The 71,811-nt window shown below is 38.8% G+C and overlaps 6 protein-coding genes across 8 annotated transcripts; 3 read left to right on the top strand and 3 right to left on the bottom strand.

Annotated features, from left to right (window-relative positions):
• Positions 1 to 3,607: 3,607 nt before the first annotated feature.
• Positions 3,608 to 6,889, bottom strand: blw (ATP synthase subunit alpha blw, mitochondrial). Its single transcript, XM_065226709.1, has 4 exons — positions 6,668 to 6,889; positions 5,479 to 5,715; positions 5,072 to 5,412; positions 3,608 to 4,986 (listed from the first exon to the last, which is right to left on the bottom strand). Exons 1-4 carry the CDS (start codon positions 6,731 to 6,733, stop codon positions 3,975 to 3,977), a joined length of 1,656 nt encoding a protein of 551 aa, XP_065082781.1. The 5' UTR covers positions 6,734 to 6,889; the 3' UTR covers positions 3,608 to 3,974.
• Positions 6,890 to 18,509: 11,620 nt separating this feature from the next.
• Positions 18,510 to 35,558, top strand: tamo (PUB and ZnF_RBZ domain-containing protein tamozhennic). Of its 2 annotated transcripts, none has more exons than XM_065226712.1 (7): positions 18,510 to 19,491; positions 28,486 to 28,564; positions 28,633 to 28,753; positions 28,826 to 29,005; positions 29,069 to 29,156; positions 29,222 to 29,302; positions 33,190 to 35,558. In XM_065226712.1, the coding sequence occupies exons 1-7, from the start codon at positions 19,365 to 19,367 to the stop codon at positions 35,241 to 35,243; spliced, it is 2,730 nt and encodes a 909-aa protein (XP_065082784.1). In that variant the 5' UTR covers positions 18,510 to 19,364; the 3' UTR covers positions 35,244 to 35,558. The 2 variants fall into 2 exon arrangements, with proteins under 2 accessions (XP_065082784.1, XP_065082785.1); XM_065226713.1 differs by lacking the exon at positions 18,510 to 19,491 and adding an exon at positions 28,169 to 28,267.
• A 4,535-nt stretch (positions 35,559 to 40,093) lies between these two features.
• Positions 40,094 to 41,213, bottom strand: Tmem18 (transmembrane protein 18). The gene is made up of 4 exons (XM_065226704.1): positions 40,929 to 41,213; positions 40,589 to 40,706; positions 40,367 to 40,515; positions 40,094 to 40,305 (listed from the first exon to the last, which is right to left on the bottom strand). Exons 1-4 carry the CDS (start codon positions 40,989 to 40,991, stop codon positions 40,189 to 40,191), a joined length of 447 nt encoding a protein of 148 aa, XP_065082776.1. The 5' UTR covers positions 40,992 to 41,213; the 3' UTR covers positions 40,094 to 40,188.
• A 6,838-nt stretch (positions 41,214 to 48,051) lies between these two features.
• Positions 48,052 to 49,128, top strand: Mtap (Methylthioadenosine phosphorylase). The gene is made up of 2 exons (XM_065226703.1): positions 48,052 to 48,200; positions 48,279 to 49,128. Exons 1-2 carry the CDS (start codon positions 48,183 to 48,185, stop codon positions 49,098 to 49,100), a joined length of 840 nt encoding a protein of 279 aa, XP_065082775.1. The 5' UTR covers positions 48,052 to 48,182; the 3' UTR covers positions 49,101 to 49,128.
• A 246-nt stretch (positions 49,129 to 49,374) lies between these two features.
• On the bottom strand, positions 49,375 to 50,855 carry mEFTu2 (mitochondrial translation elongation factor Tu 2). The gene has a single exon (XM_065226702.1). It carries the CDS (start codon positions 50,766 to 50,768, stop codon positions 49,407 to 49,409), a length of 1,362 nt encoding a protein of 453 aa, XP_065082774.1. The 5' UTR covers positions 50,769 to 50,855; the 3' UTR covers positions 49,375 to 49,406.
• Positions 50,856 to 56,543: 5,688 nt separating this feature from the next.
• Positions 56,544 to 71,377, top strand: nito (RNA-binding protein spenito). Of its 2 annotated transcripts, XM_065226720.1 has the most exons (4): positions 56,544 to 56,646; positions 57,270 to 57,634; positions 57,914 to 59,660; positions 69,116 to 71,377. In XM_065226720.1, exons 2-3 carry the CDS (start codon positions 57,356 to 57,358, stop codon positions 59,627 to 59,629), a joined length of 1,995 nt encoding a protein of 664 aa, XP_065082792.1. In that variant the 5' UTR covers positions 56,544 to 56,646; positions 57,270 to 57,355; the 3' UTR covers positions 59,630 to 59,660; positions 69,116 to 71,377. The 2 variants fall into 2 exon arrangements, with proteins under 2 accessions (XP_065082792.1, XP_065082791.1); XM_065226719.1 differs by having other exon boundaries at positions 57,270 to 59,660.
• The last annotated feature ends 434 nt before the right edge of the window (positions 71,378 to 71,811 follow it).

The following is a 71,811-nucleotide window of genomic DNA, read 5'->3' as shown; positions in this document are numbered from 1 at the left end:
TTCAAAACTCCGAAAATCACTCATCTATAGAAAGTGAGTGGAAGCAACCCTGCATGCAACTATTCTTCATGATACGCTTTGTCTGTCTATCTTTCTATTAGGCCTGTGGACATGTGTTAGCTTCGAAACTTCTAACCAAACTAGGAAAATTTTGAAACCACGAAAAAAAAAATTCAAAGCAAAATATATATTGATTATTTTACGCAAAACCGAGCAAGTAATATTAAATCTCTTGTATTGTATGCTAATGCTAACTGTAACAAAAGTAATATGCTTAAATAACATAAAATATTAATAAAATGATATGCAAAATTTACTAGAAGGTCATTACTTTATTGATGAGAAGTTTCTAATAAGCCCTCCCAGTTCCTCTGTATACAGAACAAATCTGATACTATAATCAGAATTGCTCAGTCTGCATGAAGCAGCCGATTGCATCAAGGAAGTTCTATTAACAACCAAGAATTAATCGTTTGAGGTATACTGAAGCATTAAGAAGGTGATATGTGTCACTATGGGAAATCATCATCGTTGCAAATATAAAGAAATTAAACATAAACAGTAACTGAGTTTGTTGCTTCTGAATGTTTGGCTCCCGTTTGACAGTTATGACTGGCTCCCAAGTGACAAGCACATTGAGTGAGTCCGCAGTACCCAGGTTTATAAAAGTTGATAGTACCTTTTCAATTGTTGGTCTACAATATATTGAATTGGTTCCGCTTTTTGATAGATTGAAATTCTATCCGCCTGACTATAAATCAAGCTGAACATTGCATTAGGTCCTAAGTAACATTGACAGATTCTCTTCGCCGACTTTCTATTTGTATTCCTACGGCCATGTAAAGACATTCTCAGGTATTTCCAGCACACAGATCGATAAAAGAAGCTTTTATGTAGCATCTAATACGACAAACACAACAAGAAACGCGAGAAGAAACGTTTATGTGCTCAAGTTATTAACGAAAGAGAAAGTCGACGAAGAGAATCGATCAATGTTACTTAGGACCTAATGCAATGTTTAGCTTGAAATATAGTGACTATAGGGGCCCCCCCCCCCCCAATTATCCACGGCCCATACAAATTTTAAAAATTGTGTATGGACAATTGTCTACGTAGCTTATGAACAACCCCTAAGTTAAATGGATTGGAATATTGGAAAGAAGTTGAGGGTGCTCGAAGCTGTTGACACCAGAGTCAATGTTATATTAAAAGTCCCGCTAAGAGTGAAGCCAGAAGTATAACCCCCACTGGCCGGCAGTGTTATTATGGAAGAACTCTGTCGCAATGTCGCATTTATTTTCATAGTAGACAGCTTTAGTCCGGGAGTTAGAAGGTGATAGCTCTATTGCAGATCCAGCAACCCATTTCAGAATGTCTGGAAAGTCACGCCCATCTCAAGGTTACATTAACTCACAATAAGCCCCGCATGCATGCATCACCGTTATTAAATGGATATTGGTTATACATACACACTTCCAGGTTCGGAAATATACTTTTCAACACTGGCATGTAGGGAAAATGGATGTAATTTCGGCCTAAATGCCCCTAATTTGGGCACATACATAAATTCAGCAATCGACTAAATGTTCAATAGCGACCCAAAATATCTATTAGTACCGTCCCAATGACGGGTTCATCTAGATCAAATTTATAAACAGCAGATTTTTAGCGATGGGCCCAATCTTAGATCCATAGGCCAACATTAGAGCCATTTCCCCTATTTAGTTTAATTTTTATATTTAATTTGCAAACAATAAGTTGGACAGCTCTCACCATATTCTGCTCTTCAGCCGCCGTTAATTACTTCCTTTGGAATCCCTTGGATTTTTTCTCTAACGCTTCGTATTGCATTCCGTGCTTCACCGGCAATTTCCTTCCGTAGATCGTCCTTGGTTGTTTCTAACATGATTCCGCCTTTTCCGGGTTTTTCTTGTTTTCCGAGGGAGATAAATCCGCACTAATTTCCGTTCCAGGTTCGATGTTGACTCTTCATCGCTGGTTGGTGTGGCCGATCTGATGTCCACCATCGGTTACTGTATTGCCATGGTCATCTGGCGTAAGGCTCGCGTTTTAAGTCGCTGGTCCACCGAGCGCTCCGTGTGCGAAAAGAGAATGAAAGAAATACGAAAGGGATCAGTATCACAGACAAACAGGCACAACACATTGAACATTTATCATTGTAAACCCTACCGCCATCTGCCGTATACACTGTGATAGGCAATACACTCAACAGATGATTGTGTAAACGTCAAACGCAAGGGAATTGATTGTGTGCGCTACAAGTGGCGGTACTAGAAATACTAGAAGGAGAGATGGGCGGAGAAAACAAAATACAATTCGGCAGCAGGGATTTGTATCTAAATTATCTTGCAACCCCTACTAAAACTTAGCATTTCACATGACTTTCACTTTTGATTCGATTTACGTGTAAATTAATAATTGATTGCATCGCAATATTTTGCACATTTTTTGGTGCCATTAATTAACCAACTAAGATCAATTAATCAATAGAGCTAGAATATTGCTTTTGATTCCAAAAACTAGTTGAATTTGAGAAGCACACGAAACATAGAGGTGATTGAATTCCTGTTCGATTGCAATACTCTCAAATTTAATCTAGTAAGAATAAGAAATCCTCGGAAAAAATCTAATGGGAATGTTCGTTTGGCTCAGATTTTGACAGTTCATTTGGCTCAAAACATTCTCTCCGCTCATCTCTCCTTCTAGTATTTCTACACGCTAACTTGAAAGTACTCATTAATGAGTAAAAAAAGACAAATTTTGAAGAAAAGTGGCTTAACTCATTAATGATTAAACAATTTTACCCATTAATGAGTATCTGTTACCCATTAATGATTAACAATTACTCATTAATGGGTAACAGATACTAATTAATGGGTAAAAAATTTACTCATTTAATGAGTTAAGCCACTTTTCTTCAAAATGGGTCTTTTTCAACCATTAATGGGTACTTTCAAGTTAGCGTGTAGGCGGTACAACCAACTAAGAAACATTTAAATTGACCGTTAAAAGCGATTTCGATGAACATTTTATGAGTGTTATGTCTGCTTGTTACCTTCACTATCGCAACTTCGGGTACATAATCCGCGAAAGTACTTGCATTTTTTTTTTATCTAAATGCAATCACTCTCTCAAACTCGAAATGTGCCACGACCAACGACGACCTATACGCTCTCTGACAGAAGCGCAGGGGCTAAAAAACATTATACCAGGGTATACTGAAAAGTTGACCATACTGCCTTGAGAGATTTCTTCATCGAATTTCCCTCTGTGGAATAACGTCGTCGATCACAGTTTATTTTTTTTATTTTGCAAATTCGTGTAAATGGTTCTCATTGGTTCTCGACGGTTTCAAGGGGCAGACATTTTTGACGCCATCACATCGAGGACGTCACTCACCATTCAATGGCTTTGCGTCACGTTAGGCCCAGATGTCCATAATGCCCGATGGTTTTGGAAGCAGCGAAGCCAATAAGATATTTACAACTATTAACTGACGCACACTGAACTTTCCATGGTCAACATTCCAAGGGCACATTTCTTAATTTTTAGGTATTTCTTTCAACGGTAAATGGGCTAGGAGGTGTTTAATTGTTGGAAACTGTATTTCGATATCAGGATTATTATCTCCGTAAATTTTTGTTGATTAATACAATTTGAAGAGCTACTATAAATGTCGCTGCGATTTTTCATTTTTTTTTCGTTTTTACCTTACTTAACACAGGTTCAGTTGTTTACTCTCGGCGTTGGTATCGCAATTCTCTATGTTCCCCTTTTATCCGGCATGCTCGCTCGTAAGATGGTACCTACTAGTTTGTTGTATTGATGGTGGTTTTAACTTAACAGCTCCGTCGCATCACTAAAATGAAGCTAGTAATCCGACGAAGGCGCAGCTGGGGTTATGCATTTGTTGAATCCCGGCTCGGTTTAAAAGCTAACACAAAAAGCACTTTTTAACCGCTGAACGTAGACATGAAGCTGGTGACAATGCTCTTCAGCTTGGTTTCCGTCTCATCCGAGATTTTACCTTCGCTAGCGATCGTGCTCAGAAGGGCCTTCTCGTTGGTCTTGACATGGGCCAAGAACTCCCGCTCGAAGGCAGTGATCTTGGTGGGATCCATCTTGTCCAGGTAACCTCGGACACCGCAGTAGATAACGGCAACCTGCTCTTCGATGGCCATTGGAACGTACTGACCCTGCTTCAGCAGTTCAGTCAGACGGACACCACGGTTCAGCAGTTGCTGGGTGGCAGCATCCAGATCGGAACCGAACTGAGCGAAAGCAGCAACCTCACGGTACTGGGCCAACTCCAGCTTCATGGAACCGGCAACCTGCTTCATGGCCTTGGTTTGGGCAGCAGATCCGACACGGGATACAGACAAACCGACGTTAATGGCTGGTCGGATACCCTTGTAGAACAATTCAGTTTCCAAGAAGATCTGTCCGTCAGTGATGGAAATGACATTGGTTGGAATGTAGGCGGACACATCACCAGCCTGGGTTTCAATGACGGGCAGGGCAGTCAGGGAACCACCTCCCAGAGTTGGGTTCATCTTAGCGGCACGCTCCAGCAGACGCGAATGCAGGTAGAATACATCACCAGGGTAGGCCTCACGACCTGGGGGACGACGCAGCAGCAGAGACATCTGACGGTAGGCGACGGCCTGTTTGGACAAATCGTCATAGATGATCAGAGCGTGCTTTCCGTTGTCACGGAAGAACTCTCCCATGGCGCAACCGGAGTACGGAGCCAAGTACTGCAGAGGAGCAGCATCGGAAGCGGTGGCAGAGACGATGATGGTGTAGTTGATGGCACCGGCATCAGTCAGACGCTTCACGATCTGGGCCACGGTCGAACGCTTCTGACCGATGGCAACGTAGATACAGTACAGTTTCTTCGACTCATCCGTACCGTTGTTGAAACGCTGCTGATTAATGATGGTATCGATGGCCAGAGCGGTTTTTCTGTCGAAATAAATAAAATTGATAGTCAGTGGATGGTATATTAGAAGCAGGCCTAGGCTTACGACGAAGGCAAGCCATTACATACCCGGTCTGTCTGTCACCGATGATCAGTTCACGCTGTCCACGACCAATTGGTACCAGCGAATCGACGGCCTTGATACCGGTCTGCATGGGTTCACGCACAGACACACGTGGGATGATACCCGGGGCCTTGATACCGACACGGAAGCGCTGGTTGGTCTTGATTTCACCCTTACCATCAATGGCATTACCCAGGGCATCGACGACACGACCAAGCAGCTCATCACCGACCGGGACGTCGACGATAGCACCAGTACGCTTGACGATGTCACCTTCCTTGATCAGCTTGTCGTTACCGAAGACGACAACACCGACGTTGTCGGGTTCCAAGTTAAGGGCCATACCCTGAAATCGTTGAAAAGCGGTATTATGTCTGTGGAGTTAGAGAATCAAGAAGTCATCCTAACTTACCTTGAGACCGGAGGAGAATTCCACCATTTCATCGGCCTGGATGTTCTTCAGACCGTACACACGGGCGATACCGTCACCGATGCTCAACACGCGTCCAGTTTCCTCCAAATCAGCTTTCGGGGCCGATCCGAGGATTCTTTCCTCCAGGATGGAAGAGATCTCCGCACCACGGTTACCAGTGGAAACATGGAAATTGCGGGCAGCAACCGTCACAGCTGGCACGGCGATCTTGGCGATCTACAAATAATGAGAAAAGAGACATTTAAAATGTTAATAAAAAACTTAGTTATTGCAATTTTTGATGGTATACTATAATTACAGTAATAGAAATTAAACAATCATATTGCGCAATATATGCTTGGAGAGAATTTTGAACTGATTTTTCTATAGTGATCGATTTTAACTTCATGAAAATGATACCTATTTCAAGATTTGTTTGGGCAGCGGACCACGGTGTTACTCAATTTTGATTGTTATATAAGATACAAAAATATCGTAAATATAACTTTTTTGCTTAAATGTGTCATTTGAGTACGCATTCTTCGCCCGTTACATAAATGGTTGGCTCTTGATTCACTACTTCAACGTAACACAACTTAATAAAAGAATGCCTTCGTTTTAAGAAACGTATATTAATATTTGCTTGTAATTGTAATTTACCTAGTCAAACGTAATCCTTAATCATGACGAGAAAAAATAACATTCTTTAAGAATTAACACATAGAAAAAACAAGTAACCCTACACTTTTCAATTACTCAAGTCTATTATAATAATAGGGTCTTAAAATTTGTTCGTTTCGAAATTTGCTTTTTCCATTTTCCTGTCATATCAATCGACACCGTTCGTTTGCACTTGAATTTCTTCCAGCGGCATAAAATTTTACACTTCCACCTATTTCAATTCTGGGTGAGGTTACATAACAATCACCCCGGCTCCGAAGAAAATCCAGCCAAGTCACAGCAAATTGTGCAAATTTCCAGCAAAATCTCCACCCTTGGGTTTTGCAGTACTGCCAGATTAATTTCTCCACTATTCCGAAGGTAAAAATCACCTCCAATCGGCTCTAATCCGTTTTTCCCGGTTTGATTATGTCACCAATTTCTGCGACGTCGAGCAGCCTCCATTACGGCGACGGTGGGGAGCGAAAAAAGATAAGAACAGACCGAAAATTCCAGCTTCTACCCTTACCTGGCTAGCGGTTCTCGGCAGCTGGCGGGCCACCTGAGCGGCCAAACGGGCAGAGATCATCGACATCTTCGAAGGGGTAGTTTTTGCTTCCTTCCTGGTTCTTCGACGGCTGTAGTTCGAACTTTACAACACCCAAGAGTGACACTTTCTTCTTGCGACTCGGAAAGATGGACGTCGCGGTTGAATCGAGCGAACGAGTATGAGAGCTGAAAAGCGGTTCGATCTTAGCAGTCGGTGTTCCAGTCGGATTTTGCCGGTAGAGTGAGCGATACAGCAGCAGTTACGTGTAGGAGTGAAGAGTGCGCCGACGGAAACGCAAAACGCATATTTTGACAGATAAGGGAGATGCGCAACACGCAACAAGGGGTAGATTTGAAGGCAACAAGATGGATTTGTACTGCACCTGCGGACTGCACCGACTGCACCGATGGATTTGAGTTGTTCATTGACGAGTGCACGGATGAATTTGAGTTCACTCACTCGACAAAAAGTGACACAACAGCGGGGCCCTGTTTACTAAAAATGAACACATGTGTTCATTTTTAGTAAACAGGGCCCCGTTGTTGTGTCACTTTTAGTCGAGTGAGTGAACTTAAATCCATCCGTGCACTCGTCAATAGAGCTTTTTAACGTTTACTCGGTGCACACGCATGTACCATTTAAATTGAAAGAGTGCGAGCAAGAGGGAAACAGATTAGTGGGAAAACAAACCATCCAGTCATCCCTGTGTGCTAGATAGAAAAAGACGATTAAACGCAAAAAATTCTATGCACTCATGGAAATTTAACAGGAGAGCGGAGCAATTAGGATGATTAGGTTCTGCAGGGTGACGTCACGAATGAACTCAGTGTTACGTGTTCATCGCGAGGATAATCGGCTAAACTTTTTTGACAGTTCTCGCGTCACTTTTCAAATAGACTAATGTAACAACCCGAATAGAAATTGTAATGTAGGAAACATCAGCAGACATCTTCAATACATTAAATTTTAACGTATATTGCGGTACCCTTAATGTATTCAGACTTCAGTGTGACGTCCAAGTACATAAAAATACATTAGCCTCAAACGTTACATCAGAATCAAACGTCTTGACGATGTAAAATTTGACATCAGAATACATCCAACGACAACAGAACCTAACGTTACATTAGAATCAAACTTCATCACGATGTAATATGTTGTACGCATAAAACTCAATGATCCGGAAACCAGGAACTAGAGAACAAGAATGTAGTTGTATTGCCATTTGATTAAAAGTTTTAAGAGCTGTTGGAGCACTCTTAAATGATTGTTTACGTTCGGTTTAACTATATGCTTTATAAGACCTACGATAACTTTTATAGCACCTTTGTTAAACTGATTGACAAGAGCTATATAGAACGTGAAATAAACGCATCAAAACAAACCATTGGGAGCTCTTATACAACACCTGAGTTGATCAAACGTTGAATAATAGCTTCCAGAGTTGAACAAGAACGTAGTTGTATTGCCATTTGGTTAAAAGCTTCAAAAACTGTTTGGAGCACTCTTAAACGATCCAGAGCTCTTGTCAATCGGTTTAACAAAGGTGCTATAAAAGTTATCGTAGGTTTTATAAAGCATATAGGTAAACCGAACGTAAACAATCATTTAAGAGTGCTCCAAGCAGCTTTTGAAGCGTTTAACCAAAAAGGCAATACAACTACATTCTTGTACAACTCTGGAAGCTATAATTCAACGTTTGATCAACTCAGGTGTTTTAAAAGAGCTCCCAATGGTTTGTTTTGATGCGTTTATTCCACATCCTATATGTCTCCTGTCAAACAGTTTAAGGTTTGTTTTGATGCGTTTATTCCACATCCTTTATGGCTCCTGTCAAACAGTTTAACCGAACGTAAACAATCATTTAAGAGTGCTCCAAGCAGTTTTTGAAGCTTTTAACCAAATGGCAATACAACTACATTCTTGTACAACTCTGGGAGCTATTATTCAACGTTTGATCAACTCAGGTGTTGTATAAGAGCTCCCAATGGTTTGTTTTGATGCGTTTATTACACATCCTATATGGCTCCTGTCAAACAGTTTAACCGAACGTAAACAATCATTTAAGAGTGCTCCAAGCAGTTTTTGAAGCTTTTAACCAAATGGCAATACAACTACATTCTTGTACAACTCTGGAAGCTATTATTCAACGTTTGATCAACTCAGGTGTTGTATAAGAGCTCCCAATGGTTTGTTTTGATGCGTTTATTCCACATCCTATAGAAGCTCCTGTCAAACAGTTTAACCGAACGTAAACAATCATTTAAGAGTGCTCCAAGCAGTTTTTGAAGCTTTTAATCAAATGGCAATACAACTACATTCTTGTACAACTCTGGAAGCTATTATTCAACGTTTGATCAACTCAGGTGTTGTATAAGAGCTCCCAATGGTTTGTTTTGATGCGTTTATTCCACATCCTTTATGGCTCCTGTCAAACAGTTTAACCGAACGTAAACAATCATTTAAGAGTGCTCCAAGCAGTTTTTGAAGCTTTTAACCAAATGGCAATACAACTACATTCTTGTACAACTCTGGAAGCTATTATTCAACGTTTGATCAACTCAGGTGTTGTATAAGAGCTCCCAATGGTTTGTTTTGATGCGTTTATTCCACATCCTATACACTGATAGGCAAAATAAAGTGCCCACCCCATCATTTTTTGAATTTCTCTCATTTATTTGGTTCAAATTAAAGTAAATACACTGTAGTATTTTTTATATCTTATTCTTTATATTCTTTTTAAGTTTCACTTATAGAATACCAGATAAAAAGAAGAGACTGACTCGAAGAAAAAAAAATCAAAATGGGTGTAAAAAAGAACAGTGACAAAAAAAAGTGCCCACTGCATTTTAACTCCAGAAAACATAAAATAAAGTAAAAGAATACCAGCCTAATAGTTAATGTGTCCTCCTTTGGCCTTCAGGACCAGCTGCAGGCGCTTCGGCATGCTCTCCACTAGATTCTTCAGGTGCTGTGGATCTAGTTCTTCCCAGGCGCGCTCCAGGGCTTCAAAATAGTTATTTTTATTGGTAACACCAGTTTTGTCAACCCTGGCATCGAGAATCGCCCACAAATTCTCGATGGGGTTGAGGTCCGGGCTTTGTGGAGGCCATTCCAGTGGTTTAATTCGACATGACCGGAAGAAAGACTTAGTCTTCTTGGCAGTATGCTTCGGATCGTTGTCCTGCTGGAATACGAATTTCTCCTCAAGGCCCGTCTGGATCAGCGAAACTTCCAGATTTTCCCGCAGGATGTCGATGTAGGAATCTGCCGTCATTATCCCGTCGATTTTCACCAGGCTTCCCACTCCACCCCACGAAAAGCACCCCCAGACCATCACATTTCCTCCTCCATGCTTCACCGTGCCTTGTATGTGGCGCTCCTGAAGCTCCTCACCCGATCTACACCACACACGAACCCGTCGCTTCCGGTTGAACAGTTCGAATTTTGATTCGTCCGTCCAGAGAACCGTTTTCCAGAACTCTAGGGGCTTATCAGCATGCTCCTTAGCAAACTTAAGCCGTTTGACTTTGTTTGCCTTGCTGATAAATGGGCGCTTCCGAGCAACTTTGCTGTTCAACCCCTGTGCTACGAGACGGCGACGAACAGTTCGACTGGAAACTGTTAGCTGAAGAGCCTCCTGGATCTCGCGGACAGTTACCTTCGGGTTCTTCTTCACTTCACGCATGATCTTGGTGTCCGTTCTCGCATCCGTTTTGCGCATCCTGCCTCTGCCAGGGCGATCCACCACTGATCCGAACGATTTCATTTTCTGCAGAATTTTCCCGACCGCTGTTTTGCTGATATTGTACTTCCTAGCGACAGACCGGTGCGATTCACCGTTTTGCACATCACGAACAACCAATTTTCGGATACACACGGGAATTGCTTTCGAAATCACTACGTCCTCCATTTTTTTTCAACTGATTCAAATGCGATCACGTGTACAAATGCACCAGTTCCACCCGTTTGCTTCAATACATGTCAAACTTTCAAAACAAAAACAATCGAGGGGTTTTCCGATGGAAACTTATCGAAAACATACCGATTTTTGAAGTGGGCACTTTTTTTTGTCACTGTTTTCTTTTTCAATCCAAATTGATTTTCTTTTACTTCAAGTAAAACTTTATATTTTCAGTATTCCATAGGTGTAACTTTAAAAGAATAATAAAGGTAAGACATCGAAACAGACTACGGTGTGTTTATTTGAATTTGAACCAAATAAATGAGAGAAATTTCAAAAATGATGGGGTGGGCACTTTATTTTGCCTATCAGTGTAGAAGCTCCTGTCAAACAGTTCAACCGAACGTAAACAATCATTTAAGAGTGCTCCAAGCAGTTTTTGAAGCTTTTAACCAAATGGCAATACAACTACATTCTTGTACAACTCTGGAAGCTATTATTCAACGTTTGATCAACTCAGGTGTTGTATAAGAGCTCCCAATGGTTTGTTTTGATGCGTTTATTCCACATCCTATAGAAGCTCCTGTCAAACAGTTTAACCGAACGTAAACAATCATTTAAGAGTGCTCCAAGCAGTTTTTGAAGCTTTTAATCAAATGGCAATACAACTACATTCTTGTACAACTCTGGAAGCTATTATTCAACGTTTGATCAACTCAGGTGTTGTATAAGAGCTCCCAATGGTTTGTTTTGATGCGTTTATTCCACATCCTTTATGGCTCCTGTCAAACAGTTTAACCGAACGTAAACAATCATTTAAGAGTGCTCCAAGCAGTTTTTGAAGCTTTTAACCAAATGGCAATACAACTACATTCTTGTACAACTCTGGAAGCTATTATTCAACGTTTGATCAACTCAGGTGTTGTATAAGAGCTCCCAATGGTTTGTTTTGATGCGTTTATTCCACATCCTATAGAAGCTCCTGTCAAACAGTTTAACCGAACGTAAACAATCATTTAAGAGTGCTCCAAGCAGTTTTTGAAGCTTTTAATCAAATGGCAATACAACTACATTCTTGTACAACTCTGGAAGCTATTATTCAACGTTTGATCAACTCAGGTGTTGTATAAGAGCTCCCAATGGTTTGTTTTGATGCGTTTATTCCACATCCTTTATGGCTCCTGTCAAACAGTTTAACCGAACGTAAACAATCATTTAAGAGTGCTCCAAGCAGTTTTTGAAGCTTTTAACCAAATGGCAATACAACTACATTCTTGTACAACTCTGGAAGCTATTATTCAACGTTTGATCAACTCAGGTGTTGTATAAGAGCTCCCAATGGTTTGTTTTGATGCGTTTATTCCACATCCTATAGAAGCTCCTGTCAAACAGTTTAACCGAACGTAAACAATCATTTAAGAGTGCTCCAAGCAGTTTTTGAAGCTTTTAACCAAATGGCAATACAACTACATTCTTGTACAACTCTGGAAGCTATTATTCAACGTTTGATCAACTCAGGTGTTGTATAAGAGCTCCCAATGGTTTGTTTTGATGCGTTTATTCCACATCCTATAGAAGCTCCTGTCAAACAGTTCAACCGAACGTAAACAATCATTTAAGAGTGCTCCAAGCAGTTTTTGAAGCTTTTAACCAAATGGCAATACAACTACATTCTTGTACAACTCTGGAAGCTATTATTCAACGTTTGATCAACTCAGGTGTTGTATAAGAGCTCCCAATGGTTTGTTTTGATGCGTTTATTCCACATCCTATAGAAGCTCCTGTCAAACAGTTTAACCGAACGTAAACAATCATTTAAGAGTGCTCCAAGCAGTTTTTGAAGCTTTTAACCAAATGGCAATACAACTACATTCTTGTACAACTCTGGAAGCTATTATTCAACGTTTGATCAACTCAGGTGTTGTATAAGAGCTCCCAATGGTTTGTTGTGATGCGTTTATTCCACATCCTTTATGGCTCCTGTCAAACAGTTTAACCGAACGTAAACAATCATTTAGGAGTGCTCCAAGCAGTTTTTGAAGCTTTTAACCAAATGGCAATACAACTACATTCTTGTACAACTCTGGAAGCTATTATTCAACGTTTGATCAACTCAGGTGTTGTATAAGAGCTCCCAATGGTTTGTTGTGATGCGTTTATTCCACGTTCTGTATAGCTTTTGTGAATCAGTTTAACTAAGGTGCTATAAAAGTTATCGTAGGTCTTATAAAGCATATAGTTAAACCGAACGTAAATAATCATTTAGGAGTGCTCCAATAGCTTTTAAAACTTTTAATCAAATGGCAATACAACTACATTCTTGTTCAACTCTGGAAGCTATTATTCAACGTTTGATCAACTCAGGTGTTTTATAAGAGCTCTCAATTGTTTGTTGGGATGGGAATCAGAAACGGAGCCATTTGAATTTCAATTGGTAGTGACACCTAGCGGTGGAGAGAACGCTTTTTACACTCAAAATTTATTTACACTTATACCACCTTTTACCATTTATACCAAACATACCCAAGATGCATATATTGAAAGGTATGTACACTTCTGTTGGTGCTTATGTATAGAGTGTATTTAGGAAAGATGTGAAAATCTTATTTATTTTTTAGATTATATGCTTGTTTTGAATTCTTCTTCTTCTTCTTCGAATTTAAACTTATTGCTTATTGCATATAAGCTTATTGCATGCTCTGAGCTTATGTCGTTTTCGTTTTTGCGGTGCAGCACTGGTGTAGTGTAAGCAGGAATAAGCACGAGTCTTTGGCAGCTCAGATCACTTCCTACCCACAGATTTCATCAATGCTTCCTGCAAAAGCAAAGGGTAAGTAAAATGCTAATTGTGGAGTGAGACGATCACATAAAAGAAAAACTGTATTTATGATTGTTTTGCTAATTCTAGTACGATTATCATAATTCCGTACACTTTGATATTCAAAAACACAATTAGAATAAGACATATCCAAAGTTTAACGATAGGAAATATTATCATCAGCGAGTATTTATTTGCATCATGTTCCAATGTATTGTTCTGCAAACAATTAACACTCTAAGACTTCATTTACCCCCGTTGCGATAAAAGAGAAAGAAGTGCCGAAGCTGACATTCCCCCTAATTAAAAAATATCCAATCTTTCATTCATGCTGAATTCTCAAAACTATATTCAATACACATGCAGATCGCTCTACCTATAGGATTAGAAAATATCTTGGGTTGTGAGAGGATATGTCGAAGGAATGGCAGGGAAACTCTCTTTACTCCAATGGCATTTCTCATGGCCGTGTGCGTTTGTGTTAAAAAGCAAAACATCTTCCGTCTTTCACTTTTTATGCGTAAAAACCGTCGTCCAGAAAAAGTGAAATCATAATGCATTTCGTCGTAGAAAAAAATCGTTCCATTCACGACGGATGACCCCATTGTTTACGATTTATGAGAGGGAATGCGAATACGAGCTTATCAGTCATGTAGCATATAGTAACATGCCGTCTCTTTTGTTCTTTCAGTCCTCCTGGTAGCAGTTAGTGGGACACTACACTCGATATATATATAGGCTACTCAGTGGCGCCTTGTTGCTAGTTTTCCCAGACTTTTCGATTCGTTGCGTGTGTAATAATATTTTTTGCATTCCTTTGCTTAACGCCTTTGATGTTTTGATCGAATAATTCAATGAAATAATTAAATAAATGTTGTCATGTTTCTTTTACATGTAACATTTGAATGCTCATCAGCGCTGCCATTTATACAGATTTATCTGTATTATACAGATTTTTTAATCTTAATACAGACCCGATACAGAATACAGATTTATCACAGATTTTTAAATTACAATACAGATTTATACAGATATAAAAATCTTGAGAAAAAAAAATCTATATCAAAATAAGTTATCAAGCAGTTCTCACTAATATCAATACATGTTATAATTTTGATATTCTTCGCATATCATTTAGCTCTCATTTTTGTTCTGTTAGCCATCAACTCCATCAAAATGAAATCAATTTGAGTTATCAAGAATAATGAAAACAACATAATTCTTCAGAGTTGGTTGGAAATGCTAACATGAAGCTTTAGTGTGATGATTTATTAGCTAGAGAATGATCTTTAGAAGAATGTAGGTGGATAGTTCCGTTAGAGTACGGCAGTATGAAAATTGAATAGAAGTTGAAAATGAGCGAAGGGCCATTAAAGCGACAGTTTTCAAGATGACGCACATTTTTGCCTAGCCCGTACGATGTACGCGGGGACTTGAAGTATGTCTCCAAGTCCTCTGAAAATCGTTAACTTCGCGTATGAAGTAACATAAAAAACACTTTGAACATAATTCTTGTTTTCATTTTGTTCTCACCCTCTGCTCGGGAACCTATCAAATTTCCATCGACAATTATTCATGTTATGGTGTTTTTGACAGCATTCACAACCAGAGGACCAACCGCTTTCGGATGCATATGGAGCTGGTAGTAAACGATTTGAGATTGTATGGGGATTTACAGTATTAATTGAATATTTCCAATTTCCAATACAAAATGGTACAAATACAAGTACTCGTAAACATTTTACTTGCATTGAAAATGTATTTCGTAAGAAATTGCGGATTTTCTGATATTCTCCATACTGCAAAAATGATTTTACTAGCACTGGCGGGACAACATCTCTCGACTTTTCGGTGTAACTACCACACAAATGATGTAATTAATTGTATTCATCTATATTAAAAATATCAAATAGTTATAAACTCGTGCAGTTTTTTGCATTTAAAACTGCTTATCAGGAAGATAATGAATAGAAACTAAAATCTCCATACATTTTCAAACGGCTTCATATCACTCTTATAAATAAGTACGGACGATATCACAAATGGCGCAATTATATCCCGTATGGTTAGTACGATAGCCCGAATAGGTGGTTAAGCACTTTTTATGGTTATTTTGTATGCACTGTATTTGTAAAACAACAAAACATGATTAATTAAGAAAAAAATCGTCAATACAGAAAATACAGATTTTTTAATAGAGTGGATACAGATTTTTTATAAAACCACCTGGCAGCTCTGATGCTCATCAGTACATAGTGGCTTTAGCATTTTTGAATCCAAGGTTAGTTGTGTACTAGGATTTAATATTTTTCTTTCAATCTGGCATTGCTGGTACTAGTATAATGGACAACCAGAATCGTACAGTACTATCCTAATATTTTGATCGTGTGAATCAAATGAAAACTTTACCGTTTTATTAAAGTACGTTAAATTATTTTTTTACTAAAGATTGCTAGTATTGAAAAGCCAAACGCAACGGATTATAATTATATTATGCATGGACAGCTTATTTGACACATGATCTTTATTAACATATTTGTATAGCTTTAGCACAGACAAACAGACATAACACATTGAGTATTTCTCACTGTAAAACATCGTCGTTAAAACATTACCGCCATCTGTTGAGTACACTGTGGTGGGCACTACGCTGAACAGATGGCGGTAGTGTTTAAACGTCAGACGCAAGGGGATTGACTATGCGCGCCACTAGTGGCGGTACTACCAACTACGATGCTTTTAAATTGTCCGTTAAATGCTTGTTCGATGAACAACTTGCGAGTGTTATGTCTGTTTGTCTGTGGCTTTAGCTTATTAGTGGACATAAAACCACAGACAAACAGACATAACACATTGTATATTTCTCACTGTAAAACATCGTCGCTAAAACATTACCGCCATCTGTTGAGTACACTGTGATGGGTAGTACGCTGAACAGATGGCGGTAGTGTGTAAACGTCAAACGCAAGGGAATTGACTATGCGCGCCACAGGTGGCGGTACTACCAACTACGATACTTTTAAATTGACCGTTAAATGCTTGTTCGATGAACAACTTGCGAGTGTTATGTCTGTTTGTCTGTGATAAAACATTTGTTTCATGCGAAATTAATGGAACGCACCCTAATTACACGCAACAGAACAACGGCTCTCTAAACAAATCTTTACACTTTTAACATTGAAATCAGTGGTTATGTAAGGAAATTGGTTTAGTTTTGTTGCTATTGATTCGTGGAGCTTTGCTTATTTCTGAGACAAATATTGCATTTTTTTAATGTGCTATGAAACTTTCAGAAATTTTGGTTGCAAAATAAGAAAGTTATTTAATTTTTTGAGTTTGTGGTTGAAGCAAAATAAACCGTTTAGAATTGTCTCCGAAAAAAGTGCACACACAATAACAGTTGTAACTTTTTAATCATCGTTTTCAGAGAAGATTATTGTGTACATAGTGCAATTTTTTGACGATCTGGAAGGTTTTATACCAAATTACAATGGAGTGAACACACTTCTCTCAGAAAAAAATGTGCACACTATTGCAGGCCTCCGCTGTTCGGTAAATTTTTAAACTACGGTTTGTTTAGTAAAAGTTTAAAAATCAGTGAAAAATTCAAAAAATAATCAATTTATACGGAACATATACATATATACAGACTTCGTTTAGTTAACCCCATTTAATAATAAAAAATAAAAATAAAACTTGTCAATTTGACTGATTACTCACCTGTAACGGAAATTTGAATATTTTACGACTTATTTAGATGTTCAAAAATTCAGTAAAATTCTACCGGTCTCATATATAAAATCAGCGGTTGCAAGAAAATTAGTGGATCATTGATGCTTTTGATTTGGGTCTTACCTATTTTTGCAGGTGAATGAGATGTAATTCAAAATATTGTGCAGCTTCTTTCATGTTTTATAGTTTTATAATCTGTAACTTGAACAAAGAACATACCGAATTAATAAAACATAGTAAAATGTACCATTTTGCACTTGTAATGGGAATGTGTTATGGTCAAAATCTAGTGGTGAAAATTATCTCAGAAATTCATAAAAATATAATTTGAAAAATATTTTCCATGAAAATTGAGAAAAGTTGCAAAGAAAAACCTTAAGAACCATTTTCTAAGTAATCAATTTTTTTCAATATTTTTTCGAAGGATAAGTGTGACAGTTTTTAACCCTAGTTGTCATCTAATTGGCCCTATTTTGAATTTCAGATTTTTTCATTCATTATATTGTTTATTTCGCTACAATGTTAGAGCACAAAACTGGAGCAATAGTTTTAAAACTGACACACTTACCCTACTTGAAGATTTCTTATCTTTCACTGGTGAAAACTTCAGGATGGATTCTCTTATTTTTTTGTGTTAAGATCAAAAATCTAACTAATTGAAAATTTGAATATAAAACATTATTTTTACAATGCCACCCACAAGGCAAAATTGCAAAGCAAGTGACGAATGTAAAAATCCGTAAACTTGTGGGCAAAGCTTCTAAAAAAAAAAATCTGAGACTCCTCTTTGGCACAAACCTGCAGACAGATCTTTTGAACCATATCATTTTGTCCGCGCACGGACTTTAAACTTTTACGTTGCGTTTTCATTGTTGTGTAGTTGAATTGAACAAAAAATACACCAATTGTTTGTTTGTACACCTTGACCGAACCTTATTATTATTATCATACAGAGTCTGAACAGTAAGTAGCATAGTTGTACATACATACATAGTTGTTACACAAACACATTTGCAATCACCTTAATTAAAAACGAGACATTTCACCAACATCCCATCAAATATGTTTTTAATTGGTTCAAACAAATTGTGATACTAATAGTAATTTTAATGTATAAGTGAAACAGATGAATAAAACAATTGATTTTCGTTTCGTGTAGCTGTCCATTTCTATAAAAATTAGTTTGTTTACATTTGTCAGTTTCACCCTTTTTAAACATTGGTACTGAATTGTGAATTTTCTATAGTGTAACCATTGTAGGGCCCCTTGAAAACGCATTTTAAAACGCATAATTTGATTTCTCAGCCGCGTCAAAAATGAAAAATGACAACAATGTTAGCTGTCATCCATCGCAAATAAAAAAACTGTAAATGGTGGATATTTTGCAAGCTTACTGCTAGTTCTGCGCAAAAAATAAAAAAAAGTCCAGTTTGGAAACATTGGAAAAAATATTCCGACTTGAGTGCGAATGGTTGAAAACTCAAATTCGAAACACCGTAACAAAATACGGACCGTACGCGAAGACAAATCGATGGAACGGGAACGAAGAAAATTCTGAAGTAAAATTTGTTACGATCGTGATCCGATCGGATTGATTCCTGTGATGTAAATTTTTTTTCCTCCTTGCTTGTTGGGACATATCGAATCGAGAACGAATCTGGCTGTCTGTTGTTTCGGGAAAAGATTACAAAAAATAGAGAGGAGGTACTTATGCAGATCTTTTAATAGAATATCTCATCGTGCCATTTTGCTCTACCAGAATCGGAGATTCAACGAAAAGAGTTATGATATTTATAGCTGACAGCACGAGTGAATGTGGAATTATTTGGGCTAAGTAGTGAGAAGGGTGCCTAATAAGTGTTTTGAGGCTGAGATTGAATCGCTATCGGAATGTGCTGATGGCTAGAAATTGGGAAATTTTGTAAAAAAAAAAACACTTGGGGAAGTGAAGGTTCTTTGGATTGCGGCGTATTGAGCAAGCGGAATGTGAAATAACGTAATTAATTTCTAGGGCACGTCAATATAAAGTGTTATTTTGAATGTGCCATCGAAATTGCAAAAGAATCCGGTTAAGTGCTGATATTTATTTTCTTTTATTGACCTTGCGTGATCGTCGATATCTACAGTGAATCATATTATGAGTTTGGTGAAAGCAAGGTAGAAGATGATAAACGAAGTTATTTATTGATAAGGCATTCAACGAACGACAATCTCTCACAACAATGGCACCTGTGAACGACCAGAATGAGGCTTTAAACACCCTCTGGAATGAGATTGTGAACGTGCACTGGAAGTTCCTAGATGCGGATGAGTCTATGGAGAAGATCGAGCTGAGGAGGTGCTTGGAAGGTAAGTGTGTATGCAACTACAGATCAAGCTGTGATTCTCCATTACTTTTGCATAGGGATATATATATGCTTTTGTAAACAATGATTCAAACGTCAATTTTTCGAAACTCTTAGCACTCCCAAGCGAACTAACAGCACCATTAGAAAGGGTAATGTTTCCCCAACAAGATGGGGTTGTTAGTTCACCTGGGAGTGCTAAGAGTTTCGATAAATTGACGTTTTATCTTTGTTTACAAATGCAGATACGTCCTGTTGAAAAAGTAATCAAGATTTGAGTAGTGAAGAGGACCTGGTACCTATAGAATTCATTGTCGATGCCGGTGTCTTATGAAAAAAGGAATAAATGGAAATATTAGTATGACACAAATCATGAGAGACCGGGGTGACCTTTTCTCACAATTGTTGCACCATAATCATGAAGCGGTTTACTCGGTTTACTCATTTAACTTAATCGTTGCGCGATAATGACGATGACTCACATGGGGAATACGACAGTCAAGCAACAAAGAGACTAGAATATACACTAGTGGAAATTAATATAAGGACACTTTGAAAAGCAGCCCAATTTTAAGAATCTGATGAATTCTGTTTGGAATCTACATGATCATGCTGCTATATAAAGCTAAGAAAGAATCAATTGCATCATGTACGTAGGAGAAATAAATGGAAATGTGATTTCTCCTCGGGAAAAAATATATGGGAAATTTATTTCCCAAGCATTATTTAACATGTCAAACATATTATTGCACCAAAATAATCGAAGAGTTAGTTCAAATAATAAATTAAACTTGATTTTTGCAGATGTATGCGTTGTTCAGCAGAAAAATCAAGTTTAATGATTATTTGAACTAAATAATTGGTGGCACAATGATTTTTGACATACTGAATTTTGCATCGAAAATGACCAATTTTCCGAACATTTTTGAATGTCCTCCGTATCTTTATTTCCTAAGGAGAAAAACATATTTCCGTTTATTTCTCCTCCGTACACGCTGCAATTACTTCTTTCTTAGGCTCATATTGTAGCATGATAATGTGGCTTTCAAACAAACTGTTTTTTAGAAATCCTCTGATTCTTAAAATTGGGAGGAGCAATGCTTTTTGAAGTGTCCTTATATTAAATTCGTCCAGTGTATATCGTCGTAATCGTAATCGAGTATAAGAGTAATCGTAGAGCTGTTTTGCATGCGTGTGAAGAGGTTCGCTGCGCTCTTCTATAGTCATCCGGGTTGGAAAAATTGCATTCACTGTCCACATGTGTAACTTTGTTGCTGTCTATGTCTGGTGCAGTTATTACCGACACTGGATATATCAACTTTCAACTACCGTAATGTGCTTGGGCTACACCGAACAAGATCTGTGTTTCACGCGGATATGATCTTCCATAGGTGGTGGAAAGTAGGACAAAATTGCCGATGTAACGATAATTGAGTTTCAACCAAAAACTCATTTTTACCATCATCTCTTGACAAAAAATGGAAATAATATGAATATTATAGTTCAGCATTTCTCAATCCACGTTACGCGGGTAACTATTTTGAGTTGATCTGAATTTAAAATCACGTTGGGATAATCACAATAATTGTGTCAGCTCAAATATTGAGCTTAACTTTCTACAACCCGATGTCGAGTCAGGACCATTTTGGCATTTCAATACCATTATGGGCTTTGTTGGCATTCTATTTTTCAATTGTAGAGCATTGAGTTATTCAGGGCCTTTTTTAAAATTTCAGCCTGCGTGCATTTTTCTACTTCGTCTGCGAAATAAGCGTGTAGGCAGAGAAAACAAAATACAATTCGGCAGAAGGGATTTGTACCTAAATTATCTTGCAACCGTTGCTAGAAGCCAGCATTTCTCATGACTTTTATTTTTGATTCGATTTACGTGCAAAATAATAATTGATTGCATCGCAATATTTTGCACATTTCTTGGTGCCATTAATCAACCCACTAAGATCAATAAATTAATAGAGTTAGAATATTGTTTTTGATTTCAGAAACTAGTTGAATTTGAGAAGCACACGAAACATAAAAGTGATTGAATTTCTGTTCGATTACAATACTCTCAAATTTAATCTAGTAAGAATTAGAGACGTTGATAGAGAGGCGTAAATAAAATTTCTGTCAAAATAACAGCACGGTTTTTAAGGGATCTTTTGGCAATGTCACTGCCGCTGGCAACCATGTTTCTTCGAGTGGCTTCAAATGGCTTTCATACAGTACCGCAATGCTGTCGAAAAAAATTGAATGTTCGACCGGACCGGAACTGAATAAAAATGAAGTGCGCGGCAACATTTTGCAAAAATAAAGCGAAGACGAGAGAAGACAGTCGCTCCAGTACAGTATAACCAACAATACGAAACTAATGATTTTAAATTGGCTCACTATACTTGACTAGCCTATTAGTTCCAAGCAAATCGATTAACGTATCCCATTCTAGTATAAATTCCAGTACTACACTTTGTTTGTTTTGATTCGCTATGAAAGTTTGACAGATAAAATAAGGGGTTCGTAGATTTTCCTATGTTTCGAGGGGTGTCTCGATTAGCTTGGGACCGAAGCTGAGCTCGTTTCTTCGGGACCTCCTGGTCTTAGAGTTATTTCTATGGTATGACTCTTGTCATATTTTACTGTTTTGCTTGCAGCGCAATCATTTTTATTACCATAAAACTAATTGATTGATTGATTGATTTATCTTTATTTAGGAGGCTTTCAGCCTGAGGCTGGTTCGCCTCCAATCACCATAACACTAAATAAAACGTTCTGTTGGCGATAGTTACCGCGATTGGTCGTGCATTCACTGCAAGCAGCAATTTTGAAAATTTCCGAAAAGCGTAACGTTAATTTGAAATTGCTTCTTATCACCAATAAATAACAGATATCAAATATTTCGTGAAAATAGTTAAACCCTTTTTCCTTCATTGAGAACAATACTCCTTTATGGTGTATTGGGCAAAAATTAATGGTTATTTACTTTGCTCGTTTGGTTCAGCATTTGACGGTTCGTTTGGTTCTTCTTGCTTCAGTCTATGCGTGTCTCTATTCAACGTCTCTGCTTTTGATCTCCTATTGAATTATCACACTGTAAACCATGAAAAAGCAGCCTGCCGGTGAGTTTTTGCTTGTTTGCAAGTAAGGAATATTTATCATACAAAAAAAAAATAAAGCACCAGCTGATTTTTCCCCGAGCCTTTACAAAAGAATACTATCAAGCGTTTTCATCATACAAACATAGCTAGGATTTTCTATACTACATGTTTCGCAAATTTTCGTTCGAGTGTTATGACGTCGTGACCATACTCTCCCGGAATGTTTACCTTTTTCCCTCTACCAACACATACATGATGGCTAGATCTCTATAGAGATTAGTGACGTTTAACACACGCACACTAGCGGGAGCAACGCCGTGTAAAGTTTTTTATTATATTCCTCTGGCTAACCTAAAAAATGTATGAAAGTAGATCTGTCAAAATGAAATATCACTTCAAATCATCAAAAATGTTTCTTCTTACATGGCGTATTTCCAACTTTCAACTTTATGATGAATCTGGTTGTTACGCCTTGCACAAGAACCAACAATCAATACGAAACTAACGATTTTAAATTGGCTCACCACTTTAGTAGCCTATTGGTCCCAAGCAAACGATTAACGTACCCTATTCTAGTTGAAATTCTATTACTACACTATGTTTGTTTTGATTCGCTATGAAAGTTTGACAGATAACATCAGGGGTGTGAGTGAAATAGCTTGGGACTGCTTGGGACCGTTGTTCTGGTACTGAGTGAGCCAAAAATAATAATGATTTTCTTCGGGACCCAGTGGTCTTAGAGTTACCTCTATGCTTCCACGGCGTATCACCAGTGTTGGCAGTTCAAAGGGTGGAAGATCTGGGGGGTAACAACATGTATGAAATTATCAGGGCGTATGATGTTTTCTTCTCAATTTCACGACAAAGAAAACTTTTTTTGAGTTTTTAGTGATGCATGATGATAGATTACACTATTATCTATATGTCAAGCTTATAAAATCAACCAGAAAATGGAAAGTCGTGAAATAGGATTAATTTTTAGGTCAACAAAATTCAGAAGCGATTTTCTCGATATGGTCATTTTGGAATTACGCCCTTTTCAAATGTTAATCTAGATTTTAAACATTTCTCGCGTCACTTTTCAAATAGACCAATTTAACAAATGTAAACAAATCGAGTTAAGCGATACAAACTATTGCTCTTCTATCATTGTATGTGATACAAAAACATCCATCCAAATTTACTTTCATTTATTCCAGATAATCATAGGTAAAAAATTGTCCAATGTACAGTTTGAAATGATGGGTACATGTTTGTTACTTCGGTCATTCGGACTGCCTAACATGATTGGTGCTCATTTTCTAAAGGCGGGGCCAACCTAAAGTTAGGTACTCTACTCTGAAATCTGTGAAAGGGAATCTAGTATCATGTAGACAAAACGTCCAATGTAACACTCATTGATTATGTCATTAAGAAAAATCGTCCAATGTAACATGTCCGATGTACAACTTGACTAGTCAAAACGTCCTATGTGTTTTTTTTTTCTATATTGTACCATGAAATTCAAAGTAAAATTGTGGTTTTACCGTTTTTAATGAATTTTCAACGTTATTATTCACTGACTACATTAAAAATGGCATTGCAAAATGTATTGTTTCTAAACAGTTAAAATAATAATCTGTCGAACTTCAACTTCGATTTTCTCAAAATGGTGGATAATGTTGCATAGGTCTATTTGAAAAGTGACGTGAGATTTTTACTTCTAACACCAGCAAAGCTACTTGTTGTTCCAGACCTATGAAGAGGAGACAACTGACTTCTTACTCTTTATCTCTATCTCTATCTTACGCACTTCAAATCGGCCAATCACGAGATGGTTCGCGTTTGACAGAAAAGTGGTTCGTTTTCGCCCCCGTATTGTCTCTCTTATGGGGCCTCCCTTAGCTCAGTCGGTAAGGGCGCAGCTACAAAGCAAGACCATGCTGGAGGTGGCTGGGTTCGATTCCCGGTCCGGTCTAGGAATTTCGGGTTGGAAAATTTCTCGACTTCCCTGGGCATAGAAGTATGATTGGACTTGCCACACAATTATACCAATGCAAAAATGGTACAGGCATCGAAAGCTCTCAATTAATAACTGTGGAAGTGCATCTAACTAAGTTGAGAGCACGCAATAAGCTAATATGCGATATGCAATAAGCTTGAAATGCGAAGAAGAAGAAAGAATATTGTCTCCTCTTCTCTTAGTTCTAGACCTTGTATGATTGATATCGGATCGCAGCCACTCTTGCCTACACGGTAAGAAAAAAGTACCCAAAATTGAGTTCCTTTCACTCAATACGTGGCTTCCGTGGGGCTAGATAAGATTAAGTTAAAGAAGAAAACTCAGTTTTGAGTAATCCTGATCATGAATCCACGTTGACCAAGTTGACAAAAAAATAATAAAACGGAGCAGACTGGAACCGAACCATGGACGTTGAAATTACGGGGCCCGTGTGTTGACCACTCGTCTATCAACGCTTGTGGAAATGAAATGGTTAAAGGCGCATAAGAGCAATAATTTAAATAAACTTATATTTGAGTTCATTTATTATTACTCAATAGTTGAGTAAATTTTAACCAACGCCGCTGTTCTGATTCACTCAACGGCGGACCTCAAATGATAGAACCCAACGTTGAGTTTTTTTTAAACTTAATTTTGAGTATTTTTTTCTTGCCGTGTAGTTGCTATATCAAGAACAACATGTGAAAAGGGCATTCAAGCTTTTTGTAAACAAACCTTCTTATGCCCTTTTCTCGCCACCCATATAACATCAAAGTAAACCAATAACATTAGCGGATAGGGAAAGCTTTCCCCTTCCCGATGATGTTGTTGGTTTGCGTGGGTGACCCTCGGTTGGCGAGAAAAAGGCATATAAAGGTTTGTTTACAAAAATCTTATATGCCCTTTTCACATGTGGCTCTTGATATATTTATAGCCAAGCGACTATAGAGATTGCTAAAGTGTATTGTGTCAGTGATTTGTTTTCATCGGGAGAAATTTCCGCTATGAAGTTATTTTTTTCCTGATGAAAACATTTTGCGTATACTTCCGCACGGTAGTGATCATCAAAATTTCGATTGCCAGTGGGTTCAACTCGTCAGAATCCGTTAACGTCGCGTATGATCTAAGTTCCAATCCGCGATAGGCGATACAGTATCGTCAGTGGAAGAGCTTCCGCCGGTGGAGGAATATAACTTCCTCTCTAATCTCATCGTCGACAGCGCACTTCAAGCTCAAACACGACCGGTGCCGCGATCGTCAATTCGTAAGAAAATACCATCGCTCTGGTGGGATCAACAATGCACGGAGGTTTACCGTAAAAAGTCCGACGCGTTTAAACTTTTCCGGAAACGCGGAACACGCGAGCATTTCGACGCATACACATCTCTTGAACGCGAACTTAAGAGCCTCATCAAGGCCAAAAAACGGGGTTACTGGCGGCAGTTTGTAGACGGATTGTCGCGCGAAACGTCTATGAATACGCTTTGGAGTACGGCGCGAAGAATGCGTAACCGGTCTACTAACAACGAAAGCGAGGAATACTCGGATCAATTGATTCTTAAATTCGCGCGAAAAGTGTGTCCGGATTCCGTGCCGTCGCAGTTGATTCCTCGCGAAACCGCGAATTCGGTAGACGAAATCAGTCAGCCTTTTTCAATGGTCGAACTTTCACTCGCTCTCCTTTCGTGTGGCAATTCTGCCCCGGGATCTGATAGAATCAAGTTCAACTTGCTGAAAAACCTCCCAGACGTCGCTAAGAGGCGCATGTTCAATGAGGTACAGAGAGAGGTGGCGCAGATCGTGAAATAGGGTTGTATTAGTAAACCAAAAAATCAACGTAAACGCAAGTAGTGACGTCACTACTTGCGTGTACTTGCGTGTATCGTACAGTGGTTGTGTGAGTGATTGCTTCACCTCGGTAATCCAGCTCATTGGCGCATGTTGAATTTGTTCAATCAGTTCTTGGAGCTCAATATTGTTCCCGACGATTGGAGACGAGTGAGGGTGATAGCCATTAAAAAACCTGATAAACCCGCATCGGATCACCATTCGTATCGGCCCATCGTGATGCTGTCGTGTATTCGGAAATTGATGGAGAAAATGATGGTAAGGGAACGAACGACTGTCTCGCGTTGCTTTCCTCGGAAATTCAGTTAGCTTTTGCTAAGAAAGAGCAAATGGCTTCTGTGTTCTTGGATATCAAATGGGCTTTTGATTCAGTATCCGTTGAAGTTCTTTCAGAGAAACTCCACGTTAGTGGATTGTCTCCATTAATGAATAATTTTTTGTACAATTTGCTGTCAGAAAAACATATGAGCTTTTCTCATGGAAACTCTACAGTTTTTCGATTTAGCTACATGGGTCTCCCCCAAGGCCCCTTTTGTACAATTTCTACGTTGTCTTAGTGACAATTGCACGTTGAGACAACTTGCAGATGACGGCGTGTTGTCTATCACAGGGCCAAAAGAGGTTTACCTGCAAGGACCCTTACAGGATACCTTGGACAATTGTAAATCGTTTTTTCGATGCCCTAATAAAAAATAACCATAAACGAACGGTAACCCAAATGATTGAACAATTCCACAAATGGTTTGGATGATACCCCGAACACGTCGTTAAGCAAATTAACCATAACATTTTTATTAGGGTGTCAACCCGCATAAACGCGAACCATAAATTGACCTTACCTAAAATGGTTAAAAATTGTTTATAATCCCTGCTAAACTTTAACTGAAATGGTTATGGAACTTTACATGAACGTTTAATGATAAAGTTTCAACCTTATGTATTATGGTTTTTTGGAACTGGACCTTACAAATAATGGGTTGTTAAGAACCATTACCATTCCAAATTCTTGTTTTCTCCATACATTTTCAGAAAGAGAACTATATAAGAACGTTTTTACTTATGATTTGAGAACATTAATGGTAATGGTTATGGTAGTCAGTAAGGTCCATTAATGGTTTTGTATTATCGCTCAACTTTACGTGGAATATATCGTGAATTGGTAATCAGTAAATTACAGGCAACCAATTCGCGATATATTCCACATAAAGTTGATCGATGTTACAAAACCATTCGTGGACCTTACTGACTACCATAACCATTACCATTAAAGTTCTCAAACCATAAGTTAAAAGGTTCTAATATAGTTCTCTTTCCGAAAATGTATGGAGAAAACAAGAATTTGGAACGGTAATGGTTCTTAACAACCCATTATTTGTTAGGTCCAGTTCCAAAAAACCATAATACATAAGGTTGAAACTTTATCATTAAACGTTCATGTAAAGTTCCATAACCATTTCAGTTAAAGTTTAGCAGGGATTATAAACAATTTTTAACCATTTTAGGTAAGGTCAATTTATGGTTCGCGTTTATGCGGGAATACAATAACAAAATTTAACACCTATTTTTTTTTTTAAAGATTGAAGAGATCGATTTTTTCGATATTTTCGTGCACAAAGAATCCTCGAAAGAATAGATCCGAAAAATCGTAAATCGGGATAAAAAAAAGATCGATTCAAGATCGCTCAATCCTAATACCCTTGCCGCGGGTGTAAAGAACTTTCATGTCAGGGAGCTAAAGATTGGAAACTTTTAAATTTTGTAATTTAAACTTATTTATACTCACAGTTATAACATTCATACACATTGTAACCTAAAAACTGAATTCAAACCTAAATACCACAGTGAAGTTATCACAGAAAGTAAGTTGTAGATATAATTATATTCTTACACTATTTCTAACCCCAAAAGTATAAAGCTGGGTTTGGACTAGTTGGAGGGTTAAGGGGAAGAGCGGTTGGTGTGTTTCCACGGTCCAATGATTTCGCTTTCCAAACTGGCCACCTGGTTTGTTGACAGCTCCTCATTTGCACCAATGGCAAAACCAATTTTCAATTTCTATGTTTTCATATCATTGCAGATCTTATCCTCCAGTACTTATGCAATATGCCACACAATCAAAAATTCTTTCTTCCTCCAACGGCGCAGGTACTCAAAAAGTAAGGTTGACCGCATACATTATCGACTAGAAAATTTAATTTGATTTGTTCGCTTTGTTTTTAAATAGTTCAATCGCTAAATTGGAAGACTTTTCCGCATACAAAGCAGCTATCGGATTTGAAGCAATCAGCCAGTACGCGAATAACCTTTTCACGAAACCATGGCGGAAGGAGTACAAAGTGATCAAGGTACGAACGAAAATAAGCATTATTATTCTCACGCAACTTCAGAGGCTTTCATTGAGATATTAATATTTTCAGATGTACTCTGGATTCTACCAGCACGAAATTGCGGCCAATTTGATAGGAGCGGAAGTGCTTTTCGAACAGATGGGCTACCGAACGATGCCAAATCAAACGTTGGTTCTCGAGGGGCCCATCTGTCCCGATCGGGTTACCAACGTTTCCAAGGATGCCATTACGGCCAACGTAGAGTGTCAGGTAAAATAACGTTATTTGAAGCGCGGTTTACATTTGAACAGCCGTTTTTATTTTTATTTGCAGATTATGAAAGAAATCTATCGCGATCTGACTGAAATGTCCCTGCCGGTTAACTGGAGTGATATCTACTGTTTTCGGGAATGCAATACAAGTATGAAAGAAGCACTTCACTCGTCGGCTTGATATTTTTTTTCATAACAATGTATGTTTTTACAGTGAACGTGATGCAATCGGTACAGCTGATGGCTGCGCTGATTCAAGAGAAGCACCAGAAAACCCAACAAGCTAGGCGAAAAGGTATTTACGATACGTTGTTTAGTGATTTTAGTCCATACTACTCATACGATAACATTTGAATGATGCAAACCGTAGTTCATTAATCCGATCATACATACATAGGATCAACATCTTTAATATACCTGTACTGTTATATATTAAGATGTTCTATTCTATTTAGTACGGCTTACTTACGTTTCGTAGCGTATAATAAATCCATAAAACTCGTATTCCATTTAGCTCTACTATTTATTTCATAACTCTGTATCTTGCGCTTTATTAACTGTTAGCACCTCTTTTGTTCAGATTTGTGTTTAATAAATAACAACCCTTTCGGTGAATTATTTTCCTTTGCCTATTCGTCGTATTTAGTTAACTGTTGTCATCATCAACCACCAATCATCTTCTTTCCCCGTGTATCCTGATTCCTCTAACAACTATAATTTCTTTAGTATGTAGGTGTAGCTTTCGACTTTTAGCTCCCTAGTAATCCTTGTAGTCAGTGCGCAAAACAGCCAGGTTCAATGAGTGATTTTCATATGAATATGATCAGCCATCCGCCTATCTTTCATTGCCTCGTGAGAGTATGAATGATTGGGAATTAAACGAGTTACTGACAGTAGCTCAGTCATCAAGTTTATTATTTCGTGATGTTATTTACCCAAACATTGTTTTGAATTATTGAGCGAACATTTTGTATGGAAAAATGCCTCAAATACGTGTGAGCGAAGGCAAGCGGTATGAGTCGCATGTTCGTGAGTGACTGAATGTTTTTGTTAGATCTTTCATTGCCTCGCCCTTTACCGCTTGGTACAATCGGTCTGGATAGAGCAATTAATTGAATAGTGTCACCCCGCATCGTGCTCTCTTGCCGTGCGGATTTATTTGCTTTTTGCTGAAGGAAGTGTTACAACTACCTAAAGCTACAACAAATTTAAACAGCACTTTACCTCAATATACCTGTACATATTCTACCTTGTTCATCTCTTATTCCTCCTCGATCCATGTTTGGACCCTACCCGAGGTAATCCTGCTTGGATATCGATTTGGAAATTTCCTCTTGAATCCTTTAGATTCTTATAGTAATTGGAAGTCGATTTGGATAATAGTTTGTTTTACTGCCGTCATGGCGCCTAAGCGCAAAAGAAAAGGGCAATCTCTTGATACCCCTTCTGATGAAATTAATTTGAGCAATCAATTTGATTTGCTCACGGTTTATGAGAATGATCCATCATCCAGGAAAATTCTATTAAACGTTCCCGGATTAATGCCAAGAAGGAAAAGATTTCCCCTATTGTGATAACCACTTCCGATTTCCATGCTCTTCGCTCGGAACTTTTGAACTTCGTGAAATTTAAGTTTTTATTGCAAATTGGTCGTTGGGGTGAATGTCGTGTACAGGGTTGCCTTCCATTCATTTTGACTAAAAAAATGTTTTAGAAAATTATGGAATAATAAGATATTATGGTGGTATTTTGTATGCGTAAGGAACAAGAAAAGATTTTAAAGTTTGTGTTTGACACATAAAACCTGCAAATTTAGCTTTGACAGAGCCACAATGAGCGATTTTCTGATCGCCTCTTCGCGAAGAGTGAAGAGCGAAGAGTGGGTGAGATAAATAACAAAATCGCTTATTGCCACTCTCATGCAGCATCATTGGCTGGTATTATGTGTCAAACACAAACTCCACAATCTTTTCTTGTTGCTTACACAAACAAAATATTATAATAATATCTTATTATTCCATAATTTCATAAAACATTTTTATAGCCAAAATGAATGGAAGGAACCCTGGTCGTGTATTGGCTGAAACCTTGGACGGATTCAAACGTCTTCTCAAGTATCTTACTGAAAAGCAGCACCAATTTTTTACTTACGACACCAAAACTGTTTGTATGTTTAAGGTTGTCATAAAAGCCCAGTGGTGAATCCCTGGATCAGATCAAAGATGAACTGGCAAAATTACTTTGAGTTGTGCCAGTCCAAGTAATCAAAGTGAAAATGAAATCCCGTCCTGGCGATTCGCGCAACGGGATTTCTAATAATTTTTATTTAGTTCACTTCAAGTCTAGTGAACTAAACAACCTTAAGGCCTTGGAAAAAGCTAGCCTTATACTCCATGTCCGAGTGAAGTGGGAACACCTCACCCAGTGCCGTAAGTGCCAGGGATGGGGTCACGGAACAGCTAAATGCATGAATTGTGGTGATTCCTCTCACGCAAAGGACGACTGTCCTGTGAAGGAAGATCCTAAGAAATTTAAATGTTCAAATTGTGGTGAAAACCACAAATCCAATTTTTGGAAATGTAAGACTCGCAAAGCGATCCTTCAATCTCGTTCTATCTCCTATCTGATAACAATGTTCATCGAGTAAATGGAGCTATCTATGCTGATATTACAGCGGGTAGAAATCAAAATACTAGCCAACACAATTCTAACGGAAATTTTGATACTTTTGACTTAGGAAGCATTACCAACAATCAATACGAAACTAACGATTTTAAATTGGCTCACTACTTGACTAGCCTATTGGTCCCAAGCAAATCGACTAACGTACCTCATAATAGTATAAATTCCAGTACTACACTATTAGCGAATTCGTTTATTATTCAGTTCCAACCTGGATCGGGTATCAAGATTTGGTCTGCTTGTTTTCTGACAAACGTCAGTTTGATCGTTTGCATTTAAAACCCAGCTCAGGTTGAGGTTCGCACTGACAAAAAGTTCGGTTTCTTCTTCTTCTTCTTCTTCTTCTTCTTCTTTCCTTTATTTAACGTCGGTCTCTGTTCCGCAATCTAGTGCCTATCACCGACGGACATCGATTGCCATCCATTGACGGCAATCGAATGTGCAGGAAGGCAGCTTCCACACCTGCGTAGGATATCGCACCCATTCAAACACACATATGGGCCGGGACCAACGGCTTTACTTCCCTTCCGAAGGAAGACGTGACCAGAGATTTTTATGCCTCAGAAAAATCCCACCGACCTCGGCTGGGATTGAACCCAGACGCATTGGGGTGAGAAAGCAGTCACGCTTATCACTACACCACCGGCGCCAGCAAGTTCGGTTTCGCACTGGGTAGGAACTGGTTCCAACCCCGATAATAAACGTATTCGCTATGAAAGTTTGACAGATGAAATGAGGGGTTAGTTATGTTTCGAGGGGTGAATCGATTAGCTTGGAACCGAAGATAGTACCAGAGCTGAGCCAAAAAGTTGAGCTCGTTTCTTCGTGACCTTCTGGTCTTAGAGTTACCTCTATGGCATTACTACAAAGTATTTTTTTCTGTAGCTTTGTCTCAGACGTCATGTCGATCAGAAATGTCGTTTCCAAGCTACAATTTTTTGAAAATTTTCTAGGGCACAATTTTAAACATTTTACAAGATCGAAACTGGCCGAATTTTAGCAAAAATGTGACACATAACAAACAATTACACGAAGTTCCATACAAATCGGAGAAGGTCGATTCAAAACTTCAATTTGCCTGGAACTGCTGCTTATACTCAATATAATTTTTTTCCATATGGAACAATAAGACCACCTTTAAGTTGAACATGAAAACCTTCCTATAATCGAAGACAACATATCGAGTCTTGATTTGATGTCTTCGCTATAATCGTCAATTCAAAAAACAGCAAAAAGAAACCACTTGGCAAGTACTTGTACTTATTGTTTTGTCCGTCACTGTGTATTACTTTGCCAAATTAGCATTGCACCAAATTTCGTACACATCTTTCTCATCTTGTAGAATTTCCTACTTCATGCTTCATCCTGGTTTAGTATTCCTCTGCATGCAATTTCAAAAAGCCTCATTTAAGTTAGAGACACATTTCGCCAGTGAATCTAGTCGAATCGAACGTATAGGTTGTTTTGTTTCTTTTCTCTTCTTTTCAACCGCTACCCTAGAATCGTATGGCAGTACGCTAGCGCCAGCAGTTAGCTCTTGCAACTCTTGCAATCCGTATCAGTTTCATCCACATATGCAACACCAACAGCAGCAGCAGCAGCAACCGCTGGCTCCTCAGCCACCTCCTTTGGCAGTCCACTCACAGCAAGCTCCTTCGATGCCCTTCTGTGGTCCTCAATCCTTATACAATACCGGTCCCTGTAGTATGCATAATCAACCTCCAAGCCTGGCTTACGGTTATCATCATCATAATAGTTACCAAAGCTACCTACCGAATTCTCCATCCCAACCCCATGCTCCTCACCCATCGAATCAATCCTCTGTGATCCCACCCCACCCACCGCCTCCCCTCGGAGTGATACCCCATTCTAAATCGTTGGACCATTATCAAGATCCTGCCGCAGCCATGTACAATCTGACCGCTTGCATGCAACGGCATTCGATTGATCAGGCCTTTGATTATGCCGCAGTGTCGTCGGCATCGCATTACGGCGGACCGATGGGAATGGGTCCTCCGACAGGAGTCTACGACGCTGTTGACAGCTGCAACATGCCGTATAACAACCATCCCTATAACGTTTCCGGAAACCGGTTTCCATTACCCTACAATCTCTCCACAAACATAGGACCATGTATCAACGGAATACCAGGAAAGCCAAACGGAAATGAACCATTTTATCAACCCAGTATTAATGGTTACCAGCAGATGCCGCCGTATTACCACCATCGAAGCAGCAGTAACGGTCAAATATATGGTCAGCAAGCGCAATCCCATAGACATGCTGCAGACATCTATATGAATCACAGCTTTGATCACGCCGGTTCGCAAACTCCTACATCTATCTTGAGCAAAAAGAAGACTTCCTACGATGATTACGATGTTCCTGCGATACGTCATGGTGGAGACGCCAAAAATCTTGGGGATCTTATCTACATTGACACTCGGGAAGAAACGATGAAAGAACGAAAGAAATCCGATCGATGCATTAAGGGTACCGATTTGCTGATGGACTACGAATGTGATATGCTTCCCGAATCGCTGGCCGAACGAAATCAACTTCAACAGCATCAGCAGCAGCAACAGCAGCAACAGCAGCATCAGCATCGTAATCCCTACTTACAACATCAGACATCCCGAAACTCACGGCAGTCCGATTTCGATAGCTATGAAGAAGAACAGCTGCAATCCGGAGCTAATGTGCGCGCTACGAACGTGACCAAGCGTATATCGAGTAAAAATCAGGACGGTATTGGCTCGTACGAGCAATGGAACTACGTGTTCAAAAATTTGGAGAAACAGGGATACACCAAGGATTTGGGCGAAAGAGGAGATTTTCTAGTGGACGTAGACGGAGAAGAGTACCCCGAAGGAAACACCAGCAGGGGCAGTACAATGAAACGCAGCAGCAACGATAAACTGAAAGCGATGAAGGCTAAATCTGCGGACAAGGTTGATGGGATACGTATCTTATCGGCCAAGCAAAGCCCATCAACCAAGCACGATCGGGACAACGAAAGAAACGAAATTGCTGCACGAACTGCTCAAAAGCCCATCTCAGTACAAAAAATTGCAAAACCTTCCAGCAATACCCAGACAGACAATAGCCAGAAGGCCAATCACACAACCAATCCAAGCAGCAGCAGCAGTGTTAACTACGGAGGAACAATCAGCAGACGAAACTCCATCCCTCGCAAGGTTTCGACCTCTACTAAAGAGAATGGCACTTTAGTGAACGCTTCGGCTAATAACAGTGTATCTGGCGGCGGAATCCTGGTCAATCACAACAACTCAAGCTATACGTCGTCTTCTGCTTCGGGTAAAAAGAAAACTACCAGTTTCGACACGGCAGCAGCCACCATCATCAATCCAGAGGACGATCGACGCGCCAGCAATGGCTGTACGGGTCGCAGCGAATGGAATTGTGAATTTTGCACTTTTTTGAATCCCGACACAAAGCGCATTTGTGAAATGTGCGCCAAGAGTCGGGACTTTAATTTGAACAACGGCGGAACAACGACGGCGACCAGCAATGGGACAGCGACCTGTGTCTAATAGAACAATATTGTGATCAAACCTGAGAAAGAACCGACAATGTAATGGTTATCATTTGCCGACAGAGGAAAATTAATAATTCGACCATCTTACAGGTCACCTAACTAGTCAGAAATCAAGAAATATATGAAACTTATTAAATATATATTAAAATTGTTATACATTACACTATTTTTAGATTACCTAAGACAGAAGAATCTAATGTCTAACATTTGTAGCAATTTCTAAAACTAACTAAAATGTAAGCTCATGTTTCCCAAATTATGAAAATTTTAATAAAATAACTTTTCTTTGTTTGCTGTTGACAAATGAAAACGTAACTGCGTTCAAAAAATTCCGAAATCCCTTTCCTTAGCTCGTTTTGTGACTGCTTCTTTCCATCATCCTCGATTTCGTTCCACGCTCTCCAAATCTGGGGCCTCCTTATGGAAGTCGAAACGAAGCGTTTTTTGTATGAACGCTAGTATCAAAACAAAAAGTCTTTTCGACTTGCGACTTGCGCTCCCCTCTTCGGAGGGTGTGGCTTATACAATCCGAGCGTCTGTTATCTATCATAAGGGCTGCTCAAAGCAGTGGCTGATCATGGTCGCTGGTCGTGACCATGTTACAGTCGTTATAAATCAATGGAGACGCATGGTAGTCCTAGGATAGGAATATTGAGCGAAAACCCAACACTTGATAACTTAAAAAATATCGATTTTTTGGACCACCCTTACATAAAAATAGTCACCCTAATGAAAAAAAAAAATAAATACGGGTTTAATTTTTTTCTTAACGATAAAGAACAAAACTACAAATTTTTAAATTCTGAGAACCGATTTTAACCATTTTAATCATGTTAACAAACTTTTGATTGTTCGATTGTTCAAAATCTCATGGACAAGGACGGGATCGAAATAGATCAGACCATGGCGGATGATCAATGAAAGAAAAAGGAAGATCCAGGAGCGGTGTTTGTTGGGAGCTGTCTTAGTTGATGGGCAACGAAGATCCCAAGATGATCACGATGGTGTGAATCCAGCAGGCTTATAGTGATACCGAGAGATGCCGAACTGTTGCATTTGATGCATCTCTTTCCGAGGGCTGGCAACGAGTAGCGGTTTTCCTTAATCAAGATCCAAGAAACTTTTCTGAACTCGGGAGCTTCAAGGTTTATTCGGGTGAGATCCTTCCTTTTTATTTATTTAGTTCGCAACATTATGTTCCGTATAAATTTCACTAATACAGTACTAAGAAAACAAATTGAGTAACTCGGCTAGCTTAGCGGCTGCTGCGTTTGCTTACTGTGCATAAGATCGTGCGTTTATTATCAAATTCCTCAAAAAAGCTATCATATGCTTTTAATACGATGGCCTCTCGTTGGGTAAGTACTACAACAACATTTCCTGACCTATCCCTAGTTACGGTAAATATGGGCACACAAAAGGAAAAGTTCGCGAGTCATTGTGAGTTTTAGCGAGCTTTTCCTGTAGATTGATTAGAGACCCGTTTTTTTCAGTTTTTACACAAGGAAAGATAGAACTAGGGTTCCTTCCTCTTTTTCCTTTCTCCTAAGGGCTTTTATTCATTTTTTTTCTTTTCAGAAAGCGAGTAATGGCGCTATAACCATAATCCATATAGGGCTAAGACAAGAGCTAGTGCTCATGTCCCAACTACTCGAGGAAAATGGAGCATCATTTAACTTTTTTAGATTAGATGCTCCCAACGACCAATCATTTATAACAACGGAATGTACGGTACGAGAGATGTCCACGTTTCATCCATTTATTGGCCTTTGAAGCATCGTGTTTAAATCTTTGATTTAAACAGGCCCGATGTTTCTGAATCATCTTGCCCCTTAAATGCTGCACAGTAGGCCTGACCGTTTTGATATATTTTGCGCATCTCTGATGTACAAAATAAAATATACCAAATAGACAAGAAAAAGGATGGAATTGCTTGCTCAGAAAGGTAAACATCGAAAACAAAAGTGGTGACTTTATCCTATCAACCCGCCTCATATATTAGAACAACCGTGGCACAGTGAGATCGAACGAAGACTCGAGTATTTTTTGAGTGTATTGAAATGCAAAACACTTTAAATCCATCTGTTTTGAACAGTAATGTGATTCAATGTGCAATACACTTGAATATATAGTGAAAGATTTTCAACTTTTCAAAGTTTGAAACACTAGAAATTAACTTGTATAACACATTGAACTAAGGTGAAATAATACACTTAAAGTAAATGTGATTGCGCATTTAAAAAATCACTTCGATCAAACGTGTGGAATTTTTTGACTGTAGGGATACACTTTGCGAGTACGAAAAATGAACAGGTTTTGAACGCTATGTTTCGGCTATTGCATGAAACATTTTCAATAGTTTTGCATCAATCGATCGGAAGTTTCTTTGCGTATCGATTCCAATAGGTAAAACTATTGATTTTCAACAACATACTTTTGATAAATTGGTGACCATCATTCATCATGTATACCAAAGAATCAATTAATCACGAGCATGCATTCCTACCGCGACACCTCAATATACTGTATCAACCATTTTTTGGCATAAATGCAATCAACCAGCTGCCAGAGGTCGAATTTCGAACGCCTTTGGATACGGTTGTGTCTAAATTTGCTCTCTGTTTTGTGCGTGCATTCTCTTTCATAGTTTTCGGCTGCATTTGACGGATTAGCGCTGGCACTCTGCTTCCCGGACGGTTAAAATACGCGTGGGAGCATCGGGAATGCGCTCCCGGGTGAAGTGATTTGGTGAGAACGTTCCAGTTGAAGATGGTTGACAAGTGTATTTGTGGTGATGCAAATTATGTTTTAAATGACGTATGGCTTCAAACAGTTTTGTGTATCCAAATAAAACATGTTACATACTAAATACGCACAGGGCATCGTCTGCTGACCATTGCCGCGGGTATATCGTGGGAGTCCCAGGTACCCGGTTCAAGCTTTAGTTGGCGGCGGTGGCTCTTCTTGACCTTCTATCCCCTGAGTAGTTAGTGTGAATAAGGGCGTCTATGTGATGTTTTGCTGTACCTGTTGTGGACATCTAGTGCATCCTGTTCCCTTAACTTGTTGAGAACACCCTGTCTTGCCTCAAAAGTTACCCTTTTTGAAGTACTAGTCTTCACAACATAAAGGGCACCATTACGGAGCATGAGATTTGATCAAATTATTCGCAGTTCTACTTGTCCAACGCCCCCGGCTGGATGAGGGATAGAGGATGACACACACACACACACAAATGCAATCAACCAGCTGCCACTTTATAACAGAGCGGTATCATCATCATCGCCTCACGCTCATTCTTGCATTGGATCGCAAGGCCTCATTTCTACTCAACAACTACCCACCCACGTGAGAGGTTTTCTTCCAACCTCACTGGACTGCAGATCCCGGCCGGTCGAATCCACCGTTTGCCGAGCCTTTTGGTACTGGTGCCCCAGTCTAGTTGGCCGCTTCTTCCATAGGACCGCGCGGCGAAGGGATCGCCTGAGCTCAACAACTCTACTGTCCCACCAAAGCTGCAACAAGATAAGCAAAGAAGAAGCCTCGTTCCAACCTCGCTCGAGTGCAGTTCCCCGTCGGTCGCATCCATCGTGTGCTCAGGAAGGGCAACTACGCCGAGCCTGTTGGTACCGGTGCCCCAGTCTACTTGGCTGCTGCAATATCTGAGTTGGCAGGAAACGCCAGCTGCGACAACAAGACAAACATTATCCCTCGTCAAGTGTTGTTGGCTTTCCGTAAGGACGAAGAACTAAACAAAGTGCTGTCTGGCGTCACCATCGCCCAAACTGGAGTACCATCTAATATCCAGGCTACCATAAAGTCCTCCAAGTAAAAGTTTGAACGTCTGTTAAAAGTTGTTCCAATCGAACCGTCAAAATGCACTGTTTTGCACAATTGGAACAACTTTTTTTCAGTTCAGACTGTGATCACAATCGTCCATATTTTTACTAGAGGTTTAGGCTACCCTGTTGTCCATGCAGCCTGTATACATATACAAAAGGCATGGATTGCATCCCGCTCAATCAAAACAAAACCGTTCTTTTCAGGTCGACAATATTAATTGTAGCACTTAAGAATTATTTTTAATAATATTGCAATATTGATAATGTGACAATGTTACAATTTGGTGTGGCCCCTTTGTTAGATACCATTGCTTGAAATAGGGTCTCCCTACTGAACATGTTCTTCACCTTACATAAAAAAAACTTTTTTTTATTGTACGAAAAATACGGTTTGAACGAAAACGAGAATATGTTTTTAAAACGGTGGAGTGCATTTTAAAGAACACATACTGAAAAATTTGAAAATAAAACATTGTTCAATGCGTTTTTCGATCAATCCAAACATTTATTTCTATTCACCTGTATGCAATTAACCTACATCACACTATGTAAATTTTTAGCATCGGCGTATGTAGTTCGCAGCTGTCAAGCATAAAACAAAACTTTAGCAAAACAAGACATGAGGTATTATACAAATCCGTCCTAATTATTGTTATAGTATAGTTCATTATCTCTTGATTGACTTAAAATTTATTCACATAATTGATTGAATTTTATTACCACAGCTATTATTAACGGCCATTTTTTTCAGATGAACTTGAATAGCCGGATTATTTCCTGGAGAAATAAAATTGTTATTTCTTCGGTACAGTTTTTATATGACACACATTCCTATCGCTTGTTTGCGACATGATAACATCTTGTTCCTACATTTGAGAATCCTAAACCCATTTAGTGTAAAACATAATATCAAAGGTTTAGAGTTGTGGAAACATCTTCACTTACAAGGACATTATGTGATGATGCATTAGGTAGTGGCTTGCTTTCGGAAAATTAGAAAGCGTTTTTCAAAGATTTTCTGTACAAATTTCATTGCTTAGGTCCTAAAATACATCGACACGATTTCATATTTTGTATCAAGTAGGGTGAAACATTTTTTCATTCATCTTTATCTTCTTTTATCCTATGACGACTGTTGGACTGGCGTATTTGCTGTCTCAATTGCGCTGTTTTAAGGCGGGCCATCAACTGAGTGGATTGATACAACCAGCTTCCCTAAAAAATTAAAATGAATTCAGCATCATCGCCAAGTTGATGCAAGTTAGCAAACACATACCACCATCAGCATACAGTTGAGCAATATCGGCACGGAGAATACTATTGATATGAATAAGCCTTTGTCATCAAAATACTGCTGTTTTGAAAAGATCCTCCAATTTACGGCAGCATATTCATTAATGCTTTCGGAAAAATAGACCATTAATACTAAAAAGAAATATTGGATTAGCTTTCCCAAAAAAAAAAACATTACGATTGTTCATTAGGAAATGCTACTTACACAAAACTAAAAATAGGAAGACTTGAAAATTGCCACAATTCCGAGTCAACAATGCAGTCGATGTAATGCAAATATGGAACGCTATTAATCCGATAAGCCAAGGATCGTACCAGTCAATCTGGGGATTGCATACAAGAACAAATGGTTACATCGTTATTAATTCTGTATGTACATAAATTGCTACCCATAACAAAAAAAATGTACAGACGCAAGGCAATAGCTTTTCTCCCTTGACCTTGTCCTAGGTTGGTTTCTGCAGTTGTTGCGTTAATTTCATGAAAATGTTTGTGCACGAAATTACCTGCAGAACTAACATTGCACCACACTAAAATATACTTACGCTCTGCAAGAAAGTAACAAATCCTTTGATTTCGTTTATTTCTATTACATTTGGATCGATCATTTTGGACTAGTACTTTTCAACTTTGTGCTCCCCTGTAGAAACGCACAATGAACCTCTGATCTTATAAAGCTATTATCACTATATCACATTAACTTTTGACAGCGTTTCTTTTCCGTTAAGTTTAATTGCTATAGTTTTACATTAATTAAGTTAGCGAATAAGTTTTTCAGTGAAAAAGATCTCTGTTTACGTTTTCGTTTTGGATTCTAACGATTCTGATTGCAAGAGAAAAACTAAAACGATTTCACATTTTGACAGCTCGATGCGGAGTCCGGAGTGAGCGCTTCGGTGAGAGAGTGACGCGGTTGGTCTCAGTAGAAACACCGCCGTAGTTTACACCGCGATTGTCAACTCACCATTCGAGCACTTTTCGGTGAAAATCAAAATTTAATGTCAGTGGCCGCCAGAGTGACACGACAAACGGACCACATTGTCAAGCAGTATAGAGATTGCTGACGTTTATCGTACGCACACAACGTCATATAGGTATACGTAAAATGTTTTCATCAGGAAAAAAAACTTCATAGCAGAAATTTTTCCCGATGAAAACAAATCAGTGACACAATCACACTTTAGCAATCTCTATTGGCATGACTCTTTATTGCACAAAAGTGGACCAACATATGACTATGAAACGAATAAATTTTGGTTACTTTTCTCGTAATTCTAGAAGAAAAAAATCTAACAATATTGTTTTATCCCGAAGTTCGAGTGGGACACCGAAAGTGGTTTGCTTGTACCTTACCTGATAAAATAAATACTTCTCATTTCGCTTAAAATTTAATCTATTTCACATTAAACTCAGTTTAAGCAACAATCAATACGAAACTAACGATTTTAAATTGGCTCACTACTTGACTAGCCTATTGGTCCCAAGCAAACGATTAACGTATCCCATTCTAGTCGAAATTCTAGTACTACGCAATGTTTGTTTTGATTCGCTATGAAAGTTTGACAGACAAAATGAGGGGTTATTGGTTTTTCCTATGTTTCGAGGGGTGCATCGATTAGCTTGGGACTGAAGATAGTACCAGAGCTGGGCCAAAAAGTTGAGCACGTTGTTTCGGGATCTTCTAATCTTAGAGTTACCTCTATGGTTTAATCATATCGAATGATTAAAAATTGATTATCTCTTGCTAAAAAATAATCATCTGATATTAAACCCAGTTTAATCCTCGGTTTAATCATGGTTAGTTAAATTGAAAGTTATCTTGTTTGAATAAATTTTAATCATTTTTGATTCTATTTTAATCCTTTTTGATTGAATTTTAATCTTTTTTGATTGAATCTTAATCATTTTTGAGTATATATTAATAATCTAAAAGAATAAAATTTAATGCTGAATAGATAATTTTTTTCTCAACAAGTGATTATTTCGTATTTAATCATGCATGACTACTACCTCGACTACTGTGTGGGTGCAAAGAGCGCCCAATGCTTCTCTGTGCAGTGTGCTGAACATTCAGCATTATCGCAGGGACTCGTAGTAAGCCATGATGAGCGTTGCGAGGACAACGAACTGGACACGGCATTTTCCTCTCTCAATCATCAACCACCGTGGAGGTAAGACGTTCAGCGATATCGGGCAGATTCCTTTCCGGCTGATGGTCAGTTATCCACAATGGCGATCCTGCCAGGAGTTGCAACAACCAACCTTTGCTGCAACGTAAAAATCTGAACCTCGATTAGGAGCCGGAAAGGAATCTCCCAAAATTTTCAACGCCGCATAGAAAAAAAAGGTTAGGTTAGATTGAGTCGATTAAAAAAATCACGCTTCGATTTTTTTTTTATGCATAAAACGCAAATCTATTGAGATTGTGCACAAGATGAGCGGATCAGATAGATCGCGCATTGGGGAAGCGGGCATAAAAAGTCGCGCAAGCGGATCAAACCGTCGCGCATTTGAAAAGCGGATCGGAAAGGTCGCGCATTGATGAAATGATTACAGGTCCTTAGCAGCGGATCTTACGATCGCGCACCGGACACATTGTGCATTAACAGAGAGGATTAAAAAAAATCGCGCTGTGGATCTTATGATCACGTGGACCCGAGAGCAGATCCTAGAAATATGACTGAGAGTAACGGCAGGTATGTTCGAGTGGTTGACAAACCAACCGGCTGCGTTGAGGAAGATGTTCAAATCGATAACAAAATCGACTCTGAGATGATTTCTAGTAGCGACAGCAGCACCATCTCAGAAAGTGATGCTAGTGACTACGATACCGACACACACGATGCCAAAAAATCGAACTCGGATGGTACATCTGCTTATTCATCGAGATCGCCATCGGTTAACCCATACCCCTGAAGCAATCCCCACCGAAAACGCAAGCCAGGACACACTGGAACACACCAGTAACGTCAAACGGATCGACCGTATGGAGAAAATACTCGCGGGTATAAATGACGCCCTGAGCCGCTTTCAGTCAAACTCTGGACCGACGATGCCTAGAAATGCTGATAACAGCTGGAACGTCTCTAGCGAAGTAAACGCTTATGCAAGTGTCGGTGGAAGTTCATCCTTCAGCATCCGCTGGGATCACATGAAACCGTTCCCAAGTGGCATCGCCGCCAATAAAATGTGGGAGGAATGGAATCGTTACTTAGCAAACTTCGAGATAGGTGCTTCGCTCGGTAAAGTTAATATTCCAATTAAGAGGACTCAATTACTCTTCCTCTCCATGGGCGACGAACTGCAAGGAATCGTGAAAACCGCAAAGGCGCAAAGCTTCGCCCAAGCTTGACAAACCTGGACTGCTACCGAGTCTTCGTTACGAACATCAAAACCAACCTACGGTCGATGACGGACACGGCAGCAGAGCACGAGGCTTTTTCTAGAAAGAAGCAGGAAAACGGCGGTCGCTTTTCACGCCGGGTTGATGTGTAAAGCACGATCGTGCAACTACAGCGTTGACGACGAGGACAGATTCGTGCGTGCACAGTTATTAAGTGGACTGAGGAACAGAGAACTCGTGAAACAGGGAAGGATCTATAACCATGAAACGAATTTTATGAGTGAAGGGAAGATATGTGTGGGTGCAAAGAGCGCCCAATGCTTCTCTGTGCAGTGTGCTGAACATTCAGCATTATCGCAGGGACTCGTAGTAAGCCATGATGAGCGTTGCGAGGACAACGAACTGGACACGGCATTTTCCTCTCTCAATCATCAACCACCGTGGAGGTAAGACGTTCAGCGATATCGGGCAGATTCCTTTCCGGCTGATGGTCAGTTATCCACAACTACTACCGAAAGTAATCGTGGCTCGAACTCAATAAAGTGAAGCGGGAATTTGCAAACTGTTTAAGCTTTTTTGATTTTATTTATTTTTGAGTTTTCCATAAGCCAGTGCAAGACGAGAATTGTCAACTTTTTCTCATCGATAAGTGGGAGAACGGCCAAATTACTGTTCACAATTAATCATATTGTCGAGCAGTTTTGGAACGACCTTCTGCCAGCGATTTCAAGGAAATGAAACAATAAATTCCAGATTTTTAAAGCATATTACAAATAAGACCGGATTTTCTCTAGGTTGTAGAAAAAAAAATATCATAATATTGTTCCACGTTAAAGTACGAGTGGTAAGAAACGTCATTTCAAACTGCTCGAATGACGTGATCCATATAAAAACGGTATTCTATATTTTTACAACCTCGATTACAACATAAACGATGTGATGGGAAGTTTTTATGAATAACACATAACATTTCTATAGTTTGTCAAGGCAGTATTTGAGACACGTACACTCAAAAAAATTATCACATATCTAATTGATGTAATTTATGTGAATTTCACATAGCTTTCTTGTGATCACATAGCTGCAAATCCCATCACAAAATCACATGAATAATATGTGGTCGATGACATTCATATGAAAAATCATATTAAATTAATGTGATCGCATAAAGGCTATGTGAAATTCAGATGAACTCCATTAATTTTGATTATGGATGAATATCATGTGCGTTTCCAATGAAAGCTACATGAAAACTATTTTCGGTGTAGATAAATGATTTTTAAATTCAAATGGATATATTTTTGGCTCAGGCCCTAATATATTTTTGGTATTGATTCAAATACTAGTTCAAATATATTATTCGGTTAATTCAAAGACAAACATTTTTGGATCAAGAAACCGATTGTAGAGTCAATAATCTGTTTGTTGCTAGGGGAAGTACAACTTGATCTCGAGCTTGATCTGCAGTAATATTTGGTGTAAAAATTGCTCAAATTGGTAATTATTATAATTTTTAGATATTAACTGTCAAGCGGACAGCTTCAAAGTAAAAAAAATAACAGTGTAACTTTAACACATACACTCAATGACGTTTCACCGTTGTTGTTTATGTTTACTGCAGCTTTCATTTTTGCCTAGATTTTTGTTTTCGATAGCTCTGATCGATTTCGACTTCGACTTTTCATGATAAAAACGGTACTGGACGTTCCCCCAGCAGCAAATTTTGCCAGTTGGAGGCTCATGGCAAATCGAGTGTAATACGACCACGGAACCATCACTCTGGGATTCCGTTTACAGGGGAGGCGTAGTCAGTCGGTTCCCGTTCCATAGGAGGACAGCACATTGGTTCGCAGACAATGAAGAATTCGTGGAAATTAATGACTATTTTCTGGGACAGACGTGCGACCGATTATTTGCACTGAGATCAGCTAACAACGTCCCACCCCAGGCTGAACCCGGGAATTGACCACTTTGTCAAGCAGTTTTGGTGTGACTTTCTACCAGCGATTCCACAAAACTGGACCAACTAATTTCTATTTTTTTGTGAAACGCACAAATGTTGGCTACTTTCCTCGCGGTTCTAGAAGAACAAATCTCAAAATAATGTTTTATTTCAAAGTTCGAGTGGTAATAAACGTCATTTTAACTGCTCGAATTAAGTGATTAATTGAGGGAAAAGTACTTAATGTTGGGTAGTTTTTCATCTAAGTGTTCTCTACGGGGGCCAACTTTGATTTATAGTACGTTCAGAATACAGAGTTATAACATAGAGGTAACTCTAAGACCACTGGGTCCCGAAGAAAATCATTATTATTTTTGGCTCACTCAGTACCAGAACAACGGTCCCAAGCAGTCCCAAGCTATTTCACTCACCCCTGCATGTTCTGCATGAATCCACACACCCCTGATGTTATCTGTCAAACTTTCATAGCGAATCAAAACAAACATATACTGTAGTAATAGAATTTCAACTAGAATAGGGTACGTTAATCGTTTGCTTGGGACCAATAGGCTACTAAAGTGGTGAGCCAATTTAAAATCGTTAGTTTCGTATTGATTGTTGGTTATAACATGTTATAGCGCTATCTTGATGGTGGTTTCTGCGTTGCAATTAGTTGACAACCGTTATAACATGTTATAACCATAGAGGTAACTCTAAGACCACTGGGTCCCGAAGAAAATCATTATTATTTTTGGCTCACTCAGTACCAGAACAACGGTCCCAAGCAGTCCCAAGCTATTTCACTCACCCCTGCATGTTCTGCATGAATCCACACACCCCTGATGTTATCTGTCAAACTTTCATAGCGAATCAAAACAAACATATACTGTAGTAATAGAATTTCAACTAGAATAGGGTACGTTAATCGTTTGCTTGGGACCAATAGGCTACTAAAGTGGTGAGCCAATTTAAAATCGTTAGTTTCGTATTGATTGTTGTTATAACTCTCCAGTCTGGACAGTGTTTTACTCGAGGATTTACCAATGGATCATTTCATTCGAGCAGTTTAATATGACGTTTCCTACCACTCGAACTTTAACGTGGAACAATTAACCACTTTATTCGAGCAGTTAAAATGACGTTTACTACCACTCGAACTTTGAAATAAAACATTAAACAACTTTGAAATAAAACATAAAACATCATTTTGAGATTTTTTCTTCTAGGACCACGAGAAAAGTAGCCAACATTTGTGCGTTTCATAAAAAAAATAGAAATTAGTTGGTCCAGTTTTGTGAAATCGCTGGTGCTTGACAAATTGGTCAATATTTTGATATTTTTTCTTCTACAACCTCGAGAAAATAAGGTCTTATTTGTAATATGCTTGAAAAATCTGGAATTTATTGTTTCATTTCCGTAAAATCGCTGGTAGAAGGTCGTCTCAAAACTGCTCGACAATATGATTAATTCAAGACCAACAATTGAAAAGGCCCCAACCCCATTTTATAAACAAACCTTGTAAGGCCATTTTGCCGTGAACTGCAGTCCGCCAACGCAAACCAACAAAATGAACAGGTAGGGGAAATTCTCCTCTACCCGATTGTGTTATAGGTTTGCGAATGTAGGTTTCGGTTCGCGAGAAAATAGCCTTACAAGGTTTGTTTACAAAATGGAGTTGAGGCCTTTTCAATTGTTGGTCTTGAGTTGCTCGAATTATTATATGTGTGTACGAATATTTATAGATATACATTTCAAAAAGTTCTATCTGCTTTGGTCGATTTTCTTTATTGACTTTCTCTTGCGTTAATAACTCAGCTGCAACAACATTAAACAACAAAAAATTTCCAGTTGTGTTTGTCGTTTCGGGCGCTGGATAATGTCTCCTTTATCAAACTATGTGTTGAAAATAGTATACGAAATGCGTTTGAGTCGTGGTTAACAAAAGAGAAAGTCGATAACTGTAGATAGGACCTTTTGAAATGTTCATCTTGATTTGACTTTTGTCGATGAATCACTCGATGGTCGGTCCAGTCGTCAGTGAGCTCTAACTAATGAGTCGTGAGAGTTGAGTTGATGACCGTGAGATGTAAAAGCTTGTGAAAAAGCGAAAAAAGATCAGCCGGTTAACTGCACTAAAACGTCATGAAAAGTATTGACTTATTGTTAAATTTTAATAAATTACTTAGTATTAACCTGAAAGCTTGTGAGTACTTTAAGATTGATTTGATTTAATTTCAACTATTTTCTAAAAGGTAAAGCTGTTACTGTAGTAATCCCGGGTAAGATTATAAAGTTTTGTTTGTCGGAGACGAATGCACTTTTAAGTGATTTAATCAATACTAATCTATAGCCTCATTCCAGTTCGGCGTATCTCTGATAAAGCATAGTATCAGAACAGTGTTTAGCTGAAGAGTAGCGCTATCTCCTGTTCCGGAATAAAAGAAAAAGTGGTTACGTTCTAATCATTGGAAGTAAACTTCCTGTTTAAGAAATCAAACATCGTCGATTTCAACAATGCGACCAGCCATTAAGGTTAGACAAAAGCACATACTAACAAATAATGTAGCAATACAAAAGTGAGTATCCCACCCAAATGTATTTTCATCTTAGATCGGAATCATCGGAGGTTCAGGACTGGATGACAGTCAGATCTTGGAATCCCGTTCGGAGAAGGTGGTCAGTACGCATTTCGGCAATCCATCGGATGTGCTGATTGAAGGGAAGATTGCTGGAGTAGATTGCGTTCTGCTAGCGCGCCATGGAAGGAACCATTCCATTATGCCATCTAATGTCAATTATCGTGCAAACATCTGGGCATTGAAAACTTTAGGTTGCACCCATGTGATTGTATCAACAGCAACCGGATCTCTGAAGGAGAAAATTCAGCCGGGAGATATTGTCATTCCGGACAATTTTATCGACCGCACAACCAAGCGTGCTCAAACGTTCTACGACGGCAATGATATGCTTGTTGGTGTTTGCCATGTACCGATGGAGCCAGCATTTTGCAATAGGACTCGCGACGTGTTGATTGAAGCCGCCAAGGAGCTGGGTATACCTGGAATACACAACAATGGTACCGTCGTAACAATCGAGGGTCCTCGTTTCTCGAGCAAAGCTGAGAGTAACCTGTTCCGCCAGTGGGGTGCCGATTTGGTCAATATGACTCTCCTGCCGGAAGTCGTCCTGGCAAAAGAAGCTGGACTCTGCTATGCTGCCATTGCAATGGCCACCGATTACGATTGCTGGAGAGATTGTGGAGAAAATGTAAATGTGGCTGATGTGTTGGCCACATTCAAAAAGAATGTTACGAAAGTAACTCAATTGATTACGGCAACCATTCCAAAGATCGCTGAAATCGATTGGACGGAAACAATCGATGAGTTGACGAAGACAGTAAACGGAAGCATCATGCTACCTCATTCCAATTGAGAATTTCGATTTATCCAAATATAATCTTGCACTTACGGTGAAAGTACGCCATATATCTTTGTAACTTAGTCGATCGATACTGAATGTAGTACTACGATCTGAACGTCTAATAAACAAGTTTAAATTACAAATTTCTTAGAGCATTTACTAGCCGATCACATCATTGTAACCAACATACTGTCTGCAAAACAAAGCAAAATTTCATCTGGAGGCAGACTGACACAATTTTCTGATTAGGACGTTTCGGATGAAAATGAAATAAATCCATGTAGACTTTAACAGTGCATGTATCTACTTTTTTGGTCTTCATAACTGATCCAGGTGTAGTTTAATCAGCTTCTTTTGTGGCAAATCAACTGAATCTAAAATACCAGTCACCAGACCAGTGGCGACGGTTTTCCCATTCTCTCGTATAGTAAACGTTTGTCCACAAGACATCACCATCTTTCGCAACAGAGTCAAACGAATAGCGCCGTGATCTCCTGGCATGAGCATTTCTTGGCCAACAAGGTCCACTCTACATGGCACGTTCCATGTTTTACTGAATAGCTGCTGTATGTATTTGGAAGTGAGAGGCTTAGATCGTCCACCTTCGTTTTTAGCCAGCAGGTATACAGTTCCGTCGAAATGATTTGAAACTCTTGCGCTTCCAGCTGCACAGAGAAGCATTCCACGTTGAACTGCCGTGATTTTGACATTTCTTAGCAAAGTACCAATATTATCGCCAGCTTTTGCTAGAGCAACGTCTTTTTTGAAGACTTGAACACCTCCAATAGTAGTTTTAACTTGCTCGTCGAATCCCAACAGTTCGGCGTCATCGTTCTTCTTGATTGTCCCCCGGGCTAGGGTTCCAACCACAACTGTCCCTCGTCCAGGAACAGTGAATGCATTATCGATAGGCAGTAGAAAAGGTGAAGTTACATCTCTTGTGGGCGTCGGTACATATCCATCAATTGCTTTCAACAGGCGATTTATTGATGGTTCACCCATCTCTGACTGATCACCCTGAAGTGCCATAAGAGCAGAACCTACGATGACTGGACTGTTGATACCGTCGAAACCGAAATCGCTCAACAGCTCACGTAACTCGATCTCCACCAACTCAATAACCTCTTGATCTACCTGGTCAGCTTTGTTTATAAATACAACAATCTTTTCAACCCCAACTTGTCTTGCAAGCAACAGATGCTCTCTAGTTTGAGGCATCTGTCCATCGGTTGCGGCCACTACGAGTATTGCTCCATCCATTTGAGATGCACCGGAGATCATATTTTTCACATAATCGGCATGTCCTGGGCAGTCTGTGTGAGCATAATGTCGTTTCTCAGTGCTGTAGCCAATGTGTGCGGCATTGATCGTAATTCCACGCGCTTTCTCTTCTGGTGCTCGGTCAATCTGGTCATAGGGTATATAGTTCGCACGACCGTTCCTCGACAGTACCTTGGTAATAGCGGCCGTCAATGTAGTCTTACCATGATCCACATGTCCGATCGTACCAACATTGCAATGCTCGGCGGGTTTGGCTTCCGTAGAAAATTGCCTTCTTCGATAGTGTTGGGATGAATATGCAAGTTGCCTTGAAGTTTTCAAAATCGATTCACTTCCTAAATTCTTAACATGAGCCGTGAAGATACGAACGTTTGATAGTGCACTGAAGATGGATGCCATCTCTAATAAACCGACTGTTTTAAGATTAATACTTGGCTAATTTCCTAATATTTTACATAATAGCAAATCTGTATAACAATAAATAATATTCTGCTTACGAATGAATAACAGTTAGCAGATGAACAAACCGCAACAACAAAAAGTCAATCTGTCAACTCGTGACTGTCGATTGAAGAGTGCTATCAGGGTTGTTCCAAAAATAATTCGGCAAAATCCTGTAAAATCGGTAAAATCACGATGCGCCGAAACTGCACGGTAAGAAAAAAGTTCTTCTACACGGAGAAAAAATACTACCCAAAATTTGAGTTCTTTTTACTTAATTTTGACTTCAGCCTCTCACTTGCACTCGTTATTGTTGTCAAAAAAGGAACAAGAGATTCGACCCAACGATATAGTTCAGCCCAATAAGTTACTTTTGAGTAAATTGCATATTCTCAAATTTGTGAGAATTAAACTTAATTTTGGGTAGAATATACTTAAGAGTAGGTAATTTTTTTTGCTGGTGTTAAATGGAAACTACTATATGCGATTTACTCAAATTTGGGTTATTGGGCTGAACCCCGGAATTGAGGGAAAAGTACTTAATTTTGGGTTGTTTTTCATCTCCGTGTATTCAAATCTGGGTAGATCCACTCAGATTGGTCAGAACTGAACCCGACCAACCGTTCGTGAAACTTCTTCAAAGTTATTTATACAGAAATAAAGATTTATGTCGGCAATTCTTTACTTTAAAATTTCTATGATTGCGATTTTTTTCGACACATTTAAAAATCTTTATTGATCGATACTTACATTTAAGATTATTTCTTCATCGGTCATATGATAGTAATCTATACAGGTACCATACTAAATTTCTTTTAATTTCGACATGGACTGTAGTATTCTGTACAAATATTCATCCATAAATATTTAAATACTGATATCATCGTAACTTTGAACTTTGACAAAGAACAACAAAGATTACCATCGATGCACATTTATAATCTCCTTGTTATCGATTTGCATCGCTGGTTAAAGAGAGTTCAAAACACACCAGGTGACAGATAACAATGTTTATATTATTTATTGACATATTCGACATTTCATCGGAAGAAGCAATCTGCCGGTAAATGAACAAGAAGACCGATGGCCGCCGTGCAGCAAATGTTTACCATTGTAGTTCTTCAAGTTTACGTCTATATATTTAATAACCCGTGATAGCATGCGTGGTGAGATTCTCGGTATTTGGAACCCAATGAGGAAAATTGATACCTTTTTGACCTCTATTACACCTACATGGCTGACTGGTTGATGGTTATGACAAATAAATATTGAATTCATGTATGAAAGATTTACAGAAATTTCAATACACCACATACTTGAGTGTGTTTGCCTGTCGTTGATAAGCTCATCAACAGCAGCCGTGGACCCGAGGATTAGCAACCAACAACGAAATCAGTACACCCCAGATGACATGGGATCGAAACTAGAAATTATGCAGATAAAAAATCACAAATAAAATCAGCAGTTGTGTATCGATATTTTGATTTTACAACAGAAATCGATATTTTGATCAGGCAACACAATCGATATTTTAACATTGGTAACGATTGGTAGCAATATTTTGAGAAAGATATTTATAAACGATTCACGATTAGACCACAGACAAACAGACATAACACATTGAATAATTCTCACTGTAAAACATCGTCGCTAAAACATTACCGCCATCTGTTGAGTACACTGTGGTGGGCACTACACGGAACAGATGGCGGCAGTGTGTAAACGTCAAACGCAAGGGAATTAACTATGCGCGCCACAGGTGGCGGTGCTACCAACAATCAATACGAAACTAACGATTTTAAATTGGCTCACCACTTTAGTAGCCTATTGGTCCCAAGCAAACGATTAACGTACCCTATTCTAGTTGAAATTCTATTACTACACTATGTTTGTTTTGATTCGCTATGAAAGTTTGACAGATAACATCAGGGGTGTGTGGATTCATGCAGAACATGCAGGGGTGAGTGAAATAGCTTGGGACTGCTTGGGACCGTTGTTCTGGTACTGAGTGAGCCAAAAATAATAATGATTTTCTTCGGGACCCAGTGGTCTTAGAGTTACCTCTATGGTGCTACCAACTACGAAACTTTTAAATTGTCCGTTAAATGCTTGTTCGATGAACAACTTGTGAGTGTTATGTCTGTTTGTCTGTGATTAGACTTTTAGCATCTTTACAATTATTCATGAAATGGTGACGATCGCTATCGATTTTCTTATGAATGGCGATGTATGGAAAATTAAAGAAAATTAACGAAATGGTTTTTTCGGGAACCTGTCCAAAATGGGTAAACTATGTTGTGTGTGAAAAGTTGACAAATAAACAACGTCGATTGGATTCATTTCGATGATGTTCATTTGTAAATATACCTACAGCCCAGACAAGCAGACATAAAACTCGCAAGTTGTTCATCGAACAAGCATTCAACGGTCAATTTAAAAGTATTTTAGTTGGTATCGAGATTAGTAGTACCACCACCTTTGTTGCGCATAGTCAATTTCCTTTCGTTTGACGTTTACACACTACTGCCATCTGTTCAGCGTACTGCCCACCACAGTGAACTCAATAGATGGCGATAATGTTTTAGCGACGATGTTTTAAAGTGAGAAATATCTAATGTGTTATGTCTGTTTGTCTGTGCTTACCGCCGAGCATACAGCTAGGCAAATTTACAAGAAACCTTTTATGTGCACACCACATTTTTTTTTAAATTAGACTTTAAAATAAAAAATATGGAACATAAAAATTACTTGGATCCCAGAAATGAAATCATTGTTCTGAAAGAAATGAATTTAATTTGCTTTTGCTAATAAAATTGATGTGTGAGGTTTATAACATTTATTCCCCGGAAGAACATAAAGATTGTGGGTCTAATTCAAATGAAAGTACATATTGATTCAAACAATAATGTTTACGTGTCAAGTACATATATTTTATGTGTGCTAAAAATATATAATAATAATAAAAATACAGGCTCTGGTGGGTTATTTATTACACACTAACTTTAGATTACTGGAGTCAGTAAATTTTTACTGGGTTTTTGAATTGCGGATCGCTCAGTAATCATCACAGCAATAATGTGCTGTACCGAACTGTCCGTAAAGTCAATCTGTCAAAAATAACTGTTCATTCAGTAAATGGTTCGAGTTGCGTTCAGCAATGTTAACTGGGAAGCCCAGTATTTTTTTGTTTATTTTGCTGTAGTTTAACTGACTATACAGTTATTTTGTTCATTCTTGTACCGTTTTACCCAGTTTCACACTCATTTTAGTTTACCGAAGTCAGTAAAATTTTACTGGGTTTTTGAACTGCGGACCACCCAGTTATTAGATCGGTTGCAATTTTGAATACCGAACTTCCACTAGCAGCAAAATGGAAATGAAACGTTAAATAATACTATATCAGTGCTAACATTTGAAAACGGCGCAAAAGCCATTTGTAAACAAATGGTTTGTGGGCCCTTTACTCGCTACCCGAAGAACGCCCACGCAAACCAACAGCATCGTCAGGAAGGGGAAAATTTCCCCTACCCGATGTTGCTGTTGTGTCGCGTGGGTGTACTTCAAGTAGTGAGTAAAGGGCCCACAAACCATTTGTTTACAAATGGCTTTTGTGCCGTTTTCAAATGTTAGCACTGATATGTTCAGTAATGCATATGAATCAACCGATGAGCTCAGTACATATGATCAAAATAATGTTGATTGAATATAATGATTATGATTGCAGCAGCATAAAATTCATCAAACGCTTTCAATATGGCTCATGATCAATAATGTTGTTTCGAAATTCTACAATACTTTTAACTGCATACGGTATCATTTGGCGTACAGAACGAACATCGTCTATTTGAACAAAAACTAATGAGAATACAGAACATCATCTATACATTAGTTACTTACCTGAGTTCGATCAGTTTCCTATGTAAAAGTTACAGTCAACTGTACATAATTACGTGGCAGCACTTTATTTGCCCAAACTATCCAAGCATTGTGTCTTGTGTCAAATTGCACTGTTCGTGATCAGTTATATGCACATCAACATTGATGAGGATTCAGTAAATACTATATAAAACTGTTTCTTCGGTAATATTTTTTACTGAAAATTAGTACAGTTCAGTAAACATACTACTTTACCGTTTAATCCGTAAAAATACTTGCAGTACACAGTATTCTTTTGGCAACTTAACTGATATTCAGTTATTAAATACCGATTGTCGGTTTCAAGTCACGTCTGAACTGATGTTTCAGCTATAATTTTGCTTTACAAACCAGAGTCAGTAAAAATAATTACCGAACACCTAAATCCTGAATGAGTGTGTAGGAATTTTCCTCATCCTGCACGTCCTCTTACTGCACGTGTTCTTCCTGCAGGTCATGATCAATCTAGGTCGGCAAAATGTCCAACAGCCGATTACCTCGGAGTTTATCTTTGCTGATATTTCTGCAAAATATTTGTTTGTTAGCTGAGATCTCAGCACAAATCTACTTTGTTAGCTGAGTCTCGGCAATAGTTTTACTGAATCTCAGTAACATAAATTGCAAAACTACTCACCTGCTGAAATCTCGACAAAAAAATAGTGTGTTGGTCTTATAAGAATGCATAAACAGTATGTGTCACCAAAAATATACGAAGAAAAATACTTCCCAAAATTTGAGTTCTTTTTACTAATTATTGAATTCAGCCTCTCACTTGCACACACGCTGGTTACCATATATGGTAAAATCACGGTTTTCGAAAGATTTCCTTTCTTTTCTCTTGGCAAAAGAGGACTTCTACATCAACTTCAAATGACTTCTAGCCATAAATAAAAATAGCGGCTGTAGTAAATCATTATATCAGTGATTTTGTCAAATTATCTTAACAAAAAATAGTAGAAATTCTCATTACTGGTCATTACTAAACGTATCCCATGACAAGTTAATGCTCACTGCGTATTTATGATAATTTCTTCGATTATATTTTATATTTTATTGCAATACCTTTCGTGGACCTTTCATAGCATCGTAATGTTTGTATACTTTGCTTGATAGGTAGCCGGTTTGACAGTTCATTAGGTAGACTTGGCTTCACTCTTGGCGTGACTCATTATACACCGACTCTTCATTAGGTTTTGCACCGTTGAGGTTAACCTCAATCTGATGACAGTTCAGTGGTACTGTTTACGTGGACTTAGTCGATTTTTTCTTGTGTAGATTTTCTGGAAATTTTTTCAGATTGCAGTGAGATGTAAACCACACTTTTGCAATGTCCACGAGCCACATCCTTTCACCACGTATTTCTTCGACAATTTTCAAGTTAAAGTTCGGAAATTTTAAAACATATTTTTTTCGAAAAAACGACTAAGTGTCTGTAAACAGTACCACTGAACTGTCAAAAACGTTCAGCCGATTAACACTGAGTTCATTTGTGACGTCACGCTGCAGTACCTAATAGTAAAATCTAAAGAGCCTGAATTTACATAAGCATACGTCAGACTGTGCGTGAAACATGGCGGACTTCGTACTATCCTTTCACTCCATCGAAAAATCCCATAAGAAACTGTTAATTTTTTCTGTGCCGTCAACGCCAATTTCCCTCCGTGTAGGTAGGGAGGACTTGAAATTCAACCAATCATAAAATTTAATCTTGTTCTGTGCCAGTGGCGGTGAAAAGAACTCACTTCAGTAACTCAACTCAGATTCATCGTTCGCGAGTTCGAGTTCACGTTCATGAGCCAAGATAGCACGTCATTTGACTTTCATCTGCCGCGAGAAGTGCCTGTCGTTTTCGGAGGTCTCCCGTACAAGTGGTGAAAATTGTAGAAAAAATCAGATAATCTGTTCAGTGGAGTCATCAAAAGTGAGTAGAAGTGCCGTTAATCTATTTTAAAAGTGGAATGTTGGATTATTAGCTGGTTTATGTGTGTGAAAATCGAGTTGAGGGCATCGGCTTGGGCGTTGACGGTGCTAAAGAAGTTATTCAGTGTGGGCATTTTCCGGCGAGTCTAATGTGTTGATTTTAGTGTATTCTTTGTGAATAGTGTGCGCTGAAGATAAAAAATTCTAGAAAATTAACTGTAAATGGTTCGAAATGTGGATAGACATATTTTTGTTAATGCCATATGCATTTAAATTGCGACGCCATTTTGTTTTACATGACTGAAAATTTTTCGGCGTTCAAGCTGTACCTGCTGAGCTCTAGATTCATTTGGATTGTGAAGTGAGAAGTGAACTGAGTGCTGCGAATGAATGACAGGCGTTCATGATCAAAAATAGCGCTTGTGATGTGTGATTGTGTTTGTGATGTTTTGTTATTGAATGGCATGTGAGGGGTATTAGGATGTGATACTGTTAAGCAAATTTTACTGATTAATTTTTCATAAAAAAAAAACAATCTAATTTATAGGTATACATTCGCAAATTAAGTAGTTATTGGTGAAATCGGTGAGTTTTCTCAGGTATATTTTATGCGTATATTTGCAGGTCCATTAGCAGCTCACAAAGACACAGAGGTAATCGATACTTGCGCAGACCAAGCTAAAGCTGGCCATAATTGATGAGGACAGCTGATGAGTAGCAATCGGTCAAGCGATAGAGATCGTATTACTGTGAAGATACGTAACATGAAACGTAGCGCCTCGCGCGACTCTCCACCAAGATCTAAGAGGCGCGGAAGTATTGGCCGTTACGAAGGAAGCTCGGACGAACGCGTAACACCGGACAGGATGAGACGACGTGTTGCAAGATCCCCTAGTCCACGTGGAGCAACCACCCGCTACGCTTCCCCTCACCGGGAAGAGTACACTCGAGGAGGACGTGAGAGTGGAACCGAACGATATTCGTACAAGGTACTGTGCGTAAGTGCTCTGCATCCCAAGGCATCTGACGAATTAATTAAAGAAACATTGTATCGGGAGTACAAGAAATTTGGAGACTTTAGCATTCGCATTTCGCATGATTTAGACGAACGTGTAGCATACGTTTGTTTTCGTACTTCGGAAGATGCCCGGGAGGCGAAGCATGCCAAGTCAAGGGTTGTCTTGTACGACAAAGTGGCACTTGTCGAGCCTGTTTATGAATCGGCCAAATCCGAATCGTATCGTAGACCACGTTCTTCCTCGCCGCAGGATTATGACCGTCACTACTATGCCCGTTCACCTGGAGTTCCACCACCGGATCGTCGTCGTCCTGATCATCACCCGTACGAAGGATATGGACCACCACCCGGTCGTATGCACCATCCGGACTTCCGTCCACCGATGCATCACGAGTACATGCCTCGTGGGCCACCGATGCACCATCATGGACCTCCGCATATGCATCCGGGACCTCCACATCATCACTATATGCCTCGTCCGTATCTTCCACGCCCAAGGGCTCCATTTGAGAAGACCGATAATAAGAAAGATAAGTTCCCCAACTATTTGCATCATGTTCAACCGGAGGATGATCCTCTAGCCACCAGGACATTGTTTGCTGGTAACCTGGAAATCAACATATCCGATGACGAGTTGCGTCGAATTTTCGGGAAGTATGGCCTCGTAGAAGACATCGACATTAAGCGGCCGCCACCAGGCACAGGCAATGCCTTTGCCTTTGTGCGTTATCAAACCTTGGATATGGCTCATCGTGCAAAAGTTGAGCTGTCGGGTCAGTATATAGGCAAGTTCCAATGTAAAATTGGATACGGAAAAGCTACTCCGACCACTAGAATCTGGGTAGGAGGCCTTGGCGCATGGACATCGGTTACTCAATTGGAGCGGGAGTTTGATCGATTTGGAGCGATCAAAAAAATTGAATACAACAAGGGAGATACCCAGTCTTTCATTCTGTACGATTCTATCGATGCCGCTACGGCTGCAGTAAAGGAAATGCGTGGATTCCCATTAGGCGCACCGGACCGTCGCATTCGAATCGATTTTGCTGATAATGGTACGACACCTCCGTTCCCGAAACGAGGTGCAGGTTTCGAGGAAGGCGGTGAATATCGTCGTGCTCCAGATTATGAATATCCGGAAGGCGCACCGCCATATGAAGAGACCGCTAGCTATGGCTATGGAGGCAGACCTTTCCGTGGTCGAGGAGGATTCCGCGGCCGTGGAGGTTTCCGAGGGGGATTCCATCGCGATGGTCCTCCTCATCACGGAGATAATGACGAGTGGCGCCGAGCACCAGCTGATGGTGATTACGAATCTCGCCGTCGTTCCGGATCGCGTGAGCCTGGTATTGATAGATCTCGTTCTCGTTCACCTCGTCGGCGCAGTCCAGCTGATTCTGACTCGGACTCTTCATCTCGTAGAACTGGTATGTTGTCGAACGCACGAACGCTACCAGAAGTTGCACGAAAATCCACAACAGTATGGCAGGGTGCTTTGATCCTGAAGAGCTCACTGTTCCCAGCCAAGTTGCACCTTACGGACGGGGATAATGACATAGTCGACAGTTTGATGAAAGATGAAGAAGGTAAACATCACCTTCGCATTACCCAGCGGCTTCGTCTGGATCAACCCAAGCTGGAGGATGTACAGAAACGTATATCGACTTCTTCGTCCCACGCTATCTTCCTCGGGCTGCCGGGATCGACATCGTCCGTTGCGTCATCGGATGATGCTAGTGTTCAAACACGTCCCTTGCGTAATCTCGTATCGTATTTAAAGCAGAAGGAAGCCGCCGGCGTAATTTCCTTGCTGAATAAGGAAACGGAAGCAACCGGTGTGCTGTATTCATTCCCACCATGTGACTTTTCAACAGAATTGCTGAAACGTACATGCCACAATCTGACCGAGGAAGGGCTGAAGGAAGATCATCTGGTGATCGTGGTGGTTCGAGGAGGAACCGCCTGAGTGGCAGAAGAAGGCACCGTTAGCACATAAGGTAAGACGAAACAAAAATTGCGATCATTTATTGCTGTGCATGCGTAATTAATTCGGATATTGTGCTCAAACTAAACCTCAGTTTCTATTCAGTTTGCTAGTTATTACTTTTGGATTAGATACTAACACTATGTTGGACGTTTGTTTTCTAATGTTATGGCAAACTAAACAAAGTAAGAGGATTCAAGATTGTTTGTTTGGATTTGTATGTTAACGACGGGAATGGCCTCCATAGGATGAAGTAGCAAGAAACCCTTTTACCAACCGGTGGAAACTAACGATTTTAAATTGGCTCACTACTTGACTAGCCTATTCTACCCATAATCGCATATTAGTCCCATCTTTGCTTGATTTCCTATCCATATGGGACTGATATGGGATTATGGGCAGTATTGGTCCCAAGCAAATCGATTAACGTACCCCATTCTAGTCGAAATTCTAGTATTACACTATGTTTGTTTTGATTCACTATGAAAGTTTGACAGATAAAATGAGGGGTTCGTGGATTTTCATGTTTCGAGGGGTGCATCGATTAGCTTGGGCCGATGATTTGTTTTGAATTTATTTGACGTTGCAAAAAGGCTTAGCAAAGGGCCTACCATTTCAGATGACAAGCACAACGGCTTAATAAAAATGGCCTATCCATTGAAAGATTCACAAAAAAGGCTTATTAATTTATGAAATTATATTGTTATCGATTTTCATATATTTTTGAAAGCTTTTCGCATATTTTGGATGTTGTATACTGAGATACAGTTACTATTGTTATTGTGAACAATATAAATGCCTAAAATACTTCAATTTTCTTAAATATGAATTGAATAGTGGCGGTCAAAATTTAAAATTCATTTTCTGGTTTGTTTACGTTTTGGACATAGGCCCATTTCAAATGTTACTCTAGATATCTCGTTTTTTTAAACTTTTTATTCATATAGGGGAAATGGCTCTAATGTTGGCCTATGGATCTAAGATTGGGCCCATCGCTAAAAATCTGATATTTATCAATTTTATCTAGATGAACGCGGCATTGGGACGGTACTAATGGATATTTTTGGTCAATATTGGAAATTTAGTCGATTGCTGAATTTATGTATGGGCCCAAATTAGGGGCATTTAGGCTGACATTACATCCATTTTCCCTATCAGTTTAAATTAACTTATCGGTGGTTCATGTGGTTTAAATTCACTTATCCGCCCTATAGCCATCGGTTAATCGCGTGATCTACCTTCATTGTTATTCATTCATTCATTATCATTGAATGGATAATCAAACAGACCTGTTTTCTGTTGGTTTATTCCATTATTTTATGTATTACTGCATTTTCGAAAAAAAGGTGAATGCTTCGGTCATGGCTGTATGTTACTGTTTTGTGTTCTGTTATGGAATTTGCGAATACTATTTACCTGGGTGATACGAAATATTTTTTTGCTTTTACTGTAAGTTGCTGTAAGAAAATAATATGGTGCAGCTAGTACGGGATAGTGGTGTTAGTATGCGTGTGCGAGCTACCAGTTACGCCAAATCCACGATCAAATGCATTGTTTACGCTGATACGCCCCTTCGAAACAATAATCATTCCTTTATTTAACGTCGGTCTCTGTTCCGCAATCTAGTGCCAATCACCGACGGACATCGATTGCCATCCATTTACGGCAATCGAATGTGCAGGAAGGCAGCTTCCACACCTGCGTATGATATCGCACCCATTCAACACACATGGGCCGGGACCAACGGCTTTACTTCCCTTCCGCGGAAGAAGACGTGTCCAGAGATTTTTATGCCTCAGACAAATCCCATCGACCTCGGCTGAGATTGAACCCAGGCCCATTGGGGTGAGAAAGCAGTCACGCTTACCACTATATCACCGGCTTCAAAAAAGTAATCGATGATATTTTTTTTTTCTGTACAGAATCTTACGGGAACAGACCTACTATTTACCTGGGTGATGCGAAGTGATTTTTTTTTTCAATGTTGGCTGCGCTGAAATAATCAAATCATCGCCATAATTTGGCAGCAAACTGCATTTTGCGTAAAGCCCAATCGTGAATCTTTCATTGTTTGTTTACGTTTGTAAATTCATGAAAGAGAATGGTGAAGCATAATGCACTATTTTCTTTATGAAAACATTTAGAGAAATGCTTGATGCTTTGGAAAAATAAAATGGCTTACGTGTTAACTACATCGCTTCATTTATAGAATGATTTGAGGTGAACTGAAATATTTTTCATATTGATGGACCGCAATACTGTATTCGTTTCTTCATACCGGGAGAGTCAAACATTGGTTTGATTTTGACAGGTGGATTGGTTCGATTTTGGGGTAAACCCTAGGGGCACGCAATAACCTTTAACTCCAACGCAGGCAACGGCTGTAATTAAATTAATTCCATTAACTACTGCACTAATTACATTAATTACACAATGTAGAACATTAACTACTTTTTAACTCCATTAATTACAGTTGAAATTTCGTAATTAACGTACATTTATTACATTTTCAATACTTTTAATTACATTAATTACGGATGGATAATTTTAATTACCGTCAGTACTACAAAACGCATAAATTACTTGAAGTACTTTTGATTGCATTTTAACTTCAACGCACCGGTTCTTTGTATTGCGTGCCCCTCGGGTAAATCTTCGTCGCATCACCCAGCTATTTACAATGATAATGCGCGTTGTGGAGGGGTCAAGTGGCCGTGATTGAAGTTAACTCAAAGCAATATATACTTTAGATAGGGAACTAATCTCGAAATGAAGCATTTAGTAACAGAACAGGCGAGACAGGATTTAATTTGTACGTCAATGTAGAAATTTCGAAGCCCATTTGGCACAGCATTTTTTTTTCAAATGGTCATTTGGTATAATGACCATTTGACTTAATCTCCAAAAAGTAATAAAATAAAATAGTGGCATAATTACACCAAAAATGAATGGCAATTACACCAAATGTAAGGGTGGATTTCTTTCATTTTTGATTTTTTTTTCAACCTGGTAATGACAGTTCTGACTTCTGACAATGAATTGTAGCATATGAATAGGTTTTTCAAGAAATAATTCTAGCCACAGTGGCGAAAAACTTAATTCGAAAATTTAATCAACAATTGGTTCATGTGGTGAAACATTACGAATTCAGTACAACTTAAATGCAAATCTGTAAAAGAATCTTACATTTCCCTGTAGGGTATCATTTGACATATTTTGCAATAATCGTCAAAATATCATTGAAAGAGCGGGAGTACTACGAAAGGCAGAATCACAAAAGGCCGAATCACGAAAGGACCGATTCGGACTTTGTCACTTTCCCGATTCGGGCTTTTGTTAATTTGTTTTTAATAAATTAAATTACATTATTAAAGTAAAGTAACAATAATTGTATGGAAGCTACTTAATAGTCATTCGTTTTAAAAAAAGTCAGCAAGTGAGAACACCTCTATATCTAATTTCATCTTGGCTTCATTTTTTGTAAATGCAAACCATTAAACAGATTGTTTGGATGCGGTTTTCAACAAATTCGGTTTTTGATAAATTTTCGGCCTTTTTGGTTTTCGGCCTTTTTGGTTTTCGGACGTTTGAAAATAAGCGAAGCCAGCTCGGCTTGGGTCAGTAGGTAATTGTAAACTAGTATTTAAGCTATTTTTTTAAAATATACAGAGGAACATTCTAGCACAAAAGTTAGACGAGAGCAATGACGCTGCTTCTGTTTTTTTTTAGAAAAGAAATCCTGTGCTCCAAGCAGGGCGTCACAATATCAGCTTCAATCGACCAAATCGATGCGACGAAGAGACTGTTGGCTTTCTTTTTTTTGTTAAAGTCGAACAGATTCGCAGCATTATAGAACCTCAGTCGGCGTGCACAAACAAATCTAGACCAATAACTGAAATAGGCGGAACAACCAAACGTAAACAATGGCTTTAAACGCAAATTCCTCGAGAATCAAACCACACCCAAGTAATCTAACACCATCATCTGATAGAGCAAACTTCCTTTATCGAATGGCATTGTTAGTTTGCGTGGGAGTGTTTTGATTCTCGAGAATGTTGTGTTTAAAGCCATTGTTTACGTTTGGTTGTTCCGCCTATTTCAATTGTTGGTCTAGAAATGTCCAATCGCTTGTCTCTCTTTCTCCCGTCGCTCTATTGGTCTTTCTAACAAGCTTCGGTGAAACGGATGAGCGAAAGGGCGCTCGGCTTTGATAGTTTTCTCTGTCATGGAACACATCAACAGAGGTTTCATGACGTATATGACGGAAAAATGAAAATATATATATTTAAAGCATTTCTCACGTGAAAACACTTGAAGATTACACGTAATATGTTTAATTTATCTTCCATCCACATATTTATCTAGAAAAAATTAACGAAAACGGGACATAACGCATTTTAAACCAATTAAGTTCTTTAAGGGTATTGAGGTAAATACATATTCGTAATCTGCATTAAAAATGGAACCCAAACCGAAAATTTTAACAATTTGGGTACACTGGAACTATTTTAAATAACTAAGATTACATTTGCAAAAATCACCTTATTAGCGCCCCTCGGTGTCAGTTTGTATGGGAGCGAGCTGTCAGTTTGTTAGTTTAGTGTCAAACAGTGAAGTTGTTATTTTGCTTTAAATCTTAATTTAAAAATCGAGATGAAAGTAAGTGGGCTCGAAAACGAAGCTCTTTCGGATGATGTATAAAAAACAATACATTTTTCAATATTAAAGAACCTAATTGAAAGAGCGGTGATAGAGTGTTCGTGAAAGGGGATTGAAAGCCATAATGAGGTTTCGTTTAACTAGAAAACCGACATTTCTAACATTGAAAGCGTTGAGCAAAGCAGCGACGAGAAGATCCACAGCCAGCCGTTCCTTCTAAGCGTGCTTCTTTTTCATTTTGGTTTCTTGCTGATAGTCTAGCTAGGCGTTATAGAAATGAAGCGTTGAATACGTTTGTATGAGAGAAACAAAACTCGAGTTCATTTTAGAGCTTCGAAAATGAAGAGCCCTGGATCCAAGTGTTGAAAGTTTAAACCAGAACAAATCCTATGATCTAAATAGTGGAAGCTTGAACGAGAACACTGGCTTTCGTTTGTGGTACCTTAGAATTTTTGTGTTTCGGCCTTTTGTGATTCAGCTTTCTGTACGGATCCCATAAAGTTGTAGGTAAAATATTCACAGCTATGTAAGCATATACATATTTCACTACAACTACCAAATTTTATTTAATCTGTTATTTTTTATGAAGTTTTTACATTTCGTTCTAGTAGTTGCACCAACTTTCTTCGTTGGCCTGATAATTAAATCTTGTCTTCACTTGTCTTAAGTGACACTTTTTTGTAACAAAATCCTCCAGTTCGAGGTCAGTTCCTTATCTATTAATTATATATATTAACTAGCTGACCCGTCGAACTTCGTCCCGCCCAAAATTTGATTTTTGTTTTAAACAATTTCGAGCATTCACGATTCCACGCTAAATTGATCTCTTTGAATGGCATATCCGCGATCGATTTTGTTGATATTACTCTTACTTAAATTATTAATTGAATACGCCGTTTCAGAACAATGTCACGGGATTCAACATTTTCACTAACGATTAGGACAGCACTTTCATCAATTGTGGGGGCATTGAATTGACGTTCGTGACTTCCAGTCGGACGTTTATCCGCTCTGATAATGATTTTGTGGTCGTCAGAAGGCATTCTTTCCAATGCCTTCTTGAATAACCGAACCAAAGCGTTGTGTTCGTGAAGAAGTTCTTGCAATTCTCCAATGATCTGACGTTTCATAGCACGATTAATCGCACAGCGTTGATCAATTTCAATTTCACAATTGCCAACAAAATAAATTTGAAGAAATTTGTGTTCTTCATTTGCTGGCGGCAACAATGATCCGGTTCGATGGTGACTTTGCCCTTGAATTTGTATAGTTGAAGGCAAGTTTAAAACGGGTGAGTAAATCCAAGTATTCGCTTATTTGATATTTGATATTAATATTCGCACCGAATGACGTCATTTGAAAGCAACTGTTGTATTTGTGAGCATTTTTTAAGAAAAATGTATTGACTCTGGTAGTTTGACTTTGCCACCTGCGCAACACAATCCTGGCGTTTCCGAATGAATGAATGAATGAATACATAAAAGAGCAGAATGTGTGATACCTACTTTCACTACTGTTCAAATTCTTGGTATCTATGTTTCTATGCAGACTGCAGACATACAGCCAAGGTTGCAAATACTCATTTCAGCTAAAATAATGTTTTTCGAAATAATAAAACCAAAAGATGGTATGATGACATGTTTTACTTTTAACTTACAAGAAGAGGTTACAAAGTATGCGTTTGAAACATAAAACCTGTAAATTTTGCTTTCTATGGGTCACAATCAGCGATTTGCTGATCACTGAGTGAGTGAGTGAGTGAGTGAGTGAGTGTGTGAAAAATCACTGATTGTGACTCTCATGAAGTGAAATAAACAGGTTTAATATGTCAAACACATTCTTTGCAACCTCTTCTTGTATCTTAGCTATTCAAAATATGATCATAGCATCTAATTATTTTATAATAAAAATAAACATTGTTTTAGCTGAAATGAGTATTTGCAACCTTGCATACAGCATGAGATTAAGAGAAGAAGATTAATGAAAAAACTCGTAGAAATGTCCAGTTCATGTTCAGCAAATATTCAGAAGTTTAAAACCATCACTAACTCAAGAGCAAGTTTTCATTATGTCGAAAGTAACATTCGCACTGATCCGAGAAAAATAAAGTTTTGTTTTGATGACCGAAAAGTTATTCCTATTTCCAATTAAACACATACAATCTCATAGTGATAGCAATGTTTAACATATTAAGCATGGTTTTAATAATACAAAGAAGATCGCTAGCTTTCATAGTTAAATAATGTTACTTAAGTCAAAGTGTATTTACCAGGATATTCGGGAGAATTATCAATCACGTCTCCTTACGTGCAGCCCATTCATCACTTTAGGATCACCGAAATCGTCGTTCAATTTATCCACTTTAATAATGAGAAAGCGAAACGACGAACCCACACTTTTCACGGGTTTCTCTGCGCTGTTACTTAATATAAACGGCATCTCCATACAAATCGGGTGACTTAAGTAAACATCGAAAAATCTTTTGATCGGAAGGTGATTACGTCGAAAAGCAATTTGACTGGTAAATAAATTTAAAAATGGGATGTGATCATATATCGATTGACACTGATAGCTCGACTTTGTCTACCGTTGTTACTTTCGACGTAATGGAAATTTGCCCTTGAACTTGTGTCAAAATCTGTTGGACTCACTCTTTGTACTACATACAGTGCTGTTCGATATAATAGCAGCGCATGCCGATTTTCATACAAAATTGACAATTTTGACATGTTGTTCTCTTAAGATCAATTGTTTGAATTTTGAGAAATGTAAAATTTAAGAACTCAAAATTGTGCTGAAATGCAAATTATTAGAATTGCATTTATTTCGAACCATTTATAGTATCTCACTTTCCGGCAGGTGCTTCCAAAAATGTGATATTTTGTAATATTTGTAGTGTGACTAAGGTTTCAACTCAATAGGTTATAAGACATCATGTCAAAGTTACCATTTTGTATGAAAATCGGCATGCGCTGCTGTTATATCGAACAGCACTGTACATGGCCAGGGTATCCAGTGAACCGGGAAAACGGAAAAACAGCCGGGAATTTGAATTAACCGTGGGAACACCGGGAAAAGCCCGTTATATGAAGAAGTCCAAGTTACTTGCAAAAATAGCTCCAGGTGATTGTGAGGAGGATTTCAATACCAATTCTAATTATTCTAATGGGAAACGAAAAGTTGTGTAAGGAACATAGAACACAACATTTATTGTCTCATACGCTTTCTCTCGCTGGTGAGTCAAAGCTGGATTTAAATTAGTTCCTTTAAATCCCATACAAGCAGTGGCGTCCCGTAACCTCACTTTTTACCTGTGCACCAACTTTCAAAACCAGATTTAATGCCATATTCATACTCGGATCGGTTGAAAAATAAACTTAATCTTCTAGTTTACTCGATATCTATTGATATTGATGCACTAGAAGATTTTGGTTAAGGAAACGCCACTGCATACAAGAAAGAACGCTCGGGAAATAACGCTTTGCGAAATTCTTGTGATAATGAACTTCTGGCGATATTTCCAACACGGATTCGGCGGATTTGAAGCTACCAAAAACGAAACAGTTGTTTACAGATGCAAAAAAGTGTTTTTAAATATAGTGCAAAGTTTTTGCAAATCAATAGTAGGATGGAGCACTACTTCGGAATATGGGACCCATTTCCGTCACACGCGTCAAAAACAATGAAGGTAAACAGCTACATCCAGGTTACATGCATCAAATTCTTTGCTCACGAGTTAATTTACGAATGCTGTAAAAAAATGTACAGGCTGGGTGGCAACTACCTGAAAAACTGAAAATCTGAAATTATCAGGAAATTTAAAAATGCCTACACAAACCTGTTGCAAAAAGGTGCTGCACCCTATTTTAATTGTATTTCAATAGTTAGTCAGTTGAAATAAAAGGGATGCATATGGACGAGAATAATTAGCGCATGGAGAACCTTAAATACTTACAAAAACTGTTACGTCCTAATTCCAGCTCTATCTGATTATTTAATGGTTGATTGCCAAACATGAGACGGACGAAAACGTTGTGGATCTCCTGTGCTGCCACGGGAAGGAGAAGGTTAACATAATGCCATGAAGAGATAGCTTTGTTACACCTAATAAATCCATCAGTGACATCTCCCTCCTGACCTTAATCCACCCCTGTGCACCAACGCTCAAAATTCAAATGAACAGTAAAACTAGAAGATTACCTGTTCAAGTATAATATGGCTATGAATCAGGTTTACATACAAGTAAAAAGTGACGTCACGTGATGCCACTGAGCTCCTTAATCTGACAAGTGTTTTAATGCTAATATAGCTAGTTCCATAACCATTGGTATAGGTACGCTCTACACTCACGAGAAGTTACCTAACGGTTAAAATCTTTTAATACCCTAACTATTGAAGGATGCCTTAGTAGAATCCTCTTCAACTGTTCTGTTAATGGTCCATAATAGTTTCACCGCTCTCTGCCTTGCCTACTTGCGCTTATATTTTGTGTACAACCAGTGTAAAGTTCTGCTGTCGCATCAAAGGCTAGACGGAGTTTCCCATGGCGCAGTTTAACTTGCTGTATCTTTTTCTATACCATTGACCGAAAACGCATTTTCGCTTCCAGACATTTAACGGTTACCATTTATCTACCCTGCTTCGGCATGTGCATGCTAGAACCCTCTTCTTTCTACATCTATCTCTTGAATGCTTCTGTAACTGTATTAGTGGTCTGTTGTAGCAATGAGCGCATTATCATCGTTCTCATTTTTCTTAAGAAGAAGTATACCTACATATTCCAAAACTAACGGGTTCAATCCATTGCAGGTGAATAATTATTCTTAAGCTAAACTGTTCACATAACCCAACGCGCGCAAGACCCAATCAATCATCATTAAAACACACTCATTCGATACATCAGTTGCCCCCCTCTGCGCACACTACAAGAACACCATCCAGCGAAGAAAGAAAGAAACTTCCGATCCGACCGTGGTTTGCGACTGAGTGAAAAAGACGAAGACGGAAGAATTGGTGATACCGCAATTGAATCCGAAATATCCGTTTTGTGACCGTGCAACGATGATACTCTCTGGTGGCCCCGTGCGGAAGTGATGATGATGGTGATGATGACGTTGATGATGATGATGATGCTAGTGCGAATTAATATCGGACTTTTGTGTAGCGAATAGGCAACCAACGCAGTGTGAGTGGTTGGCGATTGGAAAAAAAACAGCAGAAAATGATGACGTGCGCGCGCCATTCGAGACACCGAACCGGAGTAGAGATTGTGTGCATCAGATGATGATCAGTGGAAGTGTAACAACTAACGGTTGTTTGTAGTTTTCAGTAGAGAGGAAGATTTATGCTATAAGATGACTTGTAATTCACCGTCGGAAAGAAGAGGCATCTTCCCCGAGCCTCGCTCGAAAATGTATAATTAGTTCATACATTGAGATTTTTGTCACAGAGCATTTTTCTCTGTTATTTTAGCCGTTGATTCATAATTTTTTAGGTCGGGGAAGATGCCTTCATTTCCGGGTTCCCATTACCAGCGAGAGGATGAAAGTGGTAATGACACTGCAAATGACCGAAGAGAAGAAAAAAAAAAAACAAGTATTGATGTTCAAAATTGAATGAAATTGAAAATGTTTTAAAGAAGAAACTGTGACAACTTTAAACATTTCTATTTATGTATCAAAACAGTTTAGTAAAGTAGCAGTAGTGGCAAATGCAGATCTATAGAAACTTATAATGCAATTTGAATACCGTAAAACAAGCTTGAACAGAAACAAAACTTAATAGATTTCTATTATATTCTACTACCCTTTCTTTGTGCAACAAAAGTTATCGTAGCAGAAGATCTTAAACCGTATGTGTTTAGTGTTAAACTTCATATTGAAAACATAAGCATTGAATGAAAATGATAATGGTGTATGCTGCTCTGACTAAAAAAAGGTATCCCAAGTGAATGATGATGTTCAGTTTAGTATTGTTTTGTGATTATATTTCGGTTTTTACTGTCCTTTATGCTTTAACCAGTTTATGAAAGGAATAATTGACGAATAAGAGTTCGGTGTAATCTTCTATGTTTCATGCTGAGAACTATGATAATGGTTTGTGCAGCTAGTGTTTTTAAAACTGGTGGACTTGAAACATCTTGGCACAATTTAAAAGCAATTTGTGCTCTTCAACTTTAATAGCAACCCTTTTTGATCAAGTGGGATAGTGTTTGGCGGTTTATTGAAAGTTTTCCAGTGCCAGTTTGTGACCGTGGTTGAGTATTTTTGTGTTTGTGCTCTAGTTGTGAACAACTCTCCTTCAGAAATCTATTCTCGTGTTTTGTACCACCCATGCCTTCTGGATGTTTGTGAATCAGACCATGTGTATTATGATGATTCATACATACTACCCAATTCCATTTCTGCTGAGTGATTGGTGATTTTTGTGACTATTTCAAGGGATTCTCTTGATCGGACGTGTTTCAGTGTATTGATGATGCTAATGTAAGTTTCTTCTAAAATTTCCCTTCCAGTGATATTGATGTGTGCCAAAACTTCAATTGAGCTTCCTGTTTTGTGAGGAAAGTGTACAACTATAAAGTGGGCTAGTGATGATTGTTGAAATTTAAGTCAGTGTTTACACAGTGTTTTCCTAACACTGATACTGCTGAACTTTTCCCTAATGCGTTGAGAATAGAATGTAGCATTTGTTGTTAAAATTCTGATTTTAATATTGGTTTTACAAATGTTACTTTGTATTGTAAAGCGCAGCATCACGAATGGCAGGTGGATGCTACCAGTTTGATCACCAGTAATGAAAGTGAGATTTTACTAAAGAAAATGGAAGAGTTTTTGTTCTATTGAGTTCAGTTTTGTTCTGTTTGATTTCCAATGGGAAGAAGTTGAAAATTGTGACAGTGAAATTTGGTTGAATCAAAAATAAATTGAACTGAAAGTCGGTTGATTCGTACAGCTGGCAGCTAAACGATTAGGACTTACGGAAATAAATATTCGGAATGTAACAGTAGTTATTCATGAAAGCAAAATGTACTAGATCCTGAAATAAATAAAACAGTGTGCTTCGCATTAATCAGAGTAGTTTTCATTTCGTGGAGTGTGAGAAATCAGTGCTTCTATTGTCTTGGACGACTAGTGCGGGAGTTTTCATTTTAATACATAGTCTTCTTCGAGTGAATTGGAGCTGGGCTTCGTTTGGGGGCTTTTGAAGTTATCGTGATGAAGAACTCCGAAAGTCATGCAGTGGTGGTTGAAAAGCAGAGGTGACACTTGGAGTGTGTTTGTCTTTTTTCTAATAAATGTTATCATTTGCCAAGTGAAATTAACAATCTTTCAAATCCGAAATGCCCTTGTAGACCAGTAAGCACAAATACAGGGGATGGGAATAACAAGGGGAAACTATGTGGTACCAACTAGTTTCCGTGGATGCTTTTGAGTTTTAATCACTAGCAATGAGCATGTGAAGTGAATGAGCAGCGCAGAGAGTCCGCTCTACCATCGTCATTG

Source organism: Ochlerotatus camptorhynchus, unplaced genomic scaffold (genome assembly GCF_037179485.1).
Source record: "Ochlerotatus camptorhynchus isolate MF236.1 unplaced genomic scaffold, CSIRO-AGI_Acam_v1.1 ptg000258l, whole genome shotgun sequence".
NCBI classification, from domain to species: domain Eukaryota; kingdom Metazoa; phylum Arthropoda; class Insecta; order Diptera; family Culicidae; genus Ochlerotatus; species Ochlerotatus camptorhynchus.
This window is presented reverse-complemented; position numbering and strand designations above follow the sequence as displayed.

Coding starts and splice junctions, on each gene's coding strand:
- blw (XM_065226709.1), bottom strand. CDS start 6,733: ATGTCGATGATCTCTGCCCGTTTGGCCGCTCAGGTGGCCCGCCAGCTG. Junction 5,716..6,667: donor TGCCGAGAACCGCTAGCCAG/GTAAGGGTAGAA, acceptor CATTATTTGTAG/ATCGCCAAGATCGCCGTGCC. Junction 4,987..5,071: donor ATCGGTGACAGACAGACCGG/GTATGTAATGGC, acceptor TTATTTCGACAG/AAAAACCGCTCTGGCCATCG.
- tamo (XM_065226712.1), top strand. CDS start 19,365: ATGGCACCTGTGAACGACCAGAATGAGGCTTTAAACACCCTCTGGAAT. Junction 19,492..28,485: donor GCTGAGGAGGTGCTTGGAAG/GTAAGTGTGTAT, acceptor ATATCATTGCAG/ATCTTATCCTCCAGTACTTA. Junction 28,754..28,825: donor AGGAGTACAAAGTGATCAAG/GTACGAACGAAA, acceptor TAATATTTTCAG/ATGTACTCTGGATTCTACCA.
- Tmem18 (XM_065226704.1), bottom strand. CDS start 40,991: ATGATCGATCCAAATGTAATAGAAATAAACGAAATCAAAGGATTTGTT. Junction 40,707..40,928: donor TTGTTACTTTCTTGCAGAGC/GTAAGTATATTT, acceptor TGCAATCCCCAG/ATTGACTGGTACGATCCTTG. Junction 40,306..40,366: donor TCAACTGTATGCTGATGGTG/GTATGTGTTTGC, acceptor TTAATTTTTTAG/GGAAGCTGGTTGTATCAATC.
- mEFTu2 (XM_065226702.1), bottom strand. CDS start 50,768: ATGGCATCCATCTTCAGTGCACTATCAAACGTTCGTATCTTCACGGCT.
- nito (XM_065226719.1), top strand. CDS start 57,356: ATGAGTAGCAATCGGTCAAGCGATAGAGATCGTATTACTGTGAAGATA.